The sequence below is a fragment of the Aptenodytes patagonicus genome, chromosome 5 (genome assembly GCF_965638725.1).
Source record: "Aptenodytes patagonicus chromosome 5, bAptPat1.pri.cur, whole genome shotgun sequence".
NCBI lineage: Eukaryota > Metazoa > Chordata > Aves > Sphenisciformes > Spheniscidae > Aptenodytes > Aptenodytes patagonicus.
The window spans coordinates 68,884,722-68,943,454 of NC_134953.1; the positions used below are offsets into that span (position 1 = coordinate 68,884,722).

At 61.5% G+C, this 58,733-nt stretch overlaps 5 protein-coding genes across 8 annotated transcripts; 1 reads left to right on the forward strand and 4 right to left on the reverse strand.

Annotated features, from left to right (window-relative positions):
- Positions 1 to 1,221: 1,221 nt before the first annotated feature.
- B4GALT2 (beta-1,4-galactosyltransferase 2) lies at positions 1,222 to 8,029 on the reverse strand. Its single transcript, XM_076340362.1, has 7 exons — positions 7,865 to 8,029; positions 5,132 to 5,518; positions 4,523 to 4,758; positions 4,259 to 4,449; positions 3,881 to 4,003; positions 2,725 to 2,829; positions 1,222 to 2,564 (listed from the first exon to the last, which is right to left on the reverse strand). Exons 2-7 carry the CDS (start codon positions 5,445 to 5,447, stop codon positions 2,414 to 2,416), a joined length of 1,122 nt encoding a protein of 373 aa, XP_076196477.1. The 5' UTR covers positions 5,448 to 5,518; positions 7,865 to 8,029; the 3' UTR covers positions 1,222 to 2,413.
- Positions 8,030 to 10,972: 2,943 nt separating this feature from the next.
- ATP6V0B (ATPase H+ transporting V0 subunit b) lies at positions 10,973 to 17,782 on the reverse strand. The gene is made up of 8 exons (XM_076340363.1): positions 17,638 to 17,782; positions 14,367 to 14,415; positions 13,768 to 13,851; positions 13,226 to 13,303; positions 12,534 to 12,603; positions 12,133 to 12,184; positions 11,481 to 11,671; positions 10,973 to 11,095 (listed from the first exon to the last, which is right to left on the reverse strand). Exons 1-8 carry the CDS (start codon positions 17,702 to 17,704, stop codon positions 11,069 to 11,071), a joined length of 618 nt encoding a protein of 205 aa, XP_076196478.1. The 5' UTR covers positions 17,705 to 17,782; the 3' UTR covers positions 10,973 to 11,068.
- Positions 17,783 to 18,168: 386 nt separating this feature from the next.
- Positions 18,169 to 20,697, forward strand: DPH2 (diphthamide biosynthesis 2). The gene is made up of 6 exons (XM_076338249.1): positions 18,169 to 18,257; positions 18,357 to 18,469; positions 18,646 to 18,866; positions 19,070 to 19,708; positions 19,852 to 20,037; positions 20,134 to 20,697. The coding sequence occupies exons 1-6, from the start codon at positions 18,213 to 18,215 to the stop codon at positions 20,262 to 20,264; spliced, it is 1,335 nt and encodes a 444-aa protein (XP_076194364.1). The 5' UTR covers positions 18,169 to 18,212; the 3' UTR covers positions 20,265 to 20,697.
- A 494-nt stretch (positions 20,698 to 21,191) lies between these two features.
- On the reverse strand, positions 21,192 to 53,468 carry IPO13 (importin 13). Of its 4 annotated transcripts, none has more exons than XM_076340368.1 (20): positions 53,366 to 53,468; positions 43,034 to 43,770; positions 37,341 to 37,481; positions 37,031 to 37,172; positions 35,781 to 35,947; positions 35,305 to 35,425; positions 34,862 to 35,009; positions 34,514 to 34,695; positions 33,612 to 33,638; positions 32,734 to 32,868; positions 32,368 to 32,511; positions 31,871 to 31,951; positions 31,128 to 31,265; positions 30,936 to 31,032; positions 29,012 to 29,064; positions 22,661 to 22,727; positions 22,457 to 22,515; positions 22,221 to 22,310; positions 21,882 to 22,063; positions 21,192 to 21,765 (listed from the first exon to the last, which is right to left on the reverse strand). In XM_076340368.1, exons 1-20 carry the CDS (start codon positions 53,432 to 53,434, stop codon positions 21,669 to 21,671), a joined length of 2,877 nt encoding a protein of 958 aa, XP_076196483.1. In that variant the 5' UTR covers positions 53,435 to 53,468; the 3' UTR covers positions 21,192 to 21,668. The 4 variants fall into 4 exon arrangements, with proteins under 4 accessions (XP_076196483.1, XP_076196482.1, XP_076196480.1 ...); XM_076340367.1 differs by having other exon boundaries at positions 21,192 to 21,768; XM_076340365.1 differs by lacking the exon at positions 53,366 to 53,468 and adding an exon at positions 49,555 to 49,650.
- A 620-nt stretch (positions 53,469 to 54,088) lies between these two features.
- On the reverse strand, positions 54,089 to 56,224 carry ARTN (artemin). The gene is given in 4 exon segments (XM_076338250.1): positions 54,089 to 55,320; positions 55,673 to 55,862; positions 55,996 to 56,193; positions 56,195 to 56,224. Coding segments are annotated over 4 exon segments (855 nt in total). The 3' UTR covers positions 54,089 to 54,883.
- Positions 56,225 to 58,733: the final 2,509 nt, after the last annotated feature.

Consider the following 58,733-nt stretch of genomic DNA (forward strand, 5'->3'; position numbering starts at 1 on the left):
CACAGCCTGGCGCTGCTGCCTGCCCTGCAGTGGGGCAGGAGGCTGGGGAGCACTTAAGCCTGGCCAAGGGGTGATGGGGCAGGGCCGGGGTCCAGCTCTCCCTGGCAGCCGTGGCACACGTGGGGGGGGCCTTCCATGGTGCTAAGGGGGAGCAGGATGGACCAGACCCCTCCACAGCTGCTGCTAGGGAGACGTACCAGCAGAGACACAGAGGGCTGTGCCAGCCTGCTTGCTCCGAGCCATCCGGGGACACTCAGTCCCTGACCAGTATTAGTGGAGCAGGATGCACTGGTGAGGCTGGGCAGTTTTAAATCTGTCTTCCAGTTCCAGCCAAAGAGCTTGGAGCTCTCAATTTGGGGTGGATGGGGTGGGACCCTTCCCACCCTGCTGCTCCCCTCCCAGCCAGCACCCTTGCGCTCCCCATGCCGCAGCCCCAAGGCTGGCACAGGGACACGGCGTGGCTTGGCACGGCGGTGGCGGGCGCTAAGCCCCAGCACGACGTTCCAGCTCCCCCAGCCCTGTCCTGAGCCCCCCCCCGCCGTGCCGCGGCGAGGGGTGCAGGTTCCCGCATGGTGCCTGTGCCCTGCCCCATGTGTCACGCTGCTACTCTTCACCTCTAATTGTTAGCAATAACGCGCGCGTCCCTGGGCAGCACTGCCTGTGCCAGTGTCTCTCCCAGTGTAGAGTTCTAAAGTATCCTAGATTTTAATGAGATTTGTATTCCTGAGTCTGTGTACCGCTGTGCACTTCTTTGGGGACCCTGGGGGTGGGCTGGAGAGTGGGTGACCATGTCCCATGGGTGCAGCCCTTTCCCCCTTGCATGCCCAGCACTGGCACTGAGCAGCCAGCAGCTGGAGAACACTCCCTTGCCCCTCTCAGACCTACAAATCCAGTTGGAGCTAAGCACAGGGGAGAGGGGCTTGTCCCTGCTGGGGTTGTCCACCAAGTGTCCTACAGAGCAGCGAGGGCAGCCGGCTTTGCCCCGCGTATGCCCTGGGCACCTCACCCTAGCTGGGGCTGGGCACCTTACAGGGCAGGAGCACCCAGTGCTGCCCCAGGCCTGGTGAGCTGGGGGGGCTCCAAGGGGGGGGCAGGATGGGGGGCACTCTACCTCCCAGCCCCCAGCTGGAGGTGGCAGGCAGGGCTGCCCCCCCACAGTGGATGCTGAAACTGCCCCATCTCATGGTGACTCCGTGCCCCCCAGGCCCCACAAACCCCACAAACTTTTGAAACTTTTATTAAATACAAAAACCTCGGTCTCTACGACCGAATGCTGCATTCAACGTACGCTCAAAAAAAGGGTCAGACATTCAAATGTACAAAAGTTGCCGGTGCCCCCCAGCCCCGGCATGCTGCCCCGCTCCCGGCCCCACTGCTCCCAGCCCCCTGCGGGGTAGGGGGGGGGTGCCGGGGCTCCCAGCCCCATGGAGGGGCACAGGGCACCCGCCCTGCACAGCCCCAGCCTCTCCTGCCCACAGCCTCCCTGCCCCAGGCCTGGAGGGGGGAAGCCAGAGAAGGGGGCCCCAATGGCCCCCAAACTGCCTGTGGGGCACCCGCTGCTGGAGGGACCCATGGGGCAGCCACCCCCCCGTGCCAACCCCTGCCGAGAGGGGCTGGGGGGGTTCAAATGAGCCCCACCCCTCCCCCAAAGCAGGGAGGGCAGGCGAGGGCAGGCACAGGCGGGGCTGCACACGCACACACAGCATCTGCCTTTGGGGAGGGGGGACAGGATACGGCCGCCACCCCCCAACCCTGGGGAAACTGAGGCACAGCGAGGGGCGTTTGCTAACCGGAGGTCTCTGTTTGGCAGAGCTGAGACGGGGCCCGGCTCTAAGCACCAGACTAAAGCAGAGGAAGACAGCGAGCCACGTCTGCGTGCCCAGCAGCGCGGGCAGCACCCGGCTGGGGCGGCACTGTCCTGCCTGCTCGGGGGTGCCCAGGCTGCTCCCACCCCCAGCCAGGGCAGCAGTGGCTCCAGTGCTGGCGAAGGGGGAAGCCTGCACCCCACTTCTCGCAGCGCCGGTGGGGACCCCCCCAGCTCTCCCGGAGCAGCAGGATCTCACCCTCCCTGCCCAGGGTGCAGGCAGCAGCTGGCAAGGGCAGGGGGCTCCTCGCCAGGGCTAGGGCTGCCCCTTCCCTCTGCACCAGGAGCCGCATGCGGGGCGGCCGGGCTCGTCCGCCAACACACCGAGTATGGGGCGGGGGTCCTGCAAACACACTCGTGGGGACGGGGGGAACAGAGAACTCCTGGGGACTGAGGGGGGAGTTGGGGGGCGGCCGTCTCCAGAAGGCAGCAGAGTAGGCAGAAAACATCCCCATCCAGTCCTGGCTCTTGAGCCGGGGCAAAACCTGCCGTGCCCAGCCAGCCCAGGCACAGAGCCTTCTCCCGGAGGCTCTGCCAGTGGGGCGAGCGCTAGCCCCGGGCCAGGCGGGGGGGCGGCCTGCCGATCTCCACCGTGATGTTGGTGTACATGGGTTGGCGCGAGACCTCCACCAGCCGGTACTGCAGTGAGCTGATCCCGTCCCGCTTCATCGTCATTTTGGTGTTCTGGATCTTGGTGAATCTGGTTGAAATGGGAGCAGGATGAGGTGGGGGGGGACCAGGGGGGCTTGCCACGGTGCCAGACCTCCGTGGGGGTGAGCAGAGCAGGGGAGCTGGTGGCCGGAGGTGGCCCAGCGACCGCCCAGCATCCCGGCTGCCCCTGTCCGCTGCGGCTCACTTACCTCTGCGGGTTGGGCTCGTTGTGTTTGTCACGTTCGTGCTTGATCATGCGGTACCTCCCGATGCGGATGTCGGGTCTCGACACCTTCATACCATTCAGGGAGATGCTGGGAGGCAGAAGCAGGGGAGGGATCAGTGTGCGGGCACCGGGGTGGGACATTCCCCGGCCCAGAGACCTCCAGGGTAGCCCCTGGCCCAAATAAACCCATCCCTGCTTAAACAGGGCTGTGCCAAGCCAAGCTGAGCAAAGCCAGACCACGGTCGGGCCAGTGCCACGACCAAGGGTGCCACATGCCTCATGGTGCCCGAAGCACCGCTCCCGCCCGGCAACCTCCGGCTCGGCAGGCCAGCAGCTGCGGCCAGTCTGTGCTGTTTACATTCTCCAAATGCCAGTGCTCGGCCCTTCCCTCGGGGCCGCGCCCACACTTTAAGGGCTGCCTGAAGGTCTCCCAGAGCTCCATACACTACTTGTTCCTCACCCCAAGCCCACCTTGGATGGAAACCGCAACCGCGCCACCGTGCCCGTGGCACCTGCAAGGGGTGTTTTGCTCACGCGGCCATTACAGGCTGGTGGTGCACCACCAGCTGCACGCTGCTCCCCTGGGCAGCGCCATGGGGAAACCTGCGGGAGGCGAGGTGGGAGCCGTCCGGCTCCGGCACCCAACACGGGGTGCGCATGGGGGGATTCAGCTCCAGCTCTGCACGCAGCTGTGCTGCGGCCTGCTGGCTGCCGGCAGAAATGTCTGCTGAGCTGCTGCGCGGCCGCCACCAAGATGCTTCCAAGTTTTGCATCCCAGCCCTGGACGCTTCCAAGTTTAGCATCCCGGCCCCAGCCTGGAGTGGAGCCCGCAGGCGCACCTCCCCGCAGGCGCAGCTCACACTGCAGTGGGAGGGGGCTGGGCCCCACCACGCCGGGGCTGTTCAGCTGCAACAAAGGCACGTGGGTGCCCCCCGGCCCCTCAACACCCTGGGAGGGTCCGGTTTGATCCGTGAGGGTCACCAACCCTCAGGTTGGAGAGTAATTAAATCCCTCCCTGCCCCATGCACGTCCCCCGCAAAACCGTGAGCCCCGGCACTGGTGAGGGTGCCAGGTCAGTGCTCGGTGGGGAACCCCAGCACACCCCAACCAGCCGGCGCTGGCAAGGGGTTGGCACCTACCGGTTAAAGATGTCATCGTCCTCTCCTCCCCAGCCCCAGTACTCGTTGGGAAAGCCGTTGATCTTCAGGAACTGGGACTTGCTCAGCCCAGAGACACCACCAAAGTAGCCAGCGTAGGGCAGCCTGCAGGGTGACAGCAAACAGGTCAGCCCCCAGGGACAGGCAGGGATGGGGGTCAGCCCCATAGGGACCCCCAGGGACAAGCACTGGCCCTCCCCTGTGTCACCCTCCCACCCAGGGCTCTGCGTCCTCTCCCATCCCACATCCATAATTTGAGCCAGCGACCCCATGTCTGCCCCAGGCGACCACCAAGGTTGGTGGCCCGGGCGTCATCCCAGCCCTGCCCAGGGAAACACCCCAGCCCCACAGAGCACCCACCTGAACCCAAACTTGTCCATGCCAACGGCAAAGTGCCGCGGCTGCTCGTAGCAGCGATAGAGGTTGCGGTCGTCCATGGGGATGAGGTCCACGTCACTGAAGATGAAGCAGTCGTACTCCTCGTCATCCTTGAGGGCCTCCAGGAACCCCACGTTGAGCAGTTTGGCCCGGTTGAAGGTGTCTTCACCAAACTGCGGGCCAGAGCTCAGCAATGCCCGCCTGCCCATCCTGGCCCCGCCACCCCCTCGCCGCTGCCCCCCTCACCTGGTTGACGATGTAGATGCCATAAGCCACCTTCTGCCGGCGCAGGATGGGGTGCAGGTAGTGCAGCCAGTACTTGAGGTGGTGTTCACGGTGCCGGAAGGGGATGAGGATGGCCACCTTCTGCCGGGGCAGGCAGTCTGGAGGGGTGTACTTGCCGCCCTGGCGCACGTCAGGGTTCTCCCGCTGCACCCGTTCCATGCTCATGGGAGAGCTGAACTCGATGAGCAAGCGCCCGACTGCAAGAGGGAGGACAGGGTGATGCCCGCAGGATGGGACACAGTCCGGGTCATGGTCACCCGCTGCTCCCAGACAGGCCGGTGGAGCAAACAGCGAGGGGGACTTGCAAGGGGGACCAGCACTGCCGAGGGCAGAGGATGCCCAAAACCTTTCCCAAACAGGGGCAGAGAGACTGGGAAAGCCGCTAACAAAACCTGAAGAAACCAGCTGTCCTGGTACCAGTTCCAGGCTGGGGTTTCTCCACTCCTCCACCCCTGGAACCACCAAGAAGCCATGCCCAGGGCCCAGGGATGCCACCCATGGGTGCCCACCCCATCCCCATGCTCAGAGCCAGAGCCCAACTCCCCCCTGCGCTCGCCCCACATGTCTCACCTAAGCCAGGAGGCATCTCCTGGCAGGGCTGCAAGGGCTTCTCAGTGGCAGACTGGTTGGCGCTGGGCTTGGCGCTGGGGGACGGGGCCTCACCCCCAGCCGGCCCGTAGCTGGGGACGGTGCCGTTGGGGCGGGAGGAGTTGGAGAAGGGGTGGGCACGTGAGGCATTCCTGGCATTGAAGCGGCTGAAGAAGTCCAGGTGCTGCGCGTAGACGTCGAAGTAGAGGATCATGATGATGACGAAGTGGAGCAGGCAGAGCAGCAGCACGGCCTTGCAAATCCTTTCCAGGGTCACCCCCAAGAGCAGCCTGGTCATCTTCTGGGCATGGGCAGGCGGACATGTGCGCTCAGCGGGGCAGGGGGGCGGCTCCAGCCACGGTCCCGATCCTGTTGAGACACCCCACGCTCAGGACACCGCCAGCCTGAGCCCCCCAGCCTGAACGACACGAGGGCAGCAGGAGCAGCACAGGCCTGATGAGGAGGTGATGGGCTTGCAGGTCAGTATGCCAGAGAGCACCCCATGGGGATGCTGTGCTTGGACCCCTGCTGTGAAGGCACAACCATGAAGATGCGAGAGGTCCCCAGACCCATGCAGCAAGTCTCCTCCCCACTTTCCAAGGCCAAGACCAGACCAGACCCACTCCCCATCCCTGTCACCCCCCAAGCAGAGGATGGGGATACCCCCACGGGTGCCACAAAGAGCGTCCATGGAGGCTGGGCCCTTGAAGGTCACGCTCTCCAAAACACAGCCAGCCTGGGGTGTCCCAAGGGCACCGTGGGTGCCCCCATCAGCCACCCCTTTCCGAGGCACACCGTTTCCCTGCTCCCTGTCCCAAACTCCCCCACAGCGTTGCACCCCAGCAGCAGCACTGAAGCGGGGCTGGCAGCAAGTGCCATGCCGGCAGGAGCCCTGCTCGAGGCGCCCAGCGGGGCGAGCAGCTGCATGGCAGACACCGAGCCAAGCCGAGCGGGATGTCCCGGCCCCCAGGCAGGGGTCCCTGCTGCATCCAGGGGGGTCCAGCTTACAGCCAGCGGTGCAGGTCCTCTGTCCTCCTGCTGCCGGTGGTGAGGCCCCCCGGGACGCCAGGAGCCGCTGGGAGCCAGGGTCCCCTTATCTCCCACATGACACCTGGAGCTGGGCCAGAGTCCTGCTGGGAAGGCAGCCGGGAGAGTCACCCTGGCTGAGCCAAACCGTCCGGCCCTTCCCAGCTCCGCCACTGCCAGGGCTTGGGCCACAGCACAGCCATGTACCCCAGTTCCTGCCCTGGTCCCTGCCCTGGTCCCCGCTCTCAGGGAAGCTGCTAGGACAGGGCAAGGCAACCACGAGGGACAGGCATGGGGGCTTGAAAGGCCCTGGGGACCCTGGGACAGGCCAGTGCCACTGCAAGGACCCTGGAGAGACCCCAGCGGGTGGGGAGCTGCGGCAGGACCCCCCAGCAGGAGCGCAGCTAGGACCCGAGGGTGCTGGCAACCGGCCCAAGGCCTGGGGCCAGCCTACCGGCAGCTGCCAACCCGGGTCGGTGGGGCCCCCCGGGGAGCTGCAGGGCACCGATCTGGCAGTGACAGCAGCACCAGCTGGGCACGGGGATCGGAGCCAAAGTGCGAAGCAGGACCCCCCCACCCAACCCCACTCCGGCTGCCCTCTCCCAGCCACAGGGCTGACCCCAGCAGGCCACGGGGTGCTGGCAGGAGCCCACGCAAGGCAGGGAGGTGCTGGAAAAGGCTCTGAGCCCAATGCCCCACTTGTGTCCACCCTCTCTCTCTCTGCAGGATGCAGAGCAGGGTCCCCGTGGGCAGGGTTCTCCTGGCACGCCCCAGCACCCCAACCCCTCATCCAGGTTTTTTCTAGAAAGTCGTTTTTTGAATAAAAGCCGGGTTTGCCGTTATCTCCCAAACCTTCTCACAGTCACGGCACCCCATCACCCAGCAGAGCCCTTGACGTAGGGACCTGCCTGCCCCCCAGTGCCTGCCAGAAACCCTCCCCAAAAACCACAGCCCTCGCAGCAGGCAGCACGTGGAGTGGTGGTGTCTCGACAGCCAGGCGGGGAGGTGCTAGGGAAAAATAAGAGCAGGTTTTAGGGACCCTTTAGTGGGGTGGTCCACAAGGCGAGCGGAGAGTGATGCTCGACAGGAACAAAAGCGAAGCGCTCCACCAAACAGCGGCCACGGGACGCCATGAACATGAGTGGGCTTAAAAACACCCACTAAGTGGGGGGCTACAAAATATGATGTTATCCCCCCCTACACTGCAGCATCTTCGCAGGGTGTGAGAGGCCGGAAGCAACCTGGGGTTGGGGAGCTGGTCCCCAGGGATTCACCCCGGTGTGGTGTGTGCCATGGTGATGCTCGTTTTGGAGGGGATGCTCATCCCCATGGGCTCCATCCTTCTTCCCGCAGGGCATCCCTGGGCCAGGAAAAGGGAGGCACGGGGGGCAGCCGATGGCCCCGGTGCCACCACCAGGGCCATCGGCTCCCCCCCCGCGCCGCCCTTCTCCCGGCCAAAAGCGGGGCAAGGGGGCACGTTCAGCACAACCAACCCTCCCCAAATTTTCCCCAGTCCCCGACACACACAAAAACTTATTAAAAAACGAGAAACAACCTCAAAAAGAGGCTTTTTGCCGAGCCGGGGCGGTGCCACCCATAAGTGATCGGGATCGCATCCCCCGGGTCGCATCCCGGGGCCATCCCGGGCCTCCCCCACCCGGCCAGGCCTGTCCGCGCCGCTCCACTCACCGCGGCTTCGGGGCTGCCGCACCGCCCCGGCGCCGGTCAGCGGCCCCCGCCGCCGCCTCCTCCTCCTCTTCCTCCTCTTCTTCCTCCAGCCCCGGCCGCCGGCCCGCGGGCTCCCATGCCCGGGGCTGCGGGGGGGGCCTGCCGGCCGGGCCGCCGCACCACCGAGAGCCGCAGGGAGACGGGGCCGCGCCCGCACGCCGGCTCCGCCCGCCGCCGCACCGGGCGGGGCCGCCGCCGCCGACCGCCCCGCGCTCCGGGGCCGCGCTGCCGCCGGGCGAGGGCAGCCCCGTCAGGACTGGGACCGGGACCGGGACCGGGACCGGGACCCCACGGATGCAGGCCCCCCCCGGATGCAGACGCCCCCCGCTCCGCCCCGAAATGCTCGGCCCTTGGCCCCAAGCCCGGCACCGGGGACCCTCTGCGCACCTCCGGGGACACAGGGACAGGGTCTCTCGGTGTTTCTTTCTCCTCTCCTTCCCGCTGCGTTTTTGGCAGCGTGGGAGGCAGTGCTTTCACCGACCCACCCAGGGCGGCTCCCGTGTCCCTGGGCGCTGGTGCTGGCTCAGCGCCCATCACAACCTATTTGTGGTTCCTTTCTCCCCCCGCCCCATTTCTCTGTTTCTCGGTGTGTCCTAGCAATGAATTTTACTCTCCCTACCACAACGGCATCACCAAAAGATCTTGGGCTGGTCCCATCGAGAGGTCGGCCCACCATGAGTAATTTTTGTGCTGTCCACGGCCTTTCCCTTCTTGCCAGCCACCCCGCAGCATTTGTGTTTGTTTCGAGCAGCCCCTGTCCTCCAAGGCCTCTCCTCGTGCCCTGTGCCTGGCTGCTCACCCGAGCGAGGGCTTTCCCTCTGCCCCACAGCCGCTCCCTTCAGAAGGTAACCTTACAGCAGAGATCAGAGCAGCACCCAGCCAGCCCAGCCCCGCTCCACCCCTGCAAGCAAGCCCTGCTGAAAGCTGTCCAACTTCTGCCTCCAGCTCTTGGTTCAGCTCTTGGGCAGGTGGCATTTCCCTCATGAGTACTTACATGTGGTCACTATGTTCTTTCAACTGCTGCTGCTCCTAAATGAGACGAGGTGCAAGATGCTGGAGCCCTGCTTATGCTTTTTCTCCATGCTTGAGCAGCAGGTATTTAGCACACCCAAGTGCAAAAGTCTAGAACCCAAGCACATGCGCCTAGAACAAGGGAGTGCAGGGTGTGCTCACCTCACCACCTCCGGCTGCGGGAGGGGGGCCATAGGGCACCCACGCTACTGTGAGACCAGTCCTGGTGGGTCTTGTGTCCTCACAAGGCACCCACGGACAACTCTGGAGCTCGTTCCCCTGCCAAAGCCGTGATACAAACAGGCAGGATTTGGAGGGTGGAGAAGCACCTCGCAGAGGGAGATTGCTGACAGCGACTGGGTTTCTACCAAGCCATGGCAGGGCAAGACCCATCACTGAAAGAAAAGTGTGCAAGTCTTTCAAGATGGTTGTTAACCAGGAAGATGATTAACCCATGGAGCAGTTTCTCTACCGCCAGTGCAGGCTTTCCAACCCCAGGCATCTCTTTCCTGAAGGCAGCCCCACAAGTTCAGCACAGGTCCGACAGGATGGCCCTGTAGCTCCCACGGGCTTCAGACATCTCTGGCTCACAGCAGCTGCAATGCCAGGGGATGGGGGTACAGCCCAACTCTGCCCACACCTGACACCCTTTCTCCTGAGCAGGCAGGGCCCAGCTTGTGTTCCTGCCATTACGTGGGGCACACGGAGCTCCTGTTGCAGCCTCCAGCCCCAGAGCAGCCAGCACAGCTGGCAGGAACAGCAGCTTGGTTTGCCCCAGCAGTCTTCCTGCGCCCCAGGCTGAGACGCTGCTGTCCCAAAATGCACAGGACAATAGGGAGCGGAGCTGGGAAACCAGCAGAGCTTGGAGAGGCTGTGCAGAGGCAGCTGCCCTAGTCTCAAGGGCAAAAATCAGTGGGCATGAATGCTTCCCCAGCTCCAGCAGCCTCACCACTGCCCCAGCCTTTTGCATCCAGGTGGGCAGCTCCAGGCATGCATCCGCTCTGATGTGGCACTAACAGCACCAGGGGATAGATGCTCCCCCTACGAAGATATACTGGCAGCACAGCAGGATGAGGGCCTTGTGCTGGATACAGCAGACTGCAGAAGCACCAGCTCCAGCCTCTCTGCAGAGTGGAGGCAGGACCACTTTGTTCCTCCCTTCCCCCAAGCAGCAGAAGAGCTGCAGGCCCAGCTGTCCACAGCCGGCTTCCCCATGCTGTATTCACCACAGCCAGGGAGAGAAGAACAGAGCCAGCACAAAGCGTCCCCACCCCTGGGACCTCTGCCAGGGCCCCCTGGGATGGAGGGGCACTGCAGGCTGGAGAGCCCCGGCACCCAGCAGCACCTGTCCCGGCAGCAGCCCCCAGCCAACAGTCACACAAGGGAGCTGCTGGCTGGAGGACAGCCTTGGAAGGGGCAAAAGCTTTGCTCCTCTGCCCTTCTGGTGCTCCCCAGCCGCACAATGGGGCTACGGACACTGTGTATGCTCCCTCTGTGCCAAACTACCTGGATGGGAGCTGAAAGACCCAAACCAGCTTGTGCCTGCGCCTCCTGCATGCCAGCGCTGGTAGGAGCCTGGCAGAGGCAGCGCAGAGCTGCCAGCTCCAGCAGCCTCCTACCTGCTCTGGGCAGCAAAGCAGAGCTCTGTGTTCCCACAGCCCAGAGAGGGCGGCCTCCTGCAGGCTAAGCAGGCAGCAGGGTTGACCCCACACAGGGAAGACACCACCAGGCTCCTGGAGCCAGGCAGGGACTTTGCTAGAGGCACAGAGAGGCATCTCCAAGCATGGGGTCAGCCCAAATCAGCACTTGCTCTCTGCAAGCCTCCCTGGCACACACAGGGCAGAGGAAGAGCTGCATCCTTGGACGAGAACCATATTTATTTCACGGACACAGAATTGCACTGGTGGTCAATTCTACACACACTGGGGACACAGCAGCAGGGCCCCACGGGCGGGCCAGGCCACTGGGGGCAGAATTCACACAGAGAAATTTGTTTCTTCCGAGGAGCCGACTGATTGATGGGACGGGGCTCTACACAGCCGGGCTCCTGCTCCCGCCACCGGGCAGTTCCTGCCCCAGTCAAGGATAGAAACATTAAATAAATATATACAGCACCTCTTGGGGCAGGCTGGAACAGGCTGGGTGGGACAGGGCTCAGTTGCCCATTTTTACTTTAGATGTCTAGAAAGAAAGAAGAGAGGTTAGGCTGTGCCCCACAAACCCCAGCCCAGCACCCCAGTCCCACCCAAGCACCCTGGGACCATCTAGAAGCTGCAGAGAGCTTATCAGCCCCACCGGTAAGACACGAGCATCACACAGGGTGCACCCAAGGTGACACCCTCAGTGACAGTTGCTCAGAGGGGCCATCAAAAGAGTTCACACTGCTGCAAATAGGCATGGTATGCTGTGGGGAGAGCTGTGCCACCCCAAACCTTGCGAGCAGCCTCCCCATCCCAATGCAGAGTATTGTGCTGGAGCCCAGATGTGTCTCCCCAGAGCTGAAGAGCACCCGGGGCGACAGGCACCTTGTGCTCACATAAGCCTGGTGGCCGCAGGAGGCGGGTACCTGCAGGATAGCAACGATGACCCCAAACAGCCCTATGGCACTGCCAAAGATCTCCACGATCAGGATCTTGACAAAGAGGCTGGCGTTCTGGGCATCAGCCAGGGCAGCCCCGCTGCCCACGATGCCCACGCAGACCCCACAGAAGAGATTGCATAACCCCACGGTCAGGCCAGCCCCAAACATGGAGAAACCTGTGAGAGAGGAACACTGCAAGAGCAGGGGGTAACCCCCTTCCACCCGCACCCAGGGCACGCTGCAGCAGCTCTGCCTCGAGGTGACAGAAGACCCAGAGCTGCCAAGCACCAGCAGCGTCCTCCTGTTTGGGGAGCAGGACTGTTCCAGGGTGCTCCCCAGCTCCTGCAGTGTCAGGCCAGCAGGTGACAGCAATCTGCTGCCACCCGAGGGAGGAGTGGTGCTGCCGCTGGGCAGCGCAGCCCAGCTGGGTGCAGCAGGACATCAAGAAGGTAACTAAAAAGCCGCTTTTTGGCAGAAGAGTCACACGTCCTTCAGACACCTGCAGCAGGCCACAGGCTGGGTGAGCGGGGCCCTGCAGTCCGTTCTCTACAGCCCAGGGCAGAGGGAGCAGCAAGAGGTGGCGGTCAGGCTGTGGCAATGCTCACAGCGATGGCACCAGGGACTGAGCAGTCCTTACCTGCATGGTAGTTCCTGGCTCCAATCGTCTCTGGGGTGACTGCAGAGAAAGGCTGAGAGAAAGCACAGGGCCTGGGTTACTGGCAAGTCCGTGGTCTCCGGGAGAGGCACCTGTCCCTGATACAGCATGAGGCAGCCACATTTTGGCCAGAGCTGGTCCCTGACTCCACGTCCCTGGGTGGCTTCATGACATCTGCCTTGTGTGTGCTCCCCCAACCCACTCTTCAACGTGGACAAGGGCCGCTGCACAGACCACCAGCCCAGGGGCTCCCAGAGCCACAACAGTGTCTGAAGTCCCCAGACAGCCACCGCTCACAACGCTGGCCCATGCCCAGCTGCCCATCCCCACCGTGGCCCTGAGGCCAGCTCAGGGCTGGCAGGGCAGCGCAGGTCCTCCTGTACCTCAGCCATGTTACTGATGACAATTGCCATGATGATCCCGTAGATGGCCACAGCCTCGCAGAAAATGATGCTGTGGGCGAAAGGCAAAGTCTGAGCACAGTGTCCCAGTCAGTCTGAGCACAGTGTCCCAGGCTCTGCCCCACCCTGAGCAGCCCCCACCATTTCGTGCCCAGCCAGCCAGCAGCCAGACCCCTCCACAGTCATATCTGAGCCTGCCCCATGGCTGCCAAGGGCAGAAAGGCAGCCCAGCCCACCCGCTGCTTTCCTCTCAAACAAGGGAGAGCTGCCAAGGACAACAGCCAGGTGCTGGTTGTGCTGTGCTGTCCGAGGAAGCCACAATGACCCTGTGGGAAGCAGGCCCAGGGAGCCCTGCCCCCTGCCAGCCCCTTTCTGCTCCTTTGGGGAAGGGCTGTGCAAGGTCTGGCCAGGGGAACCCTCGCCTGGGGCAGGAAGCGTGATCTCAGGGTGTTTGTTTTGAACACACTGGGCTCATTCACTGCATGATATCACACAGTGACTCTTCAAAGCAGCACTCTGGCTCATTTAGGGCTCTTTGTTTTGAAAGCAAACAGCTCAGCAAGGAACAGTCTGCCAGCAGCACCCAGCTAGAGATAGGACAGGAGCCTCTGCACTGGGCTGGGACCTGCCCCGCTCCGGTGTGGCATGAGCACTAACCCCAGGTCTGAGCTTACCTGACCAGGTTCTTGGTTTTGATCCGAGGGGCTTTGACTCCACCACCGATGATGCTGGAGCCTGTGATGTAAATCCCCCTGTGGCAGACAAGGGTGGTTGGTGGAGGGTCTGGCACTCGCTGAAGGATTCAATAGGGAAACCAGGATCTTCCAGCTAAGCAAAGAATCGGGCATGCATCTCGGGGACACTGCGGACTTGGCCTGTCCACCCCCAGGGTACAAGTGCTCCAAAGCTTCACCACCTTCACCAGCAGAACTGCTGGGGCACAAGAGCCACCACTGCACAGCCTGGGCTCAGGGGCATGGCTTCCAGAGAGCCAGGGATGTCCCTGCTCTTCCACTGCCATTGCAGCCCACGAGGTGGTCTGCCCAGACCCCCCAGGAGCCCAGCAACCTGGCCCCACTGCTGCAGTGACCCACCCTGCCCCACACTCCTGCGCGTATATGCAGTTCTGCCCCTGCCCTGCAATGGGAAACTGCAGTATATAAGCAACTACTGAGGTGGGACAGCAGGAGCCTGCTGAAAAGCCAGCCCCACTCACCAAGCAGCTCCCACCACAGACAGGGAGATGGCCAGGCCAATGCCCAGGTTGGACCACATAAAGGGCGAGGTCTCTGTCAGGAACCTGGAGAGGAAGAAGTGCCCTGAGTTAGCACACAGGCTGAGCCCCTCTAGATATGGTGCACAGTCCCACAACAGGTAACACCCCACCCCCCCCCTCCAATCACACAGACTGAGATGGGCTGGGCACTGCCAGACAGTGGGACACAAGAGCCTTTCTCTGCCAGCCAGCGACCCAGGACCCTCACCCGCATGGACCGAGACCTTCCTCCCAACCCCTCACTGTGAAGGGGAAGCCTGGGCTGGGAGGCTGCTGGGAGAGGGAGTAGGCTGGGACAGAGGTGGGAAGGGCAGTGATGGCTGCACCAGGACTCTAAATGGAGCCAGCCACACATACACGTAGGCTGCATCTATCCCACCTCACAAGGCATGCTGTAGCTCTTGTTCCCCTGTGATGCAGTGACCACTGCCTGTCGCTCAAAAGCAAGCGGTGTTCCCTGCCAGGCACTGCCAACTGACCACCTCCTCACACAGCCCTGTGCTCGGCAGGGAGGATGCCGATATTTACAGGGAACTCACCAGGCCACATCGAAGCGGAAGCCCAGGTCAAATATTGTGTAGCAGATCCCTGGAAAGCAAGAGTGACATGGGAACCTTCAGACAGGCACCAGCTACTCACCTGGCGCTGCCGTTTCCTCCCCCACCTGCAGAGCCCTGGGGCAGAGGCCCAGGAGCACACCACAGCATGCAGGAGGGTTACTGGGAAGACTGGCTCAGGTGTGCAGAGCTGTGGGACAGGGTGCCCCACCAAAGTCCAGCCCCAGCGACTCCAGCATTCCCACATCAGCACAGGACAGAGACAGTCCAGACTCGTGATACTCCCAGATCCCATCTCAGTCTTCACTGAGAAGAGGATTGCTTCCATCTTCTCCACTGAGAAGAGAATCGCACACATTTTCTGTCCCCTGACCCTGCTGAGCACCCACAGGCCATGCTGGGCTGAAGGGAGCCCTGTGCCCCAGCACAGTCTCCATCCGCATCACCCAATGGCTCAGCCCCAGTGGAGAGCCATGGCACCAGGTGACCAGCTGTGAGCTCTTCTCTCTCACAGGGGAGGCAAGAGGTGTGAGGCTGTGCCCTGACTGACCATTACATGCTGCTCTGTCACCATCCCACCAGGGTCCGTGCTGCTCCCCAGGAGTCCATCAACACCAGAAGCTGCAGCTGCCCCCCAGCACCCCCCTTTCCAAGGCTGTGGGTGTTCAAGACGTGCCTGCTGTCCTCAGTGTTTCCCCAAGGTTAGTAATTTCTAGAGAAATTTGCACTCCAACGCAGGCAGGAGACACCAAAGCGCAGCCCTGAGAAACCCAGAAAAGGCCTTCCTTTCCAGGGAGGGATTACAAGGGCAGCTCACCCTGCTGTACCCCAAGTGCTCCTCTCCCAGGCTGAATCGCAGCTGGGAGTCGCACCCAGCAGCCCCGCGCAGCCAGAGCGGACGCAGAGGTGCTCACGCTGAAGCCCTGCCTTGCTCTGAGCTCATGAGCGGGAAACACGGCTGCAGACCAGAAGAGACACTCACTCTTTGCAGGACTTGCAGCGCACAGCTGAAAAAGAGAGAGACCTGGCCCTAAGGAACAGATAAGCGCAGGCAGCATGGCACTGTCTGCTCCACACCAGATAAAGAGGGTGAAGGGACAGCTCTTTACCATTGCTGACTAGAGCCAGCAGCTGTGTGACACCGACCCCGCATACGGCTGGAAAAAGAGGAAGTGGGAGACTTCTGAAATGCTTGAAAGCAGCAAAGAGGCCATTGCATGTGTCCTGCTGTTCCCTTCCCCCCGGAGTCGCAGCCCGGAGGCCGGGGTGATGGCAAGCCAGCAGTGTGCGCAGTACCAATACAGGGGCAGGACCATATGCCCCAGGTTGGAGGAGCCCTTCTCTGCCCACAGCCAAGACCCAAGGTGCTGCAGCGCAGGGAGGCCTGCCAGCCTCACAGCAGGGATGTCCCCATCGTCCCTGTGTGCTAAACCCCTCTACACACGACTCAGGGCTTAGCACCCTGCACACCAGGAGGATATAAAAATGCTGCCAGGCGAGCAGGCCCCGAAACGGGAAGCGGTAATGCTGGTCACTCCTCTCGCCTGCAGAATCATGGTGCCCCGCTCCCCTGCAGCGACAGACACAAACAAGGAATGGTGCCACCACAGCCAGGGAGCGCAGAGGGAGGCTGCACATTGATCCACATGCCTGGCGACCTTCAGGGATGATCTGTACAGTGCCAGGCCCAGCCAGTCTGGGACTTGTGTTTTGGCTTCACTGCTTGGCTTGCAGAGCAGGAACTGAACCCAGCCAGCCTCAGCTGCCCCCACTCCCCAGGAGTGGTAAAAAAGAGCTACATCCAGCTCAGGGCAGATCCTTGAGGCACCTTCCATCTCTTCAAGAGCAGATGTAGCCTTGGATTCATATACAAAAGAAACAGGGTGAAGGACGCTTTCCTGTGAACTCTGGCTCCCAGCCCTGCAGCCAGAAGGGCAGAAGAGAGCCAGGGCAGCAGGACAGGAGCACCAAAGCAGGGCTCAGAACAAGGAGGGAAAGCACAAAGAGGCACCGCAACACTGCACAGAGCGAGACCGCTTCCTGCTCGCTCCTTCCCTGAAAAGGGATTGCAACAGGGCAGGGGAAGTTAAAAGCATCTGGGCTCAGCTCGTCAACATTTTCCAACAGTCAAGCTTGCAGCTTGTGCTGGTGCAAGCCATATGATTCAGAGAGCCCAGGAAGGAATCTGGGCCCAGCACTGGATTCACCAGGCCCTGGAAACATGAGGGAATGAGACACCCTCAGCTTCTGACTCGGTCTCTCCCCTCACCCAAACGCTGAGGCGGGAGCCAAGGTTTCCCCAGCCTCTGCCTGGCTTGTGGTCACTTCACTTCACTCTCTGCTGAAAGAAGAAGTAACCAGCAGCTCCAGCACAAAATCTTCCCGCTACCCCTTGGAGTCATCCCCTTCCCAGGAAGCATTAAATCCATCCTCAGTGCCGCTGAGCCTGACGCCATTGGCAGCAGAGCCTAAGCCGCCACAAGCTCCAACATAGCCATGCACTCTGCAATTATCCGGACAAACCTGCACATTTCCTTATGCTGCCACAGCTTGGCAAAGCAGGACAATCTCTGTCCAGGAGACATCAGCTGTCACAGTCTGAAAAACCAGGCACCTGCCTTTACCTCCCCTGATCCGCCAAATCCAAACACAACCCTTGACTGCCGCCAGCACCCTTCTGCTCTCGCACACACAACGAAATGGATCAACCGGACAGGCTCAGAGCGCCGAAAGCTGCGCGTCCAACAGCGGCTGACAGATACACGGAGCTGCTGGGGCTCCGAGCCCTCCGTGGGAGCAGCTCAAAGCGCCCACGGGGAGATGTCCAGGCTGAGGAGCCCCACAGCAGCGCTCCCGGCGCCGCGGCAGGCCACGGGCCAGCCCTCCTGCCTCTGCCCGAGAGCAGCTCAGCCACCGGGGGACTGACGACCCTGCACCCGTCCTCGACCACCGCCTTCCTTTTCCACGCCACAGCAAACGCCCCCCAGCCTCTCTCCGGCAAGGGAGCAGCCAGCAGGGACACAAGCCCGAGCTACTGCCGCAGTCTCTCCTCAGTCACAGAGCCCCCCTCCTGCCCCACGGCCCAGCCCCGCAGCCAGGCCCTGTCTGTGACCCACGGCCCCCTCTGCCCCACAGCCCTGCCCTCTGACCCACCGCCCCCTCCGCCACTCAGCCCCGGTCAGCCTCTGCGACCCACGGCCCGGCCCCCCAGCCCGGCCCCGCGGCCCCCTCTGCCCCCCGTCCCGGCGCTGACCGACGCCCAGCAGCGTGGTCCAGAAGGCGAGGCCGAGCCCCGAGTACAGCAGCGCGAGCCCCGTCATGGCGGCAGCGGCGCGGGACGGAGCGGAGCGGAGCGGGCCGGGCCGGGCCGGGAGCGACCGCGTCACCTGACCCAGGCGGGACACGTGAGCAGAACCGCAGCGCAAGAGCGGAAATAGTGTGACGCCACCGCCTCCACCGCACTCGCTTATTGGCTGCCCGGCCTGACAGCCGCGAGGGAACTACATAGACCATAACGCACCGCGACGAGCGCCTCTTTCCATTGGCTGTCCTTTCCCTCTCCGCCCTGCCGTGAAGAGCGATAGGCCCCACGCCCCATTAGGGGCGGGATTTCCGAGAACGGGGAGGGCGGTGCCGAGTTCTCATTGGCCGGCTCCGCGCCCCAGCCCGGAAGCGGGCGCAGGGGTCCCGCGTGACGGGCCTGACCCCCGACCCCGCGGCGCCATGGCAACGGCCTTCAGCAGCGACGGGGAGGCCGCGCTGCGGCGGGAGCCGGGCCCGGCGGCGGCAGCGGCGGCGCCGCGGGGGGACCTCGACGGCTTCTACGAGATGGGCCGGGCCGCCGCCTTCGTGCGGGGCGGCGGGTTCCGCAAGGTGAGCGGGGCCGGGGGTGGAGCGGGGCCGGGGGTGGAGCGGGGCCGGGGGCTGCGGGCCGCCCCTCCCCGGCGCCTCACCCCCTGTCCTCCCCCCCAGGTCGCCCTCCAGTTCCCCGACGAGCTCCTGGCGGACGCGGCGGCGGTGGCGGCCCGGATGGAGGCGGCGACCGCGGCGGAGATGTACGTCCTGGGGGACACCACGTACGGCAGGTCGGTGCGGGGCCGCGGGGGGCGTCCCGGGGGTCCTCCACGGGCAGGAACGGGGCTGCTCGTCCCCCGCCTGGCGGGGCCGAGGGCCGGAGCTGCCCGGGCTGGGGACAGCGGTGCCAGGGAGGAGGAGGAGCTCCGCGGTGCGGAGCCCGTCTGACACCGGGTCCTCCCCGCAGCTGCTGTGTGGACGAAGTGGCCGCCGAGCACGTGGGTGCCGAGGCGGTGCTGCACTACGGGCCGGCCTGCCTCAGCCCCTGCAGAAAGCTCCCGGTGCTGCACATCTTCGGGCAGCAGCCCCTGGACGTCGGGCGTTGCGCAGAGGCCTTCCGGGAGCTCTACCCCGACCGGCAGAGCCGTGTGGTGGTGCTGAGCGATGTGGTCTATGCCCACGCGATGGGTGAGTGCTCTGGGGCAGGGAGGGGGTCTCTGGTGCTGCTCCGAGCTCTGCAGAGCTGCCAGGGGGAGAGGCAGCAGCAGGCAGGCAGTCCCCAGACACTGTCAGCCTTGATTTCTGTCCTCTCCTCTCCCCTAATCTGCTGTCCCACCTTCTGCAGGTCAGGTCTGCGGCCATGTTTCGTTCTCACTCCTCTCTCCCTTCAGGTGAGCTGGAGCAGCAGTTGTGCCCCGAGTACCCCAACATCGTTTTCTCCAGGGTGGTGTGCGGGGACCCTCCTGGCCCTGCACCACCCAGGGAGGTGTGGCGGTTTGGTCGCCAGTTCCTGGTGGAGGCGCCGGGAGGGCTGCAGGACTGCGCCATGTTCTACGTGGGAGCCGAGGGCCTGGCCCTCACCAGCTTCATGCTGACCTGGAACTGCTGCCCCTTCAGCTCCTTTGACCCTGCCACCGGCTGCGGCCGCCGCGAGACCCTCAACGTCAACCGGGCCCTGATGCGACGCCTCTACCTGGTGGAGCGGGCCCGGGACGCCCGGGTGGTGGGCATCCTGGTGGGCACCCTCGGTGTGGCGGGCTACCTGGCCGTGCTGCAGCACCTCCGGGAGCTCCTGCGACAGGCCGGCAAGCGCAGTTACACACTGGCTGTGGGGAAGCCGAACCCCGCCAAGCTGGCCAACTTCCTGGAGGTGGACATCTTCGTCCTGGTGGCCTGCGCTCAGAACTCCCTGCTGGACTCCAGCGACTTCTACCGGCCCATTGTGACCCCCTATGAGCTGGAGCTGGCCTGTAACCCAGCCCGCGAATGGACGGGGAACTACCTCACTGACTTCCGAGACCTGCTGCCAGGTAACATCTGGAAACCAGCTGCCCAACACCTTCCCGAGGCATGTCCTGCCCTGTTCCCCTGCCCGGAGGCTGCAGTTGCCCCGGCTCTGTGCCAGCCGGAGGATAGACATGAGCACCAGGCTAACGTTACCATTTCCTGGCAGGTGCCTGTGCGCACGTTGAGCTCCCACCGGTCGTCCCTGCAGCGGAGGCCGTTCCTGACATCTCGCTGATCACAGGGGAGATGCGCGCCACCCACCTCTGTGACCCCCCGGCCCCCCAGCTGCCCCCCAGCACCACCCTGGCCTGCAGGGACCAGACGCGGGCCCTCGCAGAGATCAGCCCTGCTGGTTTGTGATTCACTTTCGTGGTGGGGCTGAGTCCCGGTGCAGGGGCAGTGCCACCTCCCTGCTCCCAGTAACAATTCCCTTTCTCTCTCCTCCCAGCCTCCTTCCTGGAGTCCCGCAGCTGGCGGGGCCTGGAGCAGCAGCTGGGGCAGACGCCCGTCTCCAAGGCTGTGCAGGGCCGACGAGGAATTGCCATTGCCTACGAGGACGAGGGGCGCAAGCAACCCTGATTCGGCAGCAGCATCAGCACCCAGCCAGGAGCAGGGGGCATGCAGGGGCCTGGGCGTCACCAGGTGTCGGACCCGTGAGGGTGGTCACGAGGGTCTGGACCTGCCACCAACTGGCCCCGTGCTGGGTGCGGCCTTGGGTCAGTAGTACTGCGGTGGGAGAGCAGGAGTTGCATGTGTGTGGGTGATGCCTGCGGCACCCCGGGCTCACGGCCAGGGCAGCAGCAGGGCCAGGAGAGGCGCTTGGCCCAGACCTGGCCTCCAAGGGCTCCCCACTCCAGGACAGCTTTGGCCCTACATGGGAAGGGTCACAGCTTCGCACGAGCCGACAGCGCCAGGACTAGAGGCTTATGTGGGCTACTGCTGCTAACTAAAGCTGAACTGAAAAGGACTTGTGAGTGAATTGTCTTCTAGAATAAAACATGGGCTGAGGAGTGCAGGCAGGGGTGATACCAGACATCCCAGAGTGAAAACACAGATCATGGTGCCCGCTCTGGTGTCGGCTAAAACCAGCCTGAGAACAGAAAACCAGAACTGGGACCCCCCAGAAATGAAACCACGTTCACAGGCTGGGCTGGGGAACTAAGGCAAAAGGGAGAGGGCTCTGAGCGTTAGCAAGCCCCTCGCCTGCTCTGATGAACAGGAGTGGGGCGCACACATCCCGTGCTGCAGGGAGGACCCCGCATTCGGTGGGGATGGAGTCTGGCCCCTCTCGTGTGGGGCAGGACCATTTCTGCTCCATGAGCTGCTCCACGCCAGGCAGGAGAGCACGTCAAGCAGGGGAGACTGGTTTTCACCATCCCTCCTGCAGCCAGGGGGGAGAGGAGGCTCCGAGGCATCCCAGCCTTGATTTAACCCCCTCCGCTGGGCTCTTCCCCAGAGGCAAGGGGCAGGCAAAGTCCGGGCACTGCAATAACAACAGCCACAACATAGAAATATTCTTAATATAATTAGGTGCAGGGCCTCCCCCCTCCCAACCACACACGTACAAATGAGCAGGGGGCGAACCCCCCTGCCCAGCCAGCCACTGCCACAGGCACAGGGGCAGCCTCCCCGCTGCGGGGCACCGGCAGCCACGGGGAAGTGCTGGGGAAGGGCTGGTAGCCCGGGCATGGGGCAGCCCGTGCTGGGGCAGTCCTGCCCAGGCTCCCCCCCCTGCTGCCGCCGCCGCCACCTCCTGCAGCCGGCACTCCCATCCCCTGCGAGGGGGGAGCATGCTGGGGGAAACAAAGATGCTGACACCGAGATGCGGCCACCAAATCTAGCTGAGGAGCGTCCCGAGTGGGTTAATTCTAGGTGGAGGGTTATTCTATGAGCCGTACTGCAGCGGGGCAGGGGGAGGATGGGGGGGCTTCCTTGCGGGTAAGAGCTGGTCCGGGCAAATTGTCCGCGGTCCTGGCCAGGTGCTCAGTAGTCTGCTGTGTACTCCGTGCCATGCAGCCCTCGGCACAGCAGGGTGAACTCCTTCACCATCTCCTTCACTCGCCGCTTGTTCACACGCTCTCTGCTAAGACAGAGGGAGGGGACAAACATGAAGCGGGAGGCACACAGCAGGCCGTGCAGGAGGGTCGTTCCCACTGCACGTGGTGCACAGCCACCACAGGGTAGGGGTGCACAAACCTGAGGATCTGCTGGCTGAAGGTCTCCTTCTGCTCGGGGCTGACGCGGGCCGAGGGGAAGCCGTCCTGCTGCATGGCCTCCTTGATCCAGACACTCAGATAGCTGAAGCAGTGCTTGTTCAAGGCGAAGAGGATTTCTGCGAAGTGATCCATGAGGCTGCGGGAGGCTTGGCCACCGACACCCTGCCACAGAGCAGACAGACCCTGCTGAGCCCCTGGCATCACCCTGCCCGCACCCACCCATGCTGCCGGGCTCTCTGCCTCCAGCTTGGCAGGGGTGCCGCCCCGGAACAGAGCCCAAAAAGCTGCACGGGGAGCCCGTGGTCCCAGCATCTCTCACCTCCAGCACTGCCTGCAGCAGCACTTTGCCATTTTCATGCACGACCTGTCCCACCGGGGCGATCTCTCCGCAGCGGGGCAGCAGCTCCGTCTGCAACACAGAGCCCAGCTTGCTCAGTGCCAGAGCAAGCTCCGTGTTGCAGTGCCCTTGCCCGACCCACAGCCCCACTCCTACCCTCCCATCCCTCGGGGAGCTGCAGCCATCCCCTTGGAGCTGTACGATGCCACAATACTCACGAAAAAGCCACAGGATGCTTTGACCGTTGGGGCCTCAGGGAACTTGAGCGAAAGGACACCTACGGGCAGAAAGTGCTCAGGTTAGCAGCCAGAAACCCTGCACACGATCCCAAATCAGCCCTGCGGTCCCCAGCCCCACAGGAGGAGCAGGCTGGCTTCTCCAGAAAGCGATCTGGAGCACGTGCCCGTGCCCATGGTACTCACCACACTGAAACACTGCTTTGACGTCCAGGTTGCTACACAGGAAGAGGTCCGGCTTCCTTTTCAGAGCCTGCAAGGCACACAGACAGGCAGCATAAACCCAGCGCTGCAGAGGCAGCCAGGAAGCCTCTGAGGAACCCGGTGCCCCAGACAGCCTCTGCCTGGATGCACACTTACCTGGGCACACCCACGGTAAACGGCAGAGTCACACAGTACGGCAGGAAACCATCACTTTCCCCCCCCCCAAGGAAATGTCAATCAAACCACCAGGCAGTTTGTTACACTTCAGGGACCGCCAACCCCAGGACCTGAAGGTAGATGCCATGGCGGTGTACACGCAAACACTTCAGACACAGAGACAGGACAGAGGGCTCCTGTCCCACAAGAGCAGGCCAGGCAGCAACAGCGCTCCCGGGACAAGGGCAGCCATGCGGGGCCCAGCAGAGACCAGCAGAGACTCTATGCTTTGCTCCTCTCCTCTTGAAGATGCTGGTGTCCCTGGGGTCACAGCAACTGATTCAAGCAGTAACCCCAGACTGGACCAGCAGCTCGCTCTGCTTGGGCTCCAGGGCACAGATGCCAACAAGATGCCAACATTGCTTGGCAGTTCCCGAGCAGCAAGTCCGAGATCAGAAAAGCTTTGGATTTTTTTCTGCCACTGGGCAATCCCACCAGCCACTGTGGGGGTCAGGCACTGCTGCTGGAGACACCCTGAGCTGTGGCACCCCATGCAATGGCTTGGTCCACCCCGTGCTGGCACTGGGCAGTTACTGAATGAAAACGTTTCAGTCTGCGCTTGCCATTCCATGGGAAGGGTTTCTGCCCTGCCACGTAAGGTGGCGACATCCGTGCCCTGACCACCGTGCCACCATGTCCACCGCTGCGGGCCAGCACTGGGGATGGCAGCCATGCCTCCTGCCCTGCTGTCACTGCAACACCAGCGACAGCAGCCACAGCACTGGTGTGGCCCTGCTCTGTGCCTGAAGCTCGGAGAGCAGGATACCCGGGGCAGGCAGCCCTCAGGCTGAGCTGTCTGCAGGGCCACTGCCTCCCTCCGAGCCTGCTCCCAGGGATGAAAGCAGGGACAGCTTTCAGCCAGCAGTGCCCAGGATGCATGGCCATCTGCCCACAGCCATGGTCTCTAGTCGGAGCAAAACGGACTTATTTCCCACCCCTTCTTCTCCAGGGAAAGCCCACAGCCATCTGCCTGGTGCAGAGAAATTATGCTGGAGACTGAGAAGCCGAGTAGCAGGTTTCAGGGTTACCCCGTCTCCTTTCTGACTCTTTGTATCACACGCTGCAAGAGAGGACTCAGGTTTGGTCACCGAAGGCATAGCTGTACCAGGCGGAGGGGGGCACAATTGCAGGGACCTGCTTCCCTGCTAGATACAAGCGGAGACCTTCATGGGGGCGATCAGGGGCCACATTATACCTGTGTGTATATACAGACTGTGTGCACCATCCCTCCTGACACACTAGCACCAATATCGGAAGGCTAGCTAGCAGATGGGCAATGGTTTAGAAACACATCCACTCATCATGGCTGCTGCTGTCTAGTCAGCTCCATACCGGGCAACGCTTGCAAGACACGTTGCAGTTTTCACCACGGAAGACTACCCCCGCTGCCCCCAGCCCTGGCCTGGGCTCCAGAGCAGGGACCACAAGCCTATCCCCCAGCAGCATGCTACTCGAGGGCAGCTGGCTCCCATGATGCCACCCAAGCTGCAGGTTCCTCTACCCTGCCCGTCCAAGGGGCTGGTTTTAACCCGTGTCCTGCACACTGCAAGACTGTTCAGCTGGCACAAGGGTCTTCCAATGTGCTCAGGTTGCCACCTACCTGCACAATGCTTCTCCCAGCCAAACCAGACCCATGGCAGCCCACAGGCTCTCCTGCAGGCTCGCTGCAGCACCTGCTCCTCACTCTGTCAGTGCCATGGGGGAAAGCATGCCCTAGCATTGGGAAGGCTCCATCCTGTAGGACACCTCCACCAAGGGAGCAGAGAGCGCAAGCTCAACCTGGGCACACGTCTAATGTAGACAGAGATGCTTTTTACCCCCATGAGATGGGGCCCTATGGAGCTTCTCCCATTAGCAAGCAGCACCAGGTAGGTCCAGCTGCTCTTTCCCAGCACCAGGAATCCTGCTTCAGCTCTGGGGCCTCTTACTGCCAGCCTGTCCTCCCCGTCTCCTGCCAGAGCAGCTCTGCTCACATGTTCTGGGATGGGGACAGGTCTTTAAATGCTTTCAAATGTCCTCCCACATCCTCTGCTACAGCAGCCACTGCAGAGGTAGGCACTGGCTCTCTGGCAATGGCTGTCCTGCAGGCTGGCGCAGAAAGGATGTCGGGTTCTTCTCCATGGCAGCTGGGAGAACCCCAGACAGGTCTTCAGAGCAGGTTCCTCTTCTGTGCCTGGCTCTTCAGAGGGAGGCAGGCATGGAGGGGACACCGAACCCCACTCCTCCAGCAGACAGGGGACAGCGGGGGGCTGCATAGCCAGTTTCTGCAGCTCTCCAGAGCGCACAGATCAAGCCCTTGTGTCTGGCGGCACCACCACCTCTTCCCAGACCACACACCTGGCAGAGCAGAGCCTCCAGCTTTGGAAATGGCACGTGAGCTTGGCCAGGCATCACGGCCAGGGAGGAGCAGTCAGCCCCTTCCTGCCAGGGAGAGGGGATGCTGAGCCCATGTCCTCCACGGGGCTCTGTGACTCTGTCTGCAGCAGGCGTGGTGGAGAGCTCAAGGACTGCTGTGTGCAGCCTGGACCAGCCCTAGAAGGGAGAGAGGTGGGGGACGGCGGTGGCTGGGCCATCACAGAAGGTCAGTCCTGCATCTTCTGCCTGGCAAGGCCCTGCTTGCCCAGTCTGCCCCTGGGCTCCTGGTCAGGGGAGGTCACCACAGCACTCCCGAGGTCCGTGCCGGCGTGGAGCCCTGCCAGGGTGGGTGGATGTGCTTGCAGCCACTGGTGGGGAGGCAGGCTGGAGAGCCCCAAAATCCTACCTGCAACCAGGAGCACGCACACTAGTGATACCTGCTGGCCAGGGAGCGGGTGAGAGCTCCCAAACACCAGAACCTCCTGCCTGGGTTTGCAGACGCAGACCCAGGTGCAAGCCCCAGCTGCCGCTGCTGTGCGGTCCTGGGCACGGGCACTCCGGCTGTGCGGGTGGCACTGAGCTCCGCAGCCCTCCAGGCGGGATGCTCACCTCAGGCACAGCAGCAGCGATGCTCTGCACCGTTCCCAGCACACAGTGGAGGCAGGAGGGGAGCAGCTGAGGACAGATCTCAATGCAAAGGGTGCCAGCACCGCTCCGTGCAGCCTTGCGGCAGACTGGTTATTTTGTACTTAGCTTTGAGTAGTAACAGTAACTCCAGGGTCTCTGGCATCTGTAAGACATTTGGTTTAAGCCAGTGTGCTCTCGCGATCAGCCAGCCATCATCAAGAGTGGATTGCCAATTAACATGGCGGCAAAACAATCAGCCGCACAAACCAGGCAGTCCCACGGGCTGCAACCAAGCCCAAATAAACATACTGTAAAGTCAACTGAAATCCTGTCACACAGAGAGATGGCTCCCTGTAAGCTGGTGACAGAGGGCTGATGTGCAGGTATCAGGACGTAGGAGCTTCTTCTGAGTTATCAGAAGGTAGGAGAGTACTTGCTGGCAGAGGGAGAGGACAAAAACACTGCCTGCAAGGAGAAACCAGACAAATTTGAAACAGGGAAGATGATATTTCCACCAAGGTGATCAACCAGAGGAGCAGGTCAGGGAAGTGGGAAAGTCTCCACCTTGACACACTCTTGGGTCCAAACTCACTGCTGCTCTGGAAGATGCATTACTTTGCCAAGGGCTCTGCAGGCAGAGCAGGCTGGGATGAAAACACAGCCCCCATCACATGAAAATTGGATCTGAAGAGATCTGCAGTTCTCTCTGACTTTAATCCTTGGATCTACGAATGCTCAACAGCGTCACCACAGAGCATGGTCCTCTGGAAGAGGACAGGCTGGACCCACCTCTGCCATCAGACAGCTCTTGAAGTCCTGAGAGCAAGGAGCCAAGCAGGGATAGCAAGGCCATTTCTTGATGGGTTTCAAAGTACCCTGCCAGATCATCAGTCTGGGAAGAGGGGCAGGCCAAGGAAGAGGAGGAAACCTTGAAACAAGTCCTACACGTAAGGAGAGAGGACGGGGATAGGATCCTTTCGTCGCCATGGGGTTGCTGCAATAAAAAGCCCAGGAAAACATCAGGTCTTGAGTGGCTGTGGATGGCGGTGGGCTGGCAGAGCATCAGGCACCTTGCAGTGATCCGTGATGAAGCAGCCATGGAGGCAGGAGCCTCTGGGCTGCTCCTGTAACAGGACCTCCAAAGGACGTGGGCTGTCCAGAGACCGGCATGCCAGGGACCAGGCTGGCTGCCAGCACGCTGCCCCAACACGGCCTGCAGATCCTGCCCCTGAGGGCAGCATGTAACACCTTCCCAGCAGCCAGGATGGGTGGTGTTTGCTCTGACAACACACCCCATGGAAGTGCAGCACGGTTGCACTTTTCTCTCCAAGAGAGCACAAATGTGCCGTGTCCAGACACAGAGAGGGACCCCAAGCCAGAGGGAAACTCAGCACTTTCCAAAGAAACAAGAAATAGCCTTGAAAGAGGATCATCTCTACCTGCCCTCCAGGAGCAACAGGCTTGTTGAGTCCTCTCAAGCCCTCTAAGCGGCAGCAGCCCCCCGAGTGACCTTCCAGTGCTTCCCCACGCTGTTAAAAAGATCTCCTACTGCCTAACCTGGATCCTTTTCCATGATTTCCTCCCATGACTGTCCCACTCGAGGAGAACAGAAAAGGGGTTTTTACCTATGACTGGAACATTACCTTTTACACACCCCAAGGCTCATGCAGCTCCTCAAGCTCCCATCAGCCTTTCCTCCTCACCATGTGTACAAGGTAGTCATCTTCCTAGATGCTTTTCTCTGTGCTCTCTGGTCTGTGTCTACAGAAATGTTGTGCCCCAAACTGGGCACAGTGCTCAAGCTGAGTTCCCGCCAGCACTGAACGGCCAGGGGGGAACATCATCTCCATGAAATTCACACACAGACCCCATTCACCAATTCTCCCATCACATTCAAAACCCTTGTTAAAAGGTCACAGCTTCCAAAACCGGCATCAGCAAAAGCCACGAACGCTTTCTGATAACATCAGTTACATTATGCCTTTCAAGAGGAAAAGCAAGGAAGAAAACACTGCGATACAGCTTGCAAGATGCGATGGGTCTCAGCGGGATCTGGGTGTCAAGGTGAGACCCGTGAGGAGCAGACCCTGCCCGGGGGGGTGAGGTGCAGCCCCCTCACCTGCTCCATTCCACAAGACCCACGCGAGGACTGAGCTGCCGGCAAGGGCAGGACAGCCACAGCTCTGGCAGCTGTCTGGGCAGGTGTCCCTGCACACCCACCGGGCCAGCACATGTGGTCAGAGGTCTCGTCACTACAGAAATGAAGCAGAAAGTGACTTTGCTGGCCCCTCCTTGCTACCGACCCACCCTCTGGGTAGGTGCCGGGGGACGTATCTCCAACGGAGGCACTGAGTGCATCGAGGATGTCGGGGCTTCTCCCTCAAGGGCCACGGTGGGCTGAGGAGCGTGCCGGGCTCCCGCTGCTCCCAACAGGTGTATATACACACAGAGCACGGCGCCAGCCCTGCCTGCCCACTGCCAGTGGTGACACGAGTGCCAGCCCCGCGAGCCAGCCTGCGGCCTGCGCCACACCGTCGCAAACCGTCCCTGCGTGCCACCGAGCCAGCGGCACGGGAGCACTCCCAGGCTGCAGGCGCAGGAGCTGCCACCACCCCAGGAGGCTGCTGGGGCGGAAGGCAGCGTGGCACCCTGGCAGGTCCAGATGCCATCACAAGCACGTTGCTCAGAGCCAAACCCCGGCAGCTGCCTGCTACCGCAGGCAGGGGCTTCCTTCCAGTGGCCCCGGGGCAAGGCAGCCAGCTCAGCCCGTCCCCGCTCCGGAGGACCTGTTGCAGGGCAGGTAAACGGGTTGGAAAACATCCACTTAATGCTCTAATTTGTCACCCGAGGGTGACCGCGGCAGCAGCCCCAAGCGCTCTGCACCAGCTTCAGCAAGGCGAGGGGGTGGCAGCTGGAGGCTGCCCTGCAGAGGAGGGCACTGCCCTGGGGATGGTGCGAACCCAGAACTAAAGGAGAATGTTTTGTTTTCAACTTCCACGGAAACAGATGGAGAAACTCGATATTCAACTAAAAGGAAAAAAACGTTGTCAACAGAAAGCTAAAAATAGGTTTAAATTGAATTAAAAAGAGAAAGAGAGAGAACAGAAAGTGAATGAATAAGAAACTAAAACACACCTGTGCCAGGAGTTGCATAAATGAATCAACAATATCAGGATGATCCCTGGGCCCTAAAATATAATAAAGATGTAACTTAAGAGAAAAATCATACAAACAGCAACTCAACATCATATAGTTATGTGATACAGAAAGAATTTACAAGTGAAAACAGGAGTGTAAGGGAGGAGGGGTGTGTGGGGAAGGGGATGGGCAACATGAGCAGCTTGAAGCAAGTTAAAGAAACAAAACATACAAAAAATCATGAAACTTGGAGAACCCAAGAACAGAAAGAAACTGCAAAGGAAAGGGTCTGAAGCCCCAGGGTCTCCAGCTAGCACCTGGGCGCTGCAGAGCCAAGGAGGAGATCTTCGTGTCCTTAGGGAGGAAGAGGAGGAGGAGGAGCAGGGGCTAGCTGGGCACCATCTCCACAAGGAGAATTAGAGCTTTTGCACTGTGGGGACTGAGAGGGTGTCTTCAGAGCACCATTTGGTCCTGGAAGATAACTGCAAGTGAACGACAACACCTCAGCAAACGCTTGACAGGCCCGGCCGGGCTCAGGCGTGCACATGCTTGTCACCAGCACCAGCTGCTCAGGAGCCCCTGGCACAGTCACCCTCCTGCCCCGTTTCCAGATGCTCTCCGAGACCCCGAGTCCAGGACCCTCCTGGAGGTCTCTTCCAGTATCCTCCTGGGAGAGAGCAGCTCAGTGCCCAGAGATCTCCATGCCAGCACCGCTCACCCTACCTTGGCATCTGACTCTGTGCACAGACACGTCTCGGCCTCTGCGGGGTCAGGCGTCCCCCGCCTCCCCTGGGCTCAGCAGAAGGGGCTCGCCCTGCACAGGGCCAGCTGCCCACCAGAGGGGACCCATGGGGTGGGTGGGAGCACAGTCCTGGGCACACAGCAAGCTGGACGGCCGCTTGCCTGAGCAAAGCTCACATCCAAGCGTTGGCACAGCTCGGGCTCTGTCCCCTCCCCTGTCCTCCTGCAGACATGCCTGCTGCTGCCTGGAGGCATCGCCGCCTCCCCAGGTGCCGAGCCAAGAGGGTTTCAGCATACACACATCCACACGCCACTGGCAGAAGCAGGGACTTGATCTCTGGGTAAGCCCAGCTTGCTTGCCACTGACCCCAGCGACACCTCAGCACAGCGGGATTTGCTCGGACCGTGGCGTGATGATGAAGCAGGGGTCCTCACACCTCCCCCACCTCTCTAGAGAGCTCTGAGCCTTGTACTGGGGGGAGGCATCACCCTACCCAGCACCTGGCTGTGAGCAAAGGACAAGACCCCTTGGGGACTGTAAATGGAGCTGCTGAAGGACCAGAGCCAGCAGCTCCAAGGTACGTTTGTCTCCATCATGGGGCAAGTCACCAAGAGGCTGAGGGGAGCCATGGGGGGCCCTGTCCTAACCCCGTTCGCTTTTTGTAGTGCAGGCAGCAAGCCAAAGAGGGGCCCCTGCTCTGCAGGAGGATTCCAGCATCCTCAGCATCACAGCAGTGACTCGGTGGCCAGCAGTGACTCTGAAAAGGTCCTTTCCCAGATATTCACACACACATCCTCCTGTTCGTGCGAGGGCTTGATTACTGGCCACTATGAGCACCACTGGCCCCGGGAGGAGCCCCGGGATCTCCTAGGAAGCACAGCCTCCTTGCCAAGCAGGACTGGAGCTCCGGCTCGACCCTTGCAGCACACAACACCCAGCCCTGCTGCAGAAGTGGGGCTGTCACGGCAGTCCAGAGTCTCGCCCGGGGGTTTCCTGCTTCTGCTGCCCTGCAGGGAAGGTACCCACCGTCCAGGGGTTGGGATGAATCCGAGAAACAGAGATGGCCCCATTAGCTTAGCTAGGAGTGAAAACAGCCATTCCTGGTAAGACGCCTCCAGATTCCATGCATGCAACAGCCTGACAACAGCCCCAGCGCGAAGAAGGGTTAATCCAACGTACCTTGCTGGAAGAGGGTCAGCGTGACTGAGGTAACGAGCAAGAAGAGGGCCTTGATGGGAGGGAAGTGGGCAGGCTCATGGGCAAAGATGTGAACCAGCTGCAAGAGAGAGAAGGACTGAAGCTGCTGCTGGCCCTGCATGCTCCCGGCCTCTCTGGGGAGCGGCAGCCCCAGTCCCGAGCACGTCTCCGTACCTGCCGGGTGAGGTCGATGGCAGAGGCCTGGGGGATGGTGCTGTACATCTGCCCCAGCATCTCACACAGCTGAGGCACCATGGGGGCAAAATCATCCAGGAGGGTCTTCACGGACTTCTCAAAGATGGCACAGACAGACTGCAGGAGAAGAGGGACTGCATGAGCGATGGGCATCTGGAGACCTCTCCTGGCGGGATAGGGTTTGACAGACGGGTCCCAAGGGAGGGAAGAGCTGGCAACGGGGATGGGGAGCAACCAGGCAGAGGGCTCAGACCTGCTCTGGTACTGGTGCCCTGCCCTGCAGCATAGGATGCGCCCAGAGACCAGGAAACACCCTTCCCACCGCAGCCAGAAGGCTCCCGGAGGGCCAGGGGGAAGAGTAGCTGGTGGGATGCTGCACCTGGGCATTACTGAACTGAGCAAACTGGAGAAACACCAGATGACACAGGTCCAGGTCAGAGCAGAGCTATCCCCTTAGGAAACACAGGTTTGGTAGACCCCCATCTCCCATCTCCCTGCTCATGGCAGGGCTTCTGTAACTGGAGAGGAGCCGAGCTGATGGGGGCACAAGACAGACAAGAACGGCTGGACGCTGCTGGTGACAGCAAGCAGCACTGGTCCAGACAACCCAGCAAGACATCTCTCTTACAGGGCACCACCCAGAGTCTGTCCTTTGCTGTCCCCAGTTCAGGTCAGCAAGGACAGGCAGAGCTGCAGGCAGTACACAGGAGGAGCCTGGTTACCTCCACCACCTGGGCATCATTCAGCCACTTGCTGAGAACCTTCTGTATGAGCTGGAAGACTTGCTGCAGAACCACCACCACCTGTAAGGAACGAGAGGGACTGAAGAGAATTGGTCACCATGGCACTGGGGAGGGGAGGTTCAAGACTAAGCACTGCCTGGACTCAAACCTTCAGGCACCACTGCCTCCTCCACCCTCCGAAGCTGGGCAGGTTTCTTCCCTGCTGAAGCAGCCTGGCACAGCTCATAGCTGGCAGGCAGCGCCCGGGCTGTCCTCCAGAGCAGTGCCCAGTCAAGAGGGATGCTGCAGGTGACCTCTGCCTACCTCAGGAGCAGTGGGATGAGCTGAAGGACTTGTTTTAGCTGGAATGCACCAGCACTACCCTCTTCATGGTACACGCTGCATTCCCCATTAACCTCCCTCTCCTGGAACCAGCAGTGAATAGCGAGGCTTTGGCCAGGCTGTGGCAAAGAGCATCGAGCTACTGCTGTACTCACTGGGTTGGGTCCTTGCTGCACTGGCAGCTTCTTGACCTCGGTGCTTTCGTGGTCATCATCATGGTGGCTGATGTCTAGGGTGGTGAACAAGTTGGAGAGCAGGCCCAGGATGTGGATGATGGCCAGCTTGTTGGAGGGATTGGGCTGCCAGGGAAAATAAAGCCAAAATGTGACATAGACCACACTGCTCAATCACAGTCATGCCTTTGGGATGCTGAGGAACCAGGGCTGTAGAGGCAAAGTGCCAGAGAGTTCTCTGCACTCTCTTAAGCCCACGTTCAAGAGCGCTGCTTCAAGACAGCAGCCCCAGGGCTACGGCCAGTGGGAGAAGCCACTTCTAGATGGAGGTAACACAAGGGCACTCACTGTTTCATCAGCCAGCTTTTCCAGTTGCTGGATGTAAGGTGTGATCAGGGAGTGCAGGTTCTTCAGGATCTCCTCCACTTGCAGCGCAGAGAGCAGGAAACCAAGAGCCTGCATCAGCCACATGCACTGGCTCGTCTGGGACAGAGAGGAGACACAACGGGGCAGGTCACTGCCCAGCCTGCAGCCCTACCGCACACATGCTAGCTAAGACAGCTGCCAGGGGCCAAGCCAGGACCCCAGCATGCTGCAGCTCCTGAGGAGCTCTATCTGGGTCACTCTAGGTGCAACTCGCTGCAGGAGAGGGGGGCAGCTCCCTACCAGCACGGCAGAACCCAGGGAACAGGCGCTCTGCCACCAGCACACCTGGCCTCTTCCCAGCAACCCGCCAAGGAAAGACCAGTTGGTGCCCAGAGATCTCCATGCTGGCACCACTCACCCTACCTCGGCACACCATCCTTTGCACAGACCTGTCTCAGCCCCTATGGGGTCAAGCGTCCCACCCCATCCTGGTCGCAGGCACAGCCTGGGTTCCGTCCCCACACTTATCTCCCTCCTTTTTCCTCTTGAAGACATGCCTGCCATCTCAGCATCCTTGGGCTTGGAGGAACTGGGAACTGCTAGAGTTAAGTCTCCCTGGGGGCTTCCCTCTCCATCAGGATGTACCACCCCCAGCGCAACCCCAGCCCATGTGTGGTGGGAGCCTGGCAGCTCAGCGAGAGGCAGCCAGCAGATACTCCTGGCCCCGCACACGATGGCTGCAGCACTGAGCTCTCCTCCAGGGACAGCCCAGCTCGCACTGGCACCCCTCATGTCTTCAGCTGAGCACAACTAATGGGGGCAAGCGGAGCCAGCCAGAGGTGTGAGCCAGCCCCTCTTACCTTGTGAATCTGCTTCATCAACACCTCCTGCCGAAGGGAAGGGGAAAGAGAAAGAGGAGGGTGAGTGTTGCAGAAAGCCCCCTCCCTTCCAGGAGGCAGGACTGACACAGGAGTTCAAGACAACTGATACCAGTGTGGGCACAGACAAGCGGCACACAGCTCCACACAGCCTCCCCACAACTCGCTGCAGGCAGGGAGCAAAATGCTTGTCCCCTGGTAAGCTCTTCCCCCAGCTAGCCCCCTCAGCCACCCAGCGTGGGGAGCCCCTGCCTTGGACAAGCTCTGCAGCAGGACGGCTCGAGGACCCAACCTCAGCCAGGGCTTCTTCACCCCAATGATGGTGTCCCCCAGGCTCTAAGAGCAGAGGCTCATGCCCTCCATGGGCTACTCTCTGCTCCCATGCACACCCCAGCCCACCTCCTAGTGCCTTGGGACTCCGAGTCCCCTCTGCCCCAAATCTTGAGAGCCAAGAAAGACCACGGGACAACCTGCCCTGGCACTGCAGGGACCAGCTCAGTCTCTATGGAGAGGCTTGAACACCAGGATGCCCCCCAAGATGCTCAGCAGCAGCACCAGCTGCCTGGCGGGTGCAGAGATGGCAGGATGCCACTCCCAACAAGGCAAACAAACCCCGGGGAAAGGATGGATGCCCAAGTGCAACCCCAATGGACCCCTTGGCAGTCGTGTCTGCCACTGCCTGCCATTTCTGCACTTACAGGAGGACACAGGGCCTGCCACCTGGGTCTAGTGGCCTAGGAACAGGATGGACAAGTCCCCCACACCAAGCAAGATGCCCTGAGCTTCTGCTTTGCATCCCCCTGCCCTGATCCATGTGGGGGAAAGGGTTTGCACAGAACACATCCTGGCTCGCCGCCACACATCCATCTGCATCCAGCTCCTACCTGTGACACGGCAACGATGTTGGCGGCATAGGGTGGCAGGTCGTACTTGCACTCCCGGCAGATCTTCTTCAGGGTGGAGACGCTGGAGATGGAGAGCTCAGGGTTGCCCAAGGCTTGGAGCACCAGCGGCAGCACGTTGTTAATCATGACGGGGTGATCAGCCAGCCACTCCGACAGGGCCCCTGTGCACACAGACGGAATCAGACCGCAGGACTGCGTCGCGGGCTCTTGCTCCCCGTGTCCCAGGATGCTCAGCTTTGCTTTTTGCTGCTGTTATTGCTGGGCAGGAACGGTCTCAGAGAGGCTCCCCCTCCCCAGCCCAGCCTGCACGCAAGCAAAAGGCCTCACCGATAGTAAACATGACAGTGTCGGCAAGCTGCACGTTGCTGATGCTGATCCGGGGAATGAGGCCGATCAGCCCTGGCACCACATCAGAGTAGTTCACATCGATGGTCTCGGCAATGGACTGGAAGCCGTAGAGCAAGGCCTCTGTGTGCTGCCAGGGTGGGAGAGGCACCGTCAGAGCCACACACTGACCCCCGATGCCCACCCCAGCCCCAGGCACTAGATCAGACCCCCCCCTGCAGTGGCCTCCCTGGGCAGCGCTAACGACAAGGAGACATAAGACCTGTTCCTCCTCCCAGCAGACCCCAGAGAGCCCACATGTGTGCTGGCAAGGTAGTCATGCTCCTTGCCTCTATCATGTCCCTTTGCTCTCAACACCCTGTGGCGAGGATAGGTCCCTGAGCGGCTGGTGGCCATCAGCCTAGCCCCTGGGTCCCCTTGCTCACCTGCCACGTGGACGGCTGCTCCGTGTTGGTCAGGAGACGTCCCAGTTTGTCATAGAGGCTGCTCAGGAGCTCAGCACCCAGCATCTCGTACACGTACATCAGCGTGTCAGAGATGTCAACCCTGCAGAGAACATGGAGGGTCTCCAAACACTGTCCCCATCCATTGCAGAGCGCTCCACGCGTGGACACATTATTTCCCCTCCCACTGCCAGGCAGGATGCAGGCGCTGCCTGCACAAGGACACTGCCCCAGCCCAAAGCGGAGTGCTCCCAGGGCTTCCTAGGCAGGGCAACTGGTGCCACGCCAAAACACCAGCTCGTTTTCATATCACCACCACAGCCAAAACAGCTCTTGGTGGAAGGAATCTCCTCCGTGTCCCTCCTTGGGTCTCCCCATGGTGCTCAGGCTCCAGGGAGGCAGGATGCTGCCTGCGTCCTTGCCTGCCTGATGAGCAAACCCAAACCTCCCAGTTGTACCTGTATATCCGAAACTGCTCCTTCTCATCTGAAGACCAGAAGCCATACTCCTCATCGGAGGGGAACTGGGCTTTGTGCAGCAGTACATCCACCAGCTGGAAGTAGACAGGCCTGTAGACCTGCTGGTACACCGCCTGCTTGTCCGGCTCGAAGGAGAGGATGTCGTCCTGATGGCAGGAGGAGGAATACATCAGGTGTTGCAGGGGAAAGAAAATGGAGCCAGCATGCTCGCTGCACGGGGGGCTCAGGGGCATCTCCCAGGGCTGGTGGGACCTGTCACACCTTGGAGGTTGCGTTTCCAGCTCCCCAGTGTCCACCTGATGCCGAGCCCTTCTGCAGCGGCAGTGTTATCTGGAGCCAAGATGCCAGAAGCCCCAGCAGCTGGGTGGACCCTTCGGCATTTGAGGACAGCACAGTTACAGCAGGGTGGCACTGCCTTGCCATGTCCTAGCCTCGGGAGCACGCCTGCATCAGGAGCACGCATGCCTCGGACCCCCATGAGGCAGCCTGGGGGCTGCCTTCCATGGGTGCCTGGGGAGCACAGCGCTCTCCTGCCTGGACCTGTACCCTCAGACCCATCCAGAGAAGCAGCGAGAGGAGGTGGGAGCCTCGGCCCAGCCCCACACAGCAGAGGAGCTGCCAGCACAGCGCCAACATCGCCCCCTCCCTGCCCACGCTCAGCCACACGGCGTCAGATTGCGGAGGAATGGAGATAAGGGGATGAACAGGGGCTAAAAATAGAGCATGACATGGCAGGGCTGCTCTGTTGGCGCAGGGAACACTGGCCCTGGGAGAGGGACCCCACACTAGCAGCCCCCAGCCCTCTTTTTCCTCCTCCGAGAGACCACGACCACCAGCCCGGCAGCAGGGTCTAGCCCACAGTAAGCCAGCACGTGCTCTCCTCCCTGCCTGCGGCTGGTGCAGCCATGCAGCAAGGAGCTAAACAACCAGGTCTGCTGCTGGACAAAAAAAATATTAGCATGAAGTTTTAATTAAGTTATGTTAACGAAGCTCTTAAAGGCTGGCTCAGACTTCCAAGGAAGACCGGGGGTGGAAAAAGCAAGCCATGGGGCCAGCATTTCTGAGGTATGTGCCCTGCGGCGGCTGCAAGTGCAGGGCGAGGAGCCGGGGCATCGGAAGTCCCTGGGGACCTAACGCAGCCATGCCAGACCTCAGTCCCTATGCACCAGTGCCTCCAGCCCTGCCTGGAGCGCAGGATCCGGGCAGGCTGCCCCACGATGGCCACTGACCTGCAGCGTGTACCAGAAGGTGAGCGTCAAGGAGCTTGTGGTTTCATTCACAGGGTAGTGCCCGGGGATGCCAGTGCAGAACATGATCATGTTGACCAGGGCCAGGAAGCTCTGCCAGTGCTCCACCTGGTCCAGGAGTGCCCTGGGGAGCAGAGAGCACGGTCAGGGTGGCACCACCACTGCAAGCCTGGCTCCTCTGCCCTGACACACATCACCAGGTGCAGGACAGGCCCTGGACGAAGCAGCATGTGAGGAACAGTGGGCTGCTCCAAGCTCATTCCCTCTCCTGGGGACCGTCCCCAACACTCACCGGGAATGGTTCTCCCCCAAGGCCACAGCGATGCGGCAGATCCCGTGTGACGTCTCCATGTCCCCACTCTGGACTGCTTGGCGCAGCTGCTCTTGGAGCCCCAGCACAGGGGGGATGAGCTTCAGGAGGGTGTTCACATACCTGCAAGCACAGCCTGATCAGTGCTGGGCATCAACTCATTGGCACCGGCTGCCATGGCATCCATCCCTCCTGATGCTCTCCCAGGGCTCCTGCCCAGCTTTCCCTGTTGGAAGGCTGCTTTGTGCAACGGGACGCATCCAGGAGCCTCTACCACTTACAGGGACTCTCCTCCCAGCCTGCGGCATCAGGACAAAAGCTGAAGCCCCGAGTGCTCCTGCAGCGGAGCCTCTGCAAGCGAAGAGAAGGGCCGAGCCAGCGGCCATCAGCTCTGTGCAAGTCCCCCACTGCACCACGGTGTGGGCATCTGCCTGTGTCTGCCTGAACCTGCCAGCAGAGCTGCCAGCACCAACTTGTCACTGCCATGACCAGCTCCGAGCGAGCTGCGCCTGTGTGCGGCAACGTCGGCGGTGATGGGGAGTGGGAGAAGGGCAGAGAGGGCAGACCTGCAGGCTCTTTTCGCCATGCTTGCAGCCTCTGCTTCTGTGCTCTGCATGAGGGCAGCCAGAGCTGCCGGTGGGAAGCCACACGACCCTCCAGCACAGGCACATCTGGCTTGTGCTCTCTGGCTGGAATGAAGTGGGCAGCCACGCTCGGGGACTCCTACCCAAGGAGGATGCTGGCCCCACGGCATGTCCCTCTGGCCCCCCACCCTCCCAGGCTGCTGCAGCCTGCGCAGCACAGCTCTCCCACATCACATCACGCACATCAGCCTCCCCTCCGCACCGCTGCCTGTAAGTGATGGTAACCAAGGCAACGAGAAGGAGGCAGCCAAGGTGAAATGCAGCCCAGGGCCCCCGGAGAGAGGACATGCCGGAGGCTGATGAGCAGCCTGCCATTTCCCTGCCCACCGAGGCATGTTATCCGGAGCCGCAGCTATTCCGTGCACTCCCCGCCTGCCCCACCGCACACAGGTGTGGGGCCAAGGATGCTCGGAGCAGGAGGCACACGTGATGCCAGCTCTCTTGTGCCCACTGCGGGGAAGAGATGTGAGCGCTGACACTAGGACTGCTGCATGTCCATGCCAGAGCGGCATGGCTGCCCAGCACACCGGCAGCTCTTGCTATGGCGATGTAGGAGAAAACAAAGCCATCGGTGCCACCAGTGCAGGGCGAGCGCCGTGCTGGTGGTGGCAGCTTCTAGGCCTCAGTCAGTGGGAGAAGACAGAGGGAAAAGGGAGTTTCCGCCTGGGCATCCCCTCTGCGTGCTGTGTGCTGCCGGGGGTCACACCCGCCTCGCCCCTCTCCCCCAGAGGAAATCGCACGGCGAAGGGGACAGGTATTTGTGTGTAAACCATTTTCAAGCCTCTGATGCCCCATGGGTGATGCCCGTGGCAGTGCAGGAGTGGTGGTGAATTTGGGAATTCACCAGCTTCTCTCCCAGGGAACCGATGCTGCAGTCAGGGTCAGCCCAAGGGAGCTGACAAAAAGGCACAGGGGACCTTCCACTGCTCCGGTGTAGGGCAAAGCCATCCTTCCTCCACAGCTCTGGGCTCACGCTACCCTAGAGATGTTTTTACAACTTTAGGAGTTTATGACAAGGATCCTGCTTCTGCTGGTTACCTTGAAATACTCACAGTGCAGATACCTAGACCTGAGCTAGTCCTCTGGACTCCCTGCACAGCTAACAGAGAGAACCACCTGGATTTGCTTCCATGCTGCAACTCATCCCATGTTAGCGAAGACTTCTAGAAAAGGTTGGGTGAACCATGTCTCCTGAGCACCACCTTGCTCTGCTCACTGCCTATGCAGATGTAAGGGCAACTCGGACGCAAGGGTCCCCAGCGAGGAGGGAGACTCCTACTCTAGGTGAGTTGTTTTAATCAGTCACCAAGAGCCATGGCCCAGCCAGCACGGAGCCCCAGGCCACCCCACTTGGTCAGTGCTTCTTCCCAGCCCTGAGCAACAAGCTGGCGCCACAGCCCTGACCAGGTGCAGAGCTTGCCCCAGGAGGCAGACACCATGCCTGCCGGCCCTGCTGCCAGTCACCGCTTCCCACCCCCAGCACCCCAGTGCCAGGCAGGAGAGGACAAGACCATCCCAGCCCAGGTGAGCCTCTGGCCGCCCAGCTGAGCAGCCTGTCTCCAGCAGCCGATGACTGGGAATGCCTGTGAAAGAGTCTATGAACATGGCAGCCATACGGTGACACTTCCCCATATATTTCCCTCCAGTGATTTGTGTTAGACTTCCTGAGCAAGATTTGTTACCTTGGTGTTTAGCAGCTGAGCAAATTTTTCTTCCGTGAGTTTGTCCGGTCCCTTCTCAAAGCCCAGTGAACTGCAGCATCCACAGCTCCCTCCATGGGACCAGCACCTCCTTCTGCTCTTCCCACAACCCTCCCCAAACCACACTACAATGCAGGGGACAACCTGCAGGGGGGGACATACGGGCAGCTCACACGGGACAATCTCATCCTTCCTGATCCAAAATCTGAGCCATGTCCTGATGAGAAAACCCAGTGTATTAAAAACCTGTTTCTAATGAAGCTCTTGGAAAACTCTTCTAGTGAAATTCCTCTTCAGGGATGCAGCACCAGGTGCCAAGACCAAGAAGGGATGGGCTGGACACCATGTGATCCCACCTGGACACCTGCAATCCCACCAGCTCCATCACTGCAGCAACACCCTGCTGCTTTCAGAGAGGCGGCTCAGTGTCCGATGCCCACGCTTTGTAACTCTCACCACGGGCACACACCACGTGGAGGTCCCTCTCCCCACTCCAACACTACCCGCTGGGCTGCAGGAGCATGGCCAAGTGCTGCATGCCAGCTCTCCCCCTGCAGCACGCGCCACCGAGCTCTCTGACCCGCTTAGCCAGGGGATAATCCTCAAATGAGATGGAAAATCCAGCCCAAGCCTCCTCTGCAAACAAGATGCAACAATACCTCCGTTCCTGCTCTCCTGCGACTCAGGAGCTTCCCACCACCCCCAAGAGCAGAGGTGTGCACAGAGCCAAACCTCCAAGGTTTCTTCTCAGAAACGTCATATCCTAACAGGGGAGCAGTGTCCAGGGTCCAGCAATGCCCGGGACACCCTCTCCTCTGGGTGCAAAGGGCTCCCACCCACCTCGCAGGTAAGATCAAACGCTTCATCTAGTAACACCTCGGAGGCAGGAAAGCCACCCGCTGCTGCTCACAGGCAGGGAAATGGAAGCTGCTGGCACAATCGACTTACCCTGAGGGTGATCCTTGCCCGTGAGGTCCCACCTGCCCTTCACCTGGACACGGGTGGCAGCTGGCTGCTCCCGGGGTGAGGAGCTGCAGCGTGAGGGATACCTTGCGAGGTGGTGCTCCCCTGGGAAGATGACACACAGGCTACCTAACCACCAGTGACAGAAGCCAAGCTCATGAGCCACTGAGCCTTCTGCTGACAGTAGAAGCACACCTGCATGATCACCTCCGCAGCAATGTCAATGAAGCCAGCTGGGAGGGGGCAAGGAGGACAGACACAGGGTCCATAACACCCAGGGGAACCCATGGGAAAGTGGGGAGCCCTGAGACTAACCCTCTCATGGAGCGATGCCTTACAAAGCTCTGGAGAGGACCATGTTGGCAGCCCAGTACCGAGGATGCTCCAAGCCTGCGGCCAAGGGCAGTGGGGAGCCAGGCCCCTGCAGAAACAAAGGCGAGAGACCGTGGAGGAAGAGAGTGGCTGAAAAGCAGCAGGGATCTCCCAGACTGTTCAGAAAAGAGACAGAAAGGTCAGGAGACTCCCTGGGGGCTTGGGGAAGAGCTGGATCCACTGCGGCTGAGCAACAAAGCCAGAGAGGCGGGACAGCCAGCACCAGGGGAAGCAGGAAGAGGGATGCGGGATGGAGGGCACAAGGAACAAAGGGGAGGAGAGAGCCCTCCGGGGCTGGGAAGTGGCAGCTCTGTGAGCTACCCGGATCTCAGCACCGAGCACAGTCCTGCTCCTCCCTGGAGCAGCTGACACCACACGCCGCCTGGCAGGGCGGCCCATGACAATGCCACCGCTGTCCCCACGCCCCGGGAGCAGGGGCTGCGCCAGGCTCGCACACACTGGGCAGCCTTTCAGGCTGGCTGCCCACCCCGTCCTGGCCACTGCCTGCTTGCCTACGACAGGGATGGTGCTCTGCCACGGCCAATCATGCCTCCAAGGAGAAGGATGGAGAGCAAGTGCCAGTGATGCTGTAAGAGAGCCACCAGTGTGGCAGGACCGAACCGGGCCAGAAACTGCGCTGGCAGGGTCAGCACGGGAGCAGAGAGAAAACTCCACTGTCAGCCACGCTTCTCACTAAAACTCACTTTGAAAGCTCAACAGAAAGCTTGGGCTTTTAATGCAACTGAAGAACAGCACTGCAGGGCCAGGCTCCTGCACACAGGTGGGGAATCACAGTCAAGGGACTTCTGAGACTCAAGGGAAATGAAAAGGAGGAAGGCAGCGAGTCCAACATTTCAGAACTGCAAGTCACTTTCTCTCACCTTCTCATTTTCTGTACCAATCCTCCTAGAAGGGTTTGGGCTGGCCCACAGCCTTTGCCAGGAACAAGGAAAAGCTGCTTGTGGTCATCTTCTGAATGCAAATGAGGCAACCCCTCTCTGCACCCAGCAACACGTAAAAATCCTGACGGGTCCCTTTGCGCACCGGGACTTGCAGTCTCCAGATGCAACCCCCTTGTCATCGTGGAGGGCAGCCCCAGGCTGCCCTCGAGCCGTGGCCCTCGCTGGCTGCCCCTGCCCCGAAGCCAATGGGAGGACCAGGGCTCACAACCGCAGCGGCAGCAGCATCCGCACCACTGCAGAGGGTCGGAGCCTGCACAATGCGCAGCGATGCACAGGGATGCACAGCGGCAGCAGCTCAGCCCAGCCTTCAAGGAAACCCTCCTCTTCGGGGAAGGTTGCTAAGCAGCCAGGAGGGGATGTGGCCACGGGAACCAGAGGAGATGTACTTTCCCTTCTGTGGGCATTGGTCCCGAGAGCTGACAGCAGCTCGGACAACGTGGCCAAGCAGACGCGCTCAGAGCCCCACAGAGCAGCCCCGGCAGGACCTGCCCCAGTCCTGGCTCCCAGCTCAGCCGCACCATGGGCAGCCACGGCCACAAGCAAAGGACGAGTCCTCAGCTGGCACGAGCTGTTGGAGCCAAGAAGAGGGGGAAGACTGACAGGTCTGCTTTTATTATCTCTGCATCAAATCAGCTCCTTGGCTGGACCAGCAGCACGAGGCAGAGGAGGGTCTCTGAAGTCCCCCTGGCTAGAGCCAGGCAGCTGCTCCCTGGTCAGGCACTGCAGGGTCTGACACAAGGAACCAGAAGGGAGCATCCTCCTCTGCTTGAGAGGAGGAGGGTGGAGATGGGCTGTGGCTGCCCAAGACTACATGGTCCCCACAAGTCAACCATGGTGCAAAGCTTTCCAGGACCAACCATGTGAAACCAGGAGCCTCCGGTTGCTTTTAACATCTCCCACTTCCAAACCCTGTCATCATCACCTCCAGGACCCCTGGTAGCTAAAAAAAAGCTTAAGGTTTTACTTCCCCACCCCATTCCCCTGTCGATGCCCAGGAGCACCAGCCCGCAGCGCACAGGAGAAGCTGCCCTTACCTCTGGGCATCAGGCTGGGAAATGGCATTGACAACAGCCTCCACCGCTGTGTCAAAGAGCTCCGGGTCCTGCAGAGAGGTGAAAGCTGCCTGGATCAGGTTCTCGCAGTCCATCAGCGGGATCTCCAGCTGCACCCAGCTGGAGAAGCACTTCAACACCTTCTGCTTGATGAAACCTGGGGAGTCCTGCTGCTGCAGCAGCTGCTCCAGCAAAGGGAAGACGGAGCCACACTCCTGCGCCAGGACGCTGCGTACCTGGCCCTTGCGGTACTGCGGCAGGCGGCTGGTCTGAAACTCCTCAGGCAGCACCGTCAGCAGCTCCAGCAGCGCCAGGCACCGCGCTCGCCCGTCCACGTTGGAGTCCTCCGCCTGGAACATGCGCACCATGTCTGCCACGGCACAGGGCCAAGCCTCCGGCATCATGCTGAGGGCCAGGGAGGCCAGCGCCACGCACAGTCGGGTCAGCACAATCTTGGAGCCGCTGGCGAAGCGGGTGATGTGGGTGAAGAGCTGTGACTTGAGGCTCTCGTACTGGTCGGCAGGGATGTCATTCCAGTAACGGGAGATTTTAATGTGGAGAGCACTGGCACCAAAGTACTGGATCTCGGGCACCTTGTCCATGTTGAGAAGCAGCCAGCTGAAGTGCCATGCCTGGGGGGAAACCCGCGCCTGCATCAGCCATTTCTGAGCCAAGTTTTTGTTCTCGATGTTTGGGTCATAATACAGCTGATGGAGAGCCTGTAAGAGAGAGGGAAGCATCCTAGAGCAGCCGAGGAGCACAGCCGTGGCCGGTCCCGCCAGGGGAAGGCTCACCGGCATGGAGCCCAGCGCCCGGGCTGCCCGCCAGCCACTGCCCTGCAAAGCCAGCCCCCCTCCCCGCGTCAGCCTGCCTTAGCTGGCCTCCCTCCTTGGGCTCTCGGCGAAGCAAGAGCGATCTGGCAGTGGGCGAGGACCTGCAAAGCATTCTTCCCCTCCTCCTCTCACACAGCACTCTGGAAATTTCTTTTCCTTAGTCATCTCCCATCCTTGCCTTCACTCATGCTGAACCCGCCTGCTTCCCTGCTGATGCACCGTCATCAGGGTGGGTGCAGGACCCCTCTGCAGCGCGAGGGCTGTAAGGGACATGGCACACCGGCACTCCTGCCTTCTACCTGCACCCGCTCTCAGGTGCAGGTGCTGTGGATGCACCAGCTCTCAGAAAGCATGTGTGGCCCAAAGCTTGCATCCGGGAGCCCAAGGAACGCAAGAGCCGCTGCAGGTACCTCCATCTGTCAGGTTGTACAGAGCCCTGGAAACCCACAGTCACTAAGCTCAGGGATTAATCCCTCCACAGAGTCCCTTTGAAGTATTCCCAAACCCGCCCAGTTACAGCTGGGCCAGGAGAGCTGGCATCTAACTCTGCCTCTGCCACCACCTCCAGGGACAGTCCAGGGCTGCTCACTCCGTCTCCCCGTGCGGAGAAGGAGAACATCACTTACCTGCTCCGACAGCTTTGGGAGATCTAGTTACTGCTTTGCAGAGCTCAGATCCACATGAACAGCCTCACACAGGCTGCAAGGCTTTATTTGCAGAGGAATATTATATAGATCTTAAGGGCAACAATTAATTAGTTACTTATGCTGAGTGGGTGCAACTGGTAACCAGCAATGCCCTCACACGTGGAGGGGGACAGAACTACCCTTTGCCTGAACTCCATCTTCCCGCAGCGAGGTTTTCTGCCTGGCACAGCATGTTTCATTTCAAATCGCTGACTGCATACGCCAGGAGCAAGGAAAAGCAATGGCATTTGTTAGGCTGTCAGGTACCCATTGCCCCACCATCAAATCAGAGGATGATTCCAGCAGGTGCAGAGGATTTTTTGTGACCCCATCCTGGCTCCAGGTCTCAAATATCCTCCTCCCCCCCCTAAAAAGCTCTATGAAATTCTTGTGCGGCTCTTGTACCCAGGAGAGGATTTAAACCCTATTTTTAAGCGTGCAGAGCTGGCAGCCTGGGGCACAGGAACAACCTTCCCAAGCAAGCACTCGTGCCTCCCGCTGCTTCCCAGCACAAGACCAAAGAGCAGGACAAAATGGCAGGAACCTTACAGAGATGGCATTGCCTGGTCCATCACTTGAAACGCCTCTGTTCAAGACTTTGTGGCAGGGGGAAACGAGGATAACCTCTTTGTGAGAAAGAAAGAGGTTATGAAGTATGTCATAGGAGACAGAGCCAGCCGACACAGTCTGCAGAGGGACAGGCATCTGTCCCACTAAAAGATGTATCCTGACACAGAAAAGGTTAACCCTAGATAAGCAGGACATGGGGAGAGAGAAATCTGTCCCAACGGAGTGGCCAAGGGGAGCCCACGAGTTGGCCGCAGCTACCCGAAACCTTGCTCTATTCTCAGTTATCTGGGACTCTTGCCTGAAGCATCACTCAGCTGCTGGGGCAGAGGTAAGCACTGTCATCCCCTCCCATCAAAGCAACCATTTAATTCACTATCGAGCAGTAGCTGCAGATGTGCTAAAAACTCAACCACTCCTGGGGGGTAGGAACCTGGCTCCTATCCCTGCTCTTTCGCTGAAGACTGAGTCATCCTGCAGCAGGGCTAGAGCTGGAGCTCCCTACTATCTCCTCCATTACTGGCTCAGCCTCTTATTTGCTCTCATCAGAGCTTGCTGCTTATTTTCTTTCCAAAAGAAATCTCCCTTGAAATTCTCAGAGTCGGTGACAGCCCACTCTTATCCTTCCCCGCTCGCTGGGCACCCCGACAAGGTGCAAAGGCTGGCAGCAGTTCCCTCCGCCTGCTTCCTAGCCCAGGACCCCTCCCCACTTCCTCCCAGCCTCTCCATTTACACTCCCACGCATTCCCTAATTAATTGATTTCTTCTATTTTGAATAGTCTTCCTGCTGACACTTAGAAAATTGTGGGGGGAAAAAAAATCCCTATGCATCATATATTATGAGGCACAAGCTATATACGTGCCCCAGGAGCCCTAACCTCTAATCAAGTACGAGGTTTGTAAAGCACGGACTGCACCACGTGTGGAGGATGGACCTGGCCTCCAGCACTGGGCTTCCAACCCACAAGCTCCCCAGCCGCTCACCTCCGCTGGCTTCAGGGCTGCTGCTTCATGGTGTCACAGTGGGGAGCTGTGCAGGGAAAGCACGGCACTGCGCACACTCCGGGCACACCGAAGCGAGCCCCCGGAGCAATATGCACGCGGGGTGAGCCTTACACAGCACCACGGGTGATGGGGAACATCGCAGGGCAGCAGAGCGGGGGCTGGCGTACACAGCCTGCCCACTGGGAAGCAGCTGCGGGCTCATCCTCCCGCCTGGCTGAGGCTGCTGGCGCTGCTGGCTAAGGCCTGATCCTGCCACCGCCTCCAAGCAAGCAGACCCCAGTGCTTTCATGGGATCACCCGACTGAAGGGAGAGGAGCGAGCGACCAGGCAGAGCCCGGCATGAGGCTGAGGCGTGAGCATCCTGCACGCAGCCCCTGAGCGAGCACCCTGCACGCAGCCCTGGCAGCAGAGACTCTGGCACTGTCTAAGTGAAAAAAACGGCTGCTGCATTGTAACAATGGCAAAGAGGGAGCATTATCATAGATGCTTCCCTCGATGCTCATGCTGGGGAGATGTCACTACCACTGCATTAGAGGAATGGTGAGCAATCGGGTCATGAGACCCCTCCTCAGGCAGGGTCAGCTTCCCAGCCACGTAGATGGCCTTCCCACCACCCCCACCCCAGTACCTCGCCCTGCACCCCTCATGCTCCATCCACCCTGCAGCAGTGCCCGCTGTCACCAGTGAGCTCTCCAGCAACAGCACCCCAGAGCCCTGCTCCTCCCGCAGGGAGCCTCTGGGGAGGTTTCCAGCAGAGGTCCCCGGGGACGCATGCTGGAGCCTCCACTGCTCAGCACCTCAGGGAGAGAGGGTGAGCGGCAAGATGATCAAGTCTACCAACTACACTAAGTTATTCAGAGGATGGAAACAAAGCTGATGCTGAAGAGTCATGCTGCAAGCTGTTGGAAGTCAGAAGAATATTCTGGAAAAATGCGGCTGCTGGCTTTCTCACCCTCCTTCCCTGAGCACCGTGCCCGGGAGGGGACCGGCCATGACGGCTCCGGGCCAGAGCATGGCTGTTCCTGCCCGCGTGCAGGATGCCAGGTAGAGAGGCAAGGCAGCATGTGCCCCAGGGCTGCTGACAGCGCACCCCATCTGGTGCTCTACACGACACGGGAGAGCTTTCCAGAGGACCTCCAAGAATGGGCATCAATACTGGAACCATCCCAGCCTAGCTCAAAGCAGCAGATGAAACCCCTGGAGAAGACTATGCTCTTTCCCTAGCCTACCACGCACATCGGTTGAGTACCATCCTCTGCTGAGAGCACGGGACAGGAGGCTGCAAGGCACCGTGCCCTGCAGAAGGGTACCTGAACGCCCGGCACGCTCCTCCCCAGCAAGGAAAGGCACTGTCCTCATCCCAGAGGCAGGCACCGGCTGTTGTTGGACTTTGACAGCACCGCGCTGGCCAGCACTCTCAGGCCCATCAGGAAGCACTGGAGATGATGAGGGGAACTCATTAGCGCCAGGAGGGAGAAGCAGAAGGCATGAAATCGGGCAGTGACATCTAACAGGGAGGCTTTGTGCATTCTGATTTGAACGGGTGGCTGCCACCAGACCTGCCTCCTCTGCAATTAGACCTGTAACATGAGAGCTGGTAAACAGCCCGGCTGTCAGCTATGCCCTTTGGCCAGGGAAGGACCTTTCTCCAACATCAGCTCTGCTTGGCTGAAAATAATTCAAGCTTATTATGATGGCTCTTCCCTGCACTAAAAAGCTGTGGCCGAAGTCTCAGGCTCTAGATACTGGAGTGGTATCAGCTGCTCAAGAGAGCCAGAAGTAAGCTGCCTTGGGGCAGGGGGAGCTTGTCCAAAAGGCATGGGTCAGAGGTCCCACGCTGGTCACTTTGGACAGCGGGAGGGGGACCAGTCCAAGGAGAGTTATTGCCAAGCAAAGGCACCTGGATCTTAGCTCACAGTCTAGCATCACGAGGGAAAAGGAGCTGCTACGAGCCCAGCATCCCCCAGCCTTCACCCCTTGGAGCTTCTGCAGGGAGCCCAGAGCCAGCAGGCTGTCTCCCCAAATGCATCACATAAATCCATTAACACAGGGTCCCCAGCAGAGACGTGTTGTGTCCGTGCCACTTGTGGGGTGACAAGAGGAGCCCCAGACATGCGGCTCCAGCCCCACAGAGTGGGAGCATGGTGCTTGCCCTTCCTGGGGGGCTCCACAGGGAGACGGGTCCACTCCAGGGACCAGTCTGCTTGAGCTAATGGAGGTAACAGCCAGTACAGCTCTGAGGTCTGCAACCCGGCAGGTAAAACAGCAATCTGCAAAACATATTCCTATTCTGCTCCTTGCCCCATGCCCACAGCCGCAGCATGCTAGGGGCAGCGGTGGCCATGGCCCCTCAGCAGCCACCAGCCTTCTTCCAGCAGGACCCCCCAGGATGTCTCCCGCTGCAGTCTCTCGCTGTCCTTTCTAGCTGAATGCACTCGCACTGCCAGTGCTCCAGGCCTGCGACAGCACAGCCATTACCACTGCTCTGCCGAGCAAAGGGAACGTCATCCCTGCCTCCCCCCACCTTCACCGCAGCCATCCTCCCCCTGTCCTCCCCCTGCCACGGTGGGGCAGGCTGAGCAGCCAGCAGCCCCAGGAAGGCGGCAGCACGCCGAAGCCCCGAGGATAGCAAATGGATGCAAAATAAAGCCGTGTGTGTGCTGCCAGGTGTGCTGCTCCTGCTCAAGGCACCCACACTTTGCCAGCAGTTCCAAAGAACATTGTTTTTTTTCCCCACTCCTAATAAGAGGTGCTGTCACTTCGCACCCCTCTGAGCCCAGCTTGCCCACACCAAGTCCTCGGCTGTCCGGAAGGGGCTGCAGCCCAGATGTGGCTCGGCAGCCTTGGCATCCCTCCTGCTGCTTCGCTGCCAGCAGCAGCAGCCCTTTGCAGAGAATGGCGTGGTCCCCAGCAGGGACAGGGGCTGTAGGAGACACGTGCTCTCAGCAGTGGTGGCTGGGGGCCTGCACAAACAAAGGGTGAGCAGGACCAGGGAGAAACCCTGGGAGCACAAAGCCCAGGACGAGTTGCAAGGGTGACCCGAACACCTCTGCCCACCATCTCGTGTTTCTACCCATCACTTTGGTGAACAAGTCTGCAAGCGTTTTGAGAGGAATCCCCGCTGGCACCCAGGTGCCGATCTCACCCATTCCTGCTCCATAAGATGCTCCATAAGAGCTAGATGAGGCGCCAGTGATGGCCCTTGTAGGGCAAAGCCAAGCCCTGGCAAATACAAGGTGCTGCCCTCTCATCCCATCACCACCGCGCCACAGGAAGGATCAAGGTGTTCAGCCAAGGTTGGCTCTGGGTGGAATCTGCTTTTGCAGTGAAGACCTGCTTAAATGCTAAACAAGGTGACGCCTCGTTTCCCTCAATTTTGCAAGAATCTCCCCTCCCGAGGCCCCTAACTTACCATCCCCGGCACGGTTGCCACATCTCGCGTACACGGGCTGCCTCTAAGGAAGAAGTGGCCAAGCCGCTGCCAGCAGTGCATCAGACAGGGGATGCCATTCCCCCATCCTGACGTATCCATAATTCTCTTGATCAGGTTTCTGACGATAGGCAATAACCTTTCTCTGAAGAAAGCAGACGCACTTGGGTTTCTCCTCCCCATCCTCCCGCGTGGAAGGTAGCCCCGGCAGCCGCCACATCCCTGAGGCTCAGCATCTCCGAGGAGTGGTGATCAAAGCCACCCCTCTCCCATCACGGTAGGCTCCGGATGTCAGCTCCATGACACCCCGCCTACCCATCCTGCTGGAGAGACTCTGTGCATTCATCAGGCATCTCCAGAGAGGCACATGGCAATCTGGAAGGCCCAGAGATGCCAGACCGCTAAATGTGCTAGGGAAAAGACGTCAGTGAATATTACAAACACCCCAGAGGGTGAGAGGCAGGCCAAGGGAGGAAAGACCTGGAAGGAATCAGACAAAAAAGAGGGCGAGAGCAGGTTCTTGGGAAATTCACAGAGGAATGGCATTGCCTTCTTTCTTATTTCAAAAAGGGGGATACCGCTGGGGCAGTATCTGTGCAGTCAACTGCACTGAAAGCAGGTAAAGAGGGTCTCTCCTCCTGTCCAACCCCACAGTGTTAGGTGCTGCCACCCCTGACCCGGGGCAGGGGGACCAAAATGCAAGGCACAAGTCCTGCTTGTGCACTGCTCCTCCGAGACAGACACAGCCAGCAGGGACTGAGCGTCTGCAATCTATCTTCACCGGAGCAGGGTTCATACTGCAGCAGGAGCGTCACCTCCCCAGGGCAGCATTGCCCCATCACCAGGCTGTCAGTCACACCAGGGACAGCCCCTGGGCACACAAAAGTGCACGCAGGTCACAAACCAGATTGCACCGTTTAGGCACGGGAAGGCTGAGCATCCTCGCAGCCTGAAGCCCTCGGCTCACCCAGCCTTCCCTTCCCTCCGACCCCTCCAGCCGCAGCAGCAGAGCCCCGCTCAGCAGCAGGTGCAGGGGAAGCAGAGCCAGCCCAGAGCTGCCAGCCGGCCGCGCAGCAGGTCCACACAGCATGGCCACGCCAGCCTGCTCTAGCTGTGCCGAAGCCAGAGCAGCACCTTGGTCAGGCTCGGAAGAAAACAAAAAGCAGCCGAGCAGCCCTGGGCTGGGACTGGGGGATGCTGACACAGTAACCGTACTGCAGCAGCTCAGCCCCAGCACGGCCCTGCTCCTTCCCTGTGTCATGGGAGAGCTCCGTATGGAAAAACGGAGAAAAAAAAAAAAATGCAGGGAGCAACTTTCAGACGGCTCCTGAAGCAGAGCACCTGAACCTGACACCTCCTTAGGAACGGAGGCAGCTGCTTGCCTGCTGCCTGCAGGCTTTCAGACCTGCCGGCTGGCAAAGGGCAATGTGGGCCCAGCCTATAGCATCCGTACCCTCCTGCCTCCCTGCAACCGCTGGTCACAGCTGGAGGGATCTAACCGCCTCTCTCTGGCACACGTCATGCTGGATAAACACAGTAACGATCCTCTTCAGCTACACGGGCACCCAGAGCCCTGCAAAACTGTGGGCCCCCATGCAGCCCATCGCATAATAAACAACAGCGGAGGTACAGAAGGGTCTTCCAGGGATGTGAATCCTTCCCATGAAAACCATCAGAAGAGCATGACAGGCACGGTCTGACCAGAGACTTCCCTGGCTACAACTGCCACACATGATGACTTCCACTGCAGGTGACCTGGAGAGGCTTCAACCCTCTGATTTAAGAGATAACCAGCTCCTTATGCTGTTCCTAACCCCAGCACTTATGACTAACTGGCTCAAAGTGGAGTCAAACCCCAACTTTAATCATTATTCAATGTTATTAATAAAGCCATGCACAAAACCTGGCAGGCAGAAGGGCCCAGACCAGTAGAAGCATCATTTTTCTGCCAGCATCACCTCTGACAAAGCAGCTCTACCCACCTGCCTCTCACCAGCCCAGCCCCCAGCAAAGCCCACCTTTCCTTCGCTTTGTACCAGAAACACCTCACAGCCCTCCCTTGAAAAGAGAGATACAGGAGGGCTCCGAGCTGCTGAACCTCTGAGTTTTTTCTGATCTCACCCCACATTTCTTCCTCTGGGCAGGGACCGTGCTGCTGCCCCCAGCCAGCAGCTCAGAGCCTCACCATGCTCCACAGCCGCATCTTCAGAGGACACCACCGAGATGGCAAAGCCTGCAGAGACCAGGAGAAGCCAGGCGGGCTGGGGGAGGGGAGCCAAAGCATCCTAGAGGGCATCTTTGCCTCCTCCCAGGCAGCAGGAGACTAAATCCAGAGCAGCGCGGCGAGAGCGAGCTGCCTCTCGGCACAGCCCCACCTCACCCAGCCAGCGCCAGGCGCCCCCCGCCCTGCCACTGCCCACCCTTCCTGGGCAAGTGTGCGCTTCATTGTTGGTGCAAACAAAGGAGCGGTTTGTGTCTGCCGAAGAGAAAGGAAGTCGGAGGCAAAATCATCCAGCAGCCCTGGATATATGCAGATTAAGCTGCAGAAGGTTGCATTAATGTAGCGTTTTCCAGACATCAGTTAATCCCCCCGGCCGTGCTCTGTCTCCGTCTCCCTGGCAGAGGTGGGCTGTCTCACCTGCGGCCACAAAGGCAACCGGCGCCCACTTACAAACCTGACATCCCTGACCCGACACTTCCCACAAGGCCAGGCAAGCTGCTGGGCAGGGACGGGTGTGAAACACAAGCGATGTGCCCACCAGCATGCCCGTGGGCATCGCTTTGGCAAGGAACTTGGTCTATTCTTATCGAGGAAAAATGAAGATGCTGGGATTCCCACTAGCTGTCTAGGGACCAAGCTATGGATCGACAGGCTGTCAGTCTCCGAGTGGATGTCTGGCTACAGGATGAGTGGAAGGGAGAAGCGCTTTCTCGCTGTTTGTCCTTCAGGGATGCATCCTCTGCTGCCCTGCCCCTATCACCTCCAAGATGGCCCAAGGGAAGGGTTTTGCTCAGCTGCCTCCCCTGGTGCTCGCTGGGGTGCCCTGCTTGGTCTCCGTGATGAACCCCAGGTCACACGGTGGCTGCTCGGGGCTCTTCCCAGCAGCAGTGTGGTGCTGGCAGGCCTCGGTTTGCCGTGGCCACTCCCTGGATCCCAGGTTTCGGCAATCACGACCTCACTCCTCTTGCCCTGCAGCTGCTTAGGAGGACCTCGAGCATCAGCAGGAGCGTGGGGGTTGGATGAATCCAGGTTTAGAAAGGCATCACCGGGCCATCTGCCCTCCAAAGGCTTTTCCCAACCGTAATTCCCAACAATTCCCAGCACCTGGCGAGAGCCCGGGCGCCCTCCCTTCCCTGCCTGATGGAGACACTGATAACGTCGCGGGGCAGCCAGGACTAGACCCGTAGGCTCTCCCTGCCCGGCGCTGCAGCACGGCGACCCAGAGGACGCCCGTCGGAGATACAACTCCTCCCTTCTGCTCCCATTTCTGCCACATCATTTTCCCTCCCCGGGCTGCCCCGGCGCACGGGAGCCGGCGGCTCCACCTCCCGCGCCGCGCACCGGACCCCCCTGGGCGCGCAGGCGGGTCCCCGCCGCCCCCGCTGCGGGCAGGGCGGGCAGGGCAGCCGGGATGCCGCCCCGCCGCCCTCCCCGGGCCCGGCACCGCCGAGCAGGTGCCCCCCCGAGCCGCAGCCCCCGCACCCCCGCGGCATCATCAGCATCCCGCAGCCGCGTCCCCCCGCCCCGCCAACGCCGCGGGTGGGCTGGGTGGGCTCCGGGCGGCTCGCTCACCTTCTCCACGTTCTCCACGGTGAAGTCGAGGCCCTGCGGCGGCGGCGGCGCCTCCGCCCTCCGCTCCATGGCTGCGGCGGCGCTCAGGAGGCGGCGGCAGTGGCGGCGGGCGGGCGACAGCGGCGGCGCACGGGCAGCCGCATCGCGGCGGGACCCGCCTCCCCGCCCCGACGAGGGCGGCGGCACCGGGGCGGCGCGGCAGGGCTCGGCTCGGCTCGGCTCGGCGCAGCGCAGCGCGGCGGGCAGCGGCGGTCGGGTCGGGAGGCGCCCGAGGGACGCCCCGAGCGGCACAGCCGCCCCGCTCCGCTCCGGCACCGCCTCGCCCCGCTGCCCCGCAGGCGCGGCCGGGCAGCCCGGGACCTGCCGCAGCGCCGCGCCGCCCGCCGGGAGCCGTAGTCCCGGCCCACGCGCGTCCCCTACCGGGCACCGAGCGCCGCCCCTGCTCCCCACGCGTGGTGCGGGCAGTGCCGGCGGGAGCCCCGCTCAGCACCGCCTCCCACCCTCCCGCTGCCAGCCCACGGGTGTCGAGCACGCCGGGCACCCCCGTCCCCCCCCATCACGGGCACACGCAGGGGTTGGACTCGCAGCCCATCACTTTATTGCTACAGGAAAAGGCGACTGTACAAAAATAGAGTTTATCCCTCCAATTTTACAAATAGTAGAAAAAGGGGGCTGGGGGCACGGGGCACCGGGGGGCCGGGGCCGGGGTGCTGCCCAGGGCTTCACAGCAGCGCTGGGGTTAAATTACACCGGGCCCCCGGGGGCCCAAAGTCATAAATAGGAGCTGCCGCTCGAGAACAATAAATAAATAATTTAGAGTAATAAATAGTTTAGTGCCACAGCACCACAGGGGCAGCGGGGGGACCCTGCCACCCCCCGGGAGCTGGACAGGGGTCCTGGCAGGCACCTGTGCCCCGCCACCCTGTGGAGCACCAGGGACTGCTGCCAGCCCGGGTGTGGGTCCCCCACCCTGGGCTGGTGCAGTTTGGCCCCGCTGCACCCCTGTCCTCAGGGACACCCCCTCCTTGCAGGGCAGCTCCAGCCACTGCCAGCCCCAGGGTGCCCAAGGGAACAGAGAGGTTTTGCCCCTTTTCTGTCCCCCTCTGAAGCTTGGGGGCCACTTGGCCCCAGCTCCCCTAAAGCAGGGGTGCAGGAGCACCAGTCCAGACAGGGCACAGGTGAGCCGGGTGCTGCTGGTGGACACCGGGCTGGCAGACGCCTGTGAGCAGTGGGGATGCTCCATACCCCTTCCAGCTCGTCTCCCAGGGCTGAGCTGGGGTGCACCTGGGCAGGACCCCATGTAGCTGGTGGCACCAGCTGCTTGGCACTGAGCGGGAGGGGGCTCAGCCGCCCACCCCCCCCGTCACGGCTCCATCTCGCCTCAGTCCCTTGTGGCCACGTAAAACCAGGGACACCCGCCTCCACCAAACCCTTCCTCTGAGCTTTGGCACTGCTGTGCACCATGAGCCAGGGTCTGCCGGTGTGCGTCGAGCTGGGGCCAAGCCGGCGGCCCCCTCCTCAGCCGATGCAGCTGCACTCGGCCGCCGAGAGCTTCTCCACCGTCTGCCACGTGTTCTGCACATCCATGAAGGAGACAGCCTCATAGCGGGTAGGCCGGCAGCAGGGGTGACTGAGAACCCGCTCCTGTGGCCCTGGGGTGATGAGCTGCTGCCGCAGCAGGTTGCCCAGGGTCAGGTCGTAGTTGCTGCGCGCCCGGTGGCAGGACCCACTGCAGTACTTGAAGAGCACGATCTCGTCCGAGTTGAAGCCCAGGCCCAGGTCACGCACCTTCACCATCAGGTTGCGAATGTGGCAGTTGCGCCCACGGGCCCCCCGTGAGGGTTTCCGTGCCCCCTTCTTGGCTTTGCTGGCACCTGGTGGTGAGCGCTCGGCACGCAGCAGGAGGTCCTCTGCCAGCTCCACGGTGCCCGGGCCACCCGTCGTCACGTTGTCCCCTGCACACAGAGGGGATGGCACCATCAGACCCCATCCCTCACCCACCGCCCTCCTGGGGCCTGCCAAGCCTGCCTGTCCCCTGCCGTGACCTGCAGACCCCTCCTTACGCTATGGCACTGGCCAGGTGCCTGCGGGGCGGTAGGGTGGGTGGGTGCCCAGCCAAGCATCTTCTCATCCCCAGGGCTCTGCCACCAGAAGCATGGGGCCCCATGTTTTCAGACCCCCAGCCCAGCCCTGATGTGCAGAGGCAGCCCCACACGGGCTGGGGCTCTCCACAGCAGCCCGCAACCCGCCCATGCTCCACGCTCAGGGCTACCGTGCCCAGGCTGGGGGTCCTGCCCCAACACGCACCATACAGCTGGCTCCAGGCAGCGGCGAGCGGTACCTCCACGCCATCCTCCACAGCCGGGCTGGCGGTGGCCATGCCCCGCGGCGTGGGGGCTGCACCCAGCGTCTCGTTGCACTGAGGGGTTCGCAGGGTACCCGCAGCCAGCCCAGCCAGCAGCGAGAAGATGGCGAGGAGCCCCCACAGTGTCCCCTCCTGCAACAAAGCACAGCACAGCGGGGTGAGCCCCTGACCAGGGTCCCCACACCAGGGACGAGGCTCCATGAGCTGAGGATGGGGATGGGGATGTGTGGTCCCAGCTATTGTGACCAGCCAGGCCTGGGCTCACCTTGGGCTGCAGGTGCGTGGTGGGTCCTGCAGGTCTCGGCTCTGGTGGCCCCGCTCGCTGCTCCATGCTGGCTGCAAGTGTAGAGGTGGGGGTCAATGTCCACACAGAGGGGATGGGGTGGGCATCGAGCTGGTCAGCTGGGAGCTGGCACACCTCTCCCCTGCCCCTGCCAAGCATGTCATCCCCTCCCTCGCCTCCCCAGCACCCTGCAACACCTCCTGCACCCCATGCATGATGCCCCCCAAGTCCCCTCCCCGCACAGCCAGGCACCCTTGCCACCCTGCACACCCCGTCAAAGAGATTTGGCAGCTGGGGCAGCCCAGCCTTCGCCCAGCACCTCTCCTCAGGGGGACACAGCCACCTCCTTGCGCGAGCAGCCCAGGATGCCAGGCTGGGCCGTGAGGCAGCGGCTGGGGCTGAGAGTGCCGCGGGGGGGCCCTTTCCCATGGCCCTTCCCTGGGAATGTTTTTCTTGCTCGCAGTGGGAGCCTGACCTTGGAAACTCCCAATCCATTAGCACAGGGTCCTTGGGTGCAGCCAGCCCCCGGCCCCACGCTGGCTCCCCAGCCCGCTGCCTGTGCCGAGCTGGGATGCGCAGCCCCAGAGCAGCCCAGACAAGTGGGGCCGTGAGGGACAGGATGGGCAGGCAGGTCCTGTAGGGACATGGCGGGGTGCGGGGCACCACACTGGGCTCGCTGTAGTCATTCACCCCAACACCACTGCCTGGCGTCCGCTGCCCTGACACACACAGGGGAATTCGATCCCCGACGTGCATGGTCCCAGCGGAGCAGCGTGCACGGTCTCAGGGGAGTGATGTCCCCCGGGAGGTGCAGGGCCAACTCCGAGTCTGCAGCCACAGGTTGCACCTCCTTCCCCAGCTCCCCCGGGGTGCAGGGAGGCCCCTGTGCCCCAGTGTCCCAAGCCAGGATCCCCCAGAGGTGGCTCCCAAGGGGGCCTGAACCCTCCTTGGCCTGTCTGCTGCATCCCCTGTCTCTCAGGACAGGACTGTCCCCTTGGAGCTTGGTGGCATCCTGCAGCGGGGAATTTCCCCATCCCCTCCATGGCTTTGCCCCGGCATGTCCCAGGTGCTTCTGTAGCAAAGCTGGGACGGGACATGCTGAGGAGAGTGCTCCCGGCCAAAAAAATGAAGAGACACAGCTGGGCACCGCTGGGACAAGGAGGCAAAATCAGTTCCCCCAGTCCCGCCAGCGTCTCAGGGGATGGTCCCCAAGTCCCGATTGCCGCATCTGATGCCACCCTGCACTGGCCACACCATGGCAAGGGGCTGTGATGGGCACTGCCAAGCCCACATGCTTCCTCCGGGGGCCGTGCACCAGGCAGGATGCGTCCCCGGTGCAGGCAGGGCTGGCACCGGGCCCCCCGGCCCCGCCAGCCGCCGCAGCCTGGCCAAGCACAGCCCACGCAGCACGTCGCTCCCGTGGCGGCCCGTGGCCCCGCGCCAGCCGCTGCCGCCAGGTCATGGTTTTCCCAGGCCGGCACCCCCGGAGGGGCCAGGCGAGGGTCCCCGCGCCCCGCTGGGAGGGGACGGGCCCCCCCCCGGTCCCCGCTCCCGCGGCCCCTCGGCCCCAGCATCCCGGCGGGACGGGACGGAACGAGATAGGATGGGATGGGACGGGAGGGAGCAGCCGGTGCAGTTCAGGCTTCTCCCGTCCGGCGGCAGCACGGCCCCGGGCTCTGCGGCGGGAGCACTGCCGGCGGGGCGCCGGGCGAGGGCAGCCTCCCTTCGCCCCCGGGAGCCCCGGAGCCGGGGCTACCGACGTGCCCCGCCAGTGTCTCCGCAGACACGGAGCCCCGTCCCCGGGGGCAGCTCCCCGAGCGCGCAGGACCGCAGCCCATGCTGGCCCCGCACCCCCGCTCGGCCCCTGCTTTCCCCCAACGCGGGCAGGGCTGAGCCAAGCTCCTGGGCACCCCACGGGTGTGCCAGACCTGCACCCCCCCTACGGCAGACCCCCAGCTCCCGCATGGGGGGAGGACCTGGCTGGGGTCTGTCCCTGCCACGGCTGCAAGAGCCCAGCTGGGCCATTAACAGGCACAGGAGCCCTTTCCAGGGTCAGGATCAGGACCACCCATGTGAGGACCTGCCTGACCCCCCCGCCACGTGTCCCCCGCCCGGGGGCTGAGCAGCAGCGTGCTGGGGTAATCCCTGTGCGGGTCACCCCACACCGACCCGGCGAGAGCCCCGGCGAGATCCCCGCTGCCCGCGCAGCGCACAGGGCGCTGGCGAGCGGGTGCCCCGTGGGCTGCACCAGGCCCCCGGGGGAGGCGGGAGACGCTCTCAAAGCGCATCCACGCGGGGCCAGCGGGTGCCTCGGCCCCGGGGTGAGGGTCTCAGCACGTGGAGCGGCCGCTTTTGGAAAAGGGCTATGGTGGGACCTCGCTCGCCGCTGCTCGCCGTGCCAGCCCTGCAGCCGCGGGTCCTCCTGCCTGGCAGCGCGGAGGGATGCCCGGAGACCCCACGGGCACCGGTGGAGCCGGCGGAGGCCCGGCATCCCACCGCGCTGCTCCCGGCAGGAGGAGCGACGGGGGATCAGAAATCAACCCCACGTGTGACGCGGAGCTGGCACCGGCCCCGCAAAGCCGTGGGAGGCTGGAGTCGGACACGTGGGGCACACGGGCGAGACCAAACTCGACCCCAGCCCGGGGAAAGCAGAGGCGAGGGGCGCCGGGCAGTGCCGGCCCGGGCACCCCCGCCCCGGGGCTCTCCCCCGCCCACCGCCC

Excerpts from the sequence above, each read along its gene's own strand:
- B4GALT2 (XM_076340362.1), bottom strand. The coding sequence starts at position 5,447 with ATGACCAGGCTGCTCTTGGGGGTGACCCTGGAAAGGATTTGCAAGGCC. Across the intron at positions 4,759-5,131 it reads GGAGATGCCTCCTGGCTTAG|TCGGGCGCTTGCTCATCGAG; the intron begins GTGAGACATGTG and ends TCCCTCTTGCAG. Across the intron at positions 2,565-2,724 it reads AACGAGCCCAACCCGCAGAG|ATTCACCAAGATCCAGAACA; the intron begins GTAAGTGAGCCG and ends CATTTCAACCAG.
- ATP6V0B (XM_076340363.1), bottom strand. The coding sequence starts at position 17,704 with ATGACGGGGCTCGCGCTGCTGTACTCGGGGCTCGGCCTCGCCTTCTGG. Across the intron at positions 12,604-13,225 it reads AAAACCAAGAACCTGGTCAG|CATCATTTTCTGCGAGGCTG; the intron begins GTAAGCTCAGAC and ends TTTCGCCCACAG. Across the intron at positions 11,096-11,480 it reads TCATCGTTGCTATCCTGCAG|ACATCTAAAGTAAAAATGGG; the intron begins GTACCCGCCTCC and ends CTTTCTTTCTAG.
- DPH2 (XM_076338249.1), top strand. The coding sequence starts at position 18,213 with ATGGGCCGGGCCGCCGCCTTCGTGCGGGGCGGCGGGTTCCGCAAG. Across the intron at positions 18,867-19,069 it reads GGTCTATGCCCACGCGATGG|GTGAGCTGGAGCAGCAGTTG; the intron begins GTGAGTGCTCTG and ends CTCTCCCTTCAG. Across the intron at positions 19,709-19,851 it reads CTTCCGAGACCTGCTGCCAG|GTGCCTGTGCGCACGTTGAG; the intron begins GTAACATCTGGA and ends ATTTCCTGGCAG.
- IPO13 (XM_076340364.1), bottom strand. The coding sequence starts at position 49,635 with ATGCACTGCTGGCAGCGGCTTGGCCACTTCTTCCTTAGAGGCAGCCCG. Across the intron at positions 31,952-32,367 it reads TGCAGCAAGGACCCAACCCA|GTGGTGGTGGTTCTGCAGCA; the intron begins GTGAGTACAGCA and ends CGTTCCTTACAG. Across the intron at positions 22,064-22,220 it reads TGCTGCAGGCAGTGCTGGAG|GGTGTCGGTGGCCAAGCCTC; the intron begins GTGAGAGATGCT and ends GCTCTGTGGCAG.